Below are 60,948 nucleotides of genomic sequence, written 5' to 3'. Positions count from 1 at the left end.
CGTTAATGCTTTGGTTATATGTCACTTCTCATGGAGTAGCTTCTACAGACTGGAAGGCGACAACCACTAGAAAATGGGGATATTTCTTAGTTCTTTTGCAATGCACATGGCAAAACGACCATGCATGCACACGGGCAATATATATAACCTTTCTTTAATCGATTGATGCATCAAACTTGGTGCAATTATTAGCTTCTTCATTTGCTTAGCCACCTACTTTATCTGTTGAACCCCAAAATTGAGGGACAGAAAGCAGAAGAAAAGCAAAAGCCACACATGGCATTGTGAGTTAACCTACCAAACAAACTTGTGGTAAGTGCAAGACCGGGACCCCAGCTGACACCGCATTGCCAACTCCCTGCTCCACATCGGATTATAGCAACTATAGTATAAATAACCACCAAATAGGCTGTTTGCCTTAGTTCAAAAGGTCAAAATGAGGTAACTTAGGGTAAACTTTCTAGTTTCGAGTCGTACGTAGTAATTTTTTGATGTAAAAAGAAAAACAGAAAAACCATTCATGGAATGACAATAATTAAGTCAAACTTGAATTATTGATGATAAATCGAACATAATTCATAATTAATAAAAGCACTTTATTTTTTTTTAATTCTTTATATATTTAAACAAGGTTGAGGGGAAACTCTAAATTTTGAACCTCGAGTTTTGTTAGTAAGAGCGCTTAAAATTTTACATAACGCTATATCCCCCCCAATTGCTGTAAAGAAATAGAATGTATGGCTGGGAATGCACCCCCGTCAAGATTCGTGACTAACGTCCATCTCAAGTTGAAATAGGATATTCCTTGTACACAACCGTGAGTCGAGGATAAAAGCAAAATGCGAAGCAATCTTGTCGGGTTTGATTGAAATTAAAATTGGTGAAATGAAACCAGCACCAGTACTCTACCCCTCCACAATTCTGGAAACAGAAAAAGGGTAAACCAAAATATCAGAGGGTGAAAGAAAAAAAGAAAAAAAGACAGAGAAGAAAAGCAACATGGGAAGTGGGCAACTTAAGTAGGTCCCATTGCTAAAAATCTCATGGAAGTCATGTGGCCTTGTTGCTGGCCACTTAGCACATTGGAATTCAACAATACCATACATCTCCGCTCCTAAGCTCCTTATCGCTGCCACGTGGCCTTCGGTGAAAACAGCTCTATCCCTTACCTGTCCTTTTCACCTCCCGGCCGACCCTTCCCTCCACTAGGATTAGCTTGGTGCAGACAAAATTCCTATGCCTCCTGGATCAGAGTAACCCATGCCCAAATCAAATGTCCTCTAATCCTATGAAATTAAAATAGTTCCTTATACGATACTAGTAATTATTAATTCGACGACTAAGAGAGGATTTATTTACTATGAAACTTTGACATGTTGATTTTCAATTGATTCGAAACGTGGCAATTCTATTCATTGCTCTTATATCATGCTACTACACATAGGATAACCGGATTTTTTACATATAATTAGTGCAAATTTTATTATTATATGGTTGTAAATTTTTAAGAGTTATTTTTTTAACCAGTGTATTAAAGATATATTTTAATATTATTTTAAATAATATTTTTATCAATGTATTAAAAATTCATCGTATTCAATACTAATAGAGTATTTAATATTTTTTTATGAATAATATTTTAAAATTATAAAATATTTATTAATGAGCATCTTAGAAATACATTTTAAGATTCGTTCAAAGACAATTTTTGTACCAAATATAATACGTATAATGTCATTTAATATAGTAAACTTAAAAAGTATAATTAAAATAATAGTTAACAAAAGTTTTTTGTATAATTTACTTGTCATCTTTACTCATTGTTTGATTTTCTTTATAAAAAAATTAAAAGTTATTACAACATATAATTGATGAAGGTTGTCCATATTTTAACAAGATCTTACAAAATAGATGCGCATGTTAAAGTGTCTTCTTTAACTTAAAAATTATACTTAATACGCAGTTATTGCTCTAGTGTTCTATAGAGCATGAGCGTCATCCTTGGATTTATTGTAAATCTTTTAATTACTTCTTTAATTTGCGAGAAATTACCATTTGAGAATGGTAATAATAAATAATTACTCTCAAAATTTATATTTAAGAATATATAACATTTTGTCTATAGAAATTAGAAAATAAGGCGTCTGATCATGTTATAGGCAGGTAATAATTAGCATTTTTTAACATCCAAATGGGCAGCGGACAGTGGATAAACAAACGTTCCTTCTACGTGGCAGATTCTTATTTGTCATTTCTAAATCTCAGATGAAACCACGCAGCATCAGATCCAAATCCCGAGCCCTTTATATGCAAACTCAACCGCCACATCTCTCCGTTGTTTCAAAGCTTTAAAAGAAAAAAAACCTCCCAAAAATCTTACATGGTATCAAAAAACCCGAACCCGGCTGAGGGATTTTACCTGGATCCGACTGGAATGGCTTTGCCCGGCCTGGCACCCTTCACCACGACGGCTACGGCGGCCTCCACGGCGTCATCTGCTGAGGATCCGAATAAGAAAATCCGAAAGCCCTACACCATCACCAAGTCCAGAGAGAGCTGGACTGAACCCGAACACGACAAGTTCCTCGAAGCTCTCCAGCTGTAAAGTCTCAAGCATTTTCTCTCTAATTCCATGAAATTTCTTGGCTTCCATTTCAAATTAGGGTTTTTTAAAAATTGTTTATGAATTTTTTTGCAGTTCAATTTTGAGGTTTTGAATTGAATTTGAAATCGAAGTCTTTTTTGTTTTTTTTATTCAGAAGTAGCTAATTAAAATTTTTAAATTAGTTTTTGTTAAAAATAAGTTTTATAAGTATTATTGAAAGTAGGATGAGAGTAATAAGTAATGGACAAGTGGGGAAGAAAAGGAGAGGACATTCTTGTTCTGCGTGTGAAGCGTATGTTCCTTCTTAAATTCATTTAGCTTTAGGCTTCATACCTAACTGAAAAGACACTGAATTATAATAGCCTGTTTGTATATTTGAAGACATGATGATAAAACTGTAGTAGAATATTGATGGTAATGTATAGTAAAAGGAGTTTTTTCTTTTGTTGCTATTTTGAATAATCTTTAAATAGTTTGTCATAGTTGACCTTATATTGAGGAACAAAGGATCTATTGTTGAAGACCATTTCGAGATTATAACTTAGTGGAGTTGTTATACTAGTTTCTTGTTATATCAGTTGTTTGCTGAATCATGCTTTTTGCATGAGTATATTTCCAAAAGGTTTTCTTGCTCTCATTTGTTGTTGTTGTTTTCCTTCCCCTGATTCTGTTCAGCTTTGACCGTGACTGGAAAAAGATTGAAGCATTTGTCGGGTCAAAGACTGTTATCCAGGTAAATTAAAAAGTATCTAACATTTTTCCTTAAGCAAGGTTCATTTTATAAAGGAAAGAGGCAGGATGGTTGAGGAATGAAGAACTTTATGTTTGTAATCTCTCCTTTGCATCTTAGACTGCTTTCCAATGTTTCAGTAAGATGTGAAAACCGGAGTAGTTTCCATATTAGAGGTTTTCTGTTTTAACAATTATATGTAGATGCCAATGCCTGTGACAAACATTTGACATGAAGTGCTTTTTTTTTTTTGTTTTTGTTTTCTAGATCCGTAGCCATGCCCAGAAGTACTTTCTAAAGGTTCAGAAGAATGGAACAAGTGAACACCTACCTCCACCTCGACCTAAAAGGAAAGCAGCTCATCCATATCCTCAGAAAGCCTCAAAAAATGGTGAGGATAATTTATGTTAAGTATGAGTAGTAATCACAGCACAAAATTGACATTATAATCCTGTGTCTGTGTGTCACAGTGGCAGCTCAACCACACCAACAAGTATCAGGATCTTTTCAGTCATCAGCGGCTTTACTTGACACTGGATATGTTTTAAGATCTGATCCCTCATCGATGCTTATGAACCCTAATACCAGTGCTGCTGCATCTTCCTGGACAAACAATGCACAGACCGTCAGTTTCTCACAAGCTAAAAAAGGCATCTTATTCTTCCTAATTCTAGTATTCTAATATTGAACTCATTTATGATAGCAGTGACCCCTTTCAACAATTGAGATTTTGATTATGTGTTGCCTCCATGTTATATTCGCCTTTATAGGTTCTGGGTTGGGCAATAACTCTTGTAGTAGCACTGAGAGTACCCCAAAGACACGACAAATTGGGGAAATGACTGATCAGGGAAATCATGGTCATGCTCTGAGAGGTTTGTCTTAGTGCTAATGGAAATATTTAATCATTTATGCTATTTTATCCTTAAACCCTTTAAAATGGCTTTTTGCTTGATGCAGTGTTGCCCGACTTTGCACAAGTATACAGTTTCATTGGCAGCATCTTTGATCCAAATGTTACTGGTCACCTGCAGAAACTTAAAAAGATGGATCCTATAGATGTTGAAACGGTTTGGTTTATTTTACATATAACATTTTATACAATTTTGCCTGATATTGCCACAGACATGATTGCTTATCTTTCTTTCTCCTATTCAGGTACTGCTGTTGATGAGAAACCTCTCCATCAATCTGACAAGTCCTGATTTTGAGGATCATGTGAGTTTTCTGAGCCCTTGCTTATGGGTTACTTGTTCCATCATGGTATGGATGATGCGAGTAGACTAGTAAAAGTAGTAATGTTGGTAATTGGTATCACCCTTCGCTTTAGTAGGTCTATTAGTGGTTTTGGTCTTTAATTTTTTTATTATTTTCATGAGTCAAATGCTTGAATACAGAGAAAATTTCTCTTGGCATATATCATTTGAAATGAGCCTAACATAAATCAGGGCAATCATCCTTTGGTTTCAACAGTTTGCAGCACTGTGCTTTCTGCCATGTAAACTACAATGAGTTTTCTATAGTCAGCATTTAGAAATATGACAGTTTGGCAATTATGATGATGATTTCCTAGGATGTTATAGATCTAATCTTGGGTGCAATGGGCTCTGTTGCATGGTCTATTTTTCAAGTTGGAAGTTGTTCTGTGATATTTTGTCATTCTCCAAAACAAAGATGGTAATTCAGGACAAACATGCATTGGCTAATTAGGCTGGAAATACAAGGGATGAAAAGAATGGGGTTCCTTTTTTTTTTTTTCTCATGTGTCATGAGTTTGTTTGGTAGCATGGCTTGTCCCTGATTTTGCTTCTAGTGTTGTCAACTTATCATTTGGTAAAATGTTTAGTTCTTCTTAACTTTCTGTATGTGAGTCTTTTCTTTGGTTTGTTGTGTCAATTTTTTAATCTATTTGTTCCCTACATAATTTATAAAAGATTGTTAGTTTTACTATATGGTTTTTTTGATGCAGAGAAGGTTGCTTTCTTCCTATGAGATTGAGACAGAGGCAATTGATCACGGTGGTGTGTGTAAAGCTGTTCATAATGACCAATCAAAAAGTATAACTTAATACGTGAGGTGATGAGATGTGCTTTAATTTTCAGCTGTGCATAATCTCTTTTATGTCTTATATAAATGGACTCTTTCTTCTTCTTCTTCTTCTTTTTTTTCTGCTTTGAAGGCATGCCAGGAAAAGGAGCTAGAATCAAAGAGTACATGATGTTCTGTTAGTAGTGTATAATGTTGGTAGGATCATCGGTTGCCAATTTCAAAATAATTTTCCCCATTCTGCTGTCATGTATATATATTGTAAGAGAAGTTAAAAGGAGAAGCGGGGTGCAGAATGGAAGGAGAAGAGTCAGGAAACGAGTGTACAGCGCATATCTTTTTGTTTTTGAGGGGTATCTTGTACAGTACGATGCTGGGTCTTGTGTATTCAAGTTTTGACTGCATATTTTATTGTGATATAGGCACAGTATTTGTCAATGCTGCTTGCTGCTCCTGTTTTCGGGTATATAACAATATCAGTTTCTCATTGTTTGTTGCAATCACGTTCGCCTATGGACGTCGATGGCATGCTGGTAGCAGAATATAAAGCTGGTAATTACTTTTTATGGAGAGATTTGCTATGTTACGGGCACTTCGATTTAGTTGCGACTATTTCCATGTGATTTGGTAAGTGTTTGAAGGTCAAAAAGGATGAACGTCAGAGTGAAAAGAAAAGGGGGAGGGGAAAATCATTTGATCTTGCTTGTAAAATTTGACATTGGTACTAGTGAGGGAAATGAAAATGGAAAGAGAAACTAATTCAATTCTTGAACTGTTTCTCCCATAGAGTTTTTGCTCCAACTCTTTTGTTTTCTATTTTTGTAAGGTTTTCTATATTCTAACTTTCGCACGGGAAACACCTTTATTGTCTCGTCTTCCTTAGGAAACATAGAGCATTAATGTCCATTTTCAAAAGAAAATTTAAAAATAATACCAATGTCTTAATCTTAAAGACGAGTGATCACGAGTTGTGGGAATCTGATGATCGATGGACATGGGTGACTTGAACGCCCAACTTTCTTTCACGCTACAACTAACTACCGTACAAATAAATACTTGGTTGAACCGGCCAGAGTTACAATCGGTAGGCATTAAGCAAAGGGAGTTCTCTCACACCCACGTCACCATGTTAAAGAAGGATAAATATTACCCAATAATCATCAATGGCATAAAAGGTGCCTCGCGAAATATCATTCTTTAAGCATTTTAGTCGTAGAAAACATTCCATCTATCATTGCATTGCTTACTTTGTTGATAGTGCCCAATATCAGAACGGATACATATATGTATATCTGTCTGCATTTAAACTTATCTTCAGACATTAAAGTCAATATCTACGAACACCACAAGGAGTTTAGAATCGAGATTTTAAACGAAAGATGAATCTACCTAAGCCAATTACAAGTTGAGGTTAGACAAAAGCTGAAATTTCATTTTCTAGCCGCCAAAATGTCTATAGCCTGCTTCAACCTGTTTGGCAAACGCTCCCTGCTCATGGCCAAGCATAGTAGGAGGATGCATCAGCTTTGCTCTCAATTCCCATCTCAAAATGCCTGTAAAGCATACCTTCATTAATGTTTTCACCAACAAAGTGACTAAAAACAAGAAGTTATTTATCCCAAAAAAAAAAAGAAACAGCAAGAAATTAGCACTTTTTTCAGTTGCAAATATTGAATCGATCAGATTCAGATACTTGATCAAAACCTGGAATTATTTATTCAAAAGTTGTGAAGCTGATAAGATTTTAGAAGCATTTGTTATACCTGGAACTGGCACTTTCAAGGTCCCTGTAGCATTGTTGCTTAAAACTCAAAGAAGAATTAAGCATGGCATTTTGGTCCTGTGCATAACAAACCATTTCATTTGAAGTGTGTTGAGGAAATGCAACTCTTGGCAGTCCATACAATTGGTGGGGAGGGAAATAGCCTGGAATGGGTAACTCCTGTGGCAACTGATTGTTACCAGAATGATCAAACCCTGTTTCAGCAGCTCGGAGGTGCTGGTAGGAAGTGAGATGCACGTTTGTAGGAAAATGTTGAAGAGGTTGTAGATTACAGGGACATGCTTTTAAATTTTTAGGCTTGATTCTTAAACCCTTTATACTTTCTTGTGACTTGGAACAACTCCCTTGTTCCTTTCCTTGCTTCAGCTGAGAATGCTGGAGCTGTGGGTAAGATTGCTGCATGCGCAGACTCTTAAAAGGAGTATCCAAACTCACTAGATCATGAGAACTATGAAAGGAAGTAGGCCTTAGAAAACCTGCCAGATCAAATCTTTTTTCACCAACAGCAACACCACAATCTGCTAGCCTCCCAAAAATATTAACCGGTGTACTTGAGGTATCCCCAGCAGCCATAAACATGGAGTCTTGCTGCAATATGTAGTCATCAGCAGTTATCAGGCTGTCCTCATCAGGCAGACAAATGTCAAGTTCATCAAAACTACTGAGAGAACTGTTCTTCAACTCTGGCCCGCCCTGAAGATTAAGTCCTACTTTAGCCTGAATATTGGAGACCAAAAGATTACCATTTCTTTTGTTTACACCAGTTTGCTTGGCAAAGCCCGAGAGCGTGATGCCTTCAGCATCTCCAATGGGTCCAGTCCCATTGACTGTCAAAGGAATGATACAATTTTCCCCAACTGGAAGTCGGACCTGAGACTCTACTGCATCATCCCCTTTGTACATGCTTGTCAAGTCTTTTTGGGTGCCTGATAATGCAGTTGATTGTGAATCCTTTACAAATGTTCCAGAGATAGGTTCACGAAGATTCTTCTCAAAATTGTTTATAAATACTCTGCCTGATTTGTTTAGCTGGTTGTTGTCATTTCCAGTTTCAGAAACATAGGGTTTATACAAGGACCACATGTTTAGCTTTGAGGATTCTGCCAAATCAGTCAAGCCTGCTCCCTTTTGTAACAACAAAAGAAAGTGCTGATGTGCTTCACCATAATTGGAGCAACTTGATTGTGAGTCCTCTATATCATAACTGCTCCTTCCATTGATCTCTGACAGAATGGATTCTTCCAAGCAATGACTAGAATGAGCTCCTGGATTACAACAACCATATAATTGCATAGAGCTTTCCTTTGAAACAGGAGTGGAGGCAGATTTCATAAGATTGTGAGCAATTCCATTTGTTCCAAAAGAAAATTTTGTAGAGTCATGGTCATTGACCTTTTGATCAGCAGCAGTCTTCTTCTCTAGAGAATGTCAGGAAACAAAAATTTTAGGTTCTCTTTGCTAATATAACTAATTGGTTCAGAAAGTTTAAGCTTATGAAACATAATCCACAGTTCCACTTAAGAAAGGTTTTTGAAAAGTTAAAAGAAAATTAACAAATTTCTGTTTTTGAGCACACCTCCTTCACGAAACTGATGAACTAAGACAGAGGAACAGAATACAGGATTCTCAGGGTGACCTTCTTTAACATCATAAGGCTGGTCAGACAATAAAACAAAATGCTGTCAGATGTTGTACAAAATTTTCAGCCAGAAACTTGAAGTTTTTAAACGTAGAAATTTTACTCTGAATCACTGTTGAGAGGGAAATACACCTTAGCACCCCTGGATTTACTGTACTTGTTTGCAACCTTCTTATCAACTCCAGAATCCTCCACGATTATAGCAATATCTAGGTTCAAAGTTTCTTTATGCTCATCACAGATTATCTTTTGCTTTTCTTGAGTAGCCATTTCTTGTTCGTTCCTCATCAATTCAAATGAATCTGAGCAGAGGGGGTTGTTCATTAAACATAAGGAGAGTTACCTATATTTAAACCTGAACTGGCAGAAACCATGAATACTGAAGACAATAGAAACATAAAACCACCAGAAAAGAAACCAAAGGAGAAAGAGAAGATTTTACCCCTTCTCCTTTGCTCCTCCTCTGCTCTCTCTTGACTCAGATTATCACAAGAACCAAATGTTTCATCATTATAATGGTCCTCACTTTCTCTCACTGAATAATTTTTTGCCTGAAATAGAAGAAAAAAAGTGAGATTCAACCAAATGCTTTGACAGACTATTTTTAAATAGTTAAAAACATGATAAAATGCTTGTTGACAAAAAACAAGCATCATAGACTACGATCATAGCCACAAAATGAATCAGTTGAAATTTCTTATTATTAGCACTAGATAAATCATAAAGTATTTTCACATACCTTACATAGATGTGGAGGCCGATAAGGTTCACTACTCCGGTTGAGTATATGGAAGCCACTGCCTTTAAGTACAGGATCAGAAGTCTCAGCTACACCTCTATGAACTCTTGCAAAGACACCACTTCCCAGAAGTCCTTGCTCAGCATTTCGCCATGCGCAAAGAGACGGGCTGCTTTGAAATCTGCCAGCATCTGTACAATAACATATATGGTTCAACAAGCCAGAAATTGAATGCACTTTCAATGACCAATAGGTTGATACCCGCACAGCCAGGATCCACAGATACATGAAGATGAAAAACATTGATAAACTGCCTACTGTATAAGAAAATACAGTAATAATGGGATTGATTTCATCTACATTAGCTCATAGCCCATTGCATGAACAAATGATCAACTCCACCGCTGACATTAGTGACCAGATTTACAAGGATTCACAATCAATCAAATACCACTATCATTACTGAACTAGGAATTGCCAATAAATACAAATCATAATCCAGGTTACCTTTGAATTAAAGGATGTTAACTATACTCTCTTTTTTTTTTAGCAAAATATGAGTGGGGAAGAGGAAGTAGGGTAGAAACTTCTTACCTGAATCATGATAAGAATGCAGCACACTAGTTGATTGATTTCCAAGTTCTCTGGAAAATAATTAGCTTAAGAATATAAATATTACTACCAAGGATGCAACAAAAGGCAATAGTAAGTAACAAAGAAAAGAAAGTAGTGATATTACCTTAATATTGAACTGTCAAATCCAGTAGGTAACTTTTTGCATGTATCGAATTCAGCTAAGGAAAAGAGAAAATCTCTTGTATATGCAAATTTTAGTGTTCTGCGCAAAAAAAAAATGTTATTATCTCTGAAAAACAGAGTTGTGATGCTTTTTTTTTGCTAAGTAGTAATGGAGATATTTAGAAAAGTATGATCCTCCTCTGTTTGCACCATTGGCATATAAAAACGAAATCCTCTAAGAGTTTCCATTCAAGTAAAAAAGGGCGATAGTCGTGTAAGAAAATTTTCCGAACACTTTTCTCAGCAGCCAAACACGTGCTAAACCGTATTACTAATATTTTCTGCTTTCTAGTCGTATTTTACTTTTAAAAAAAAAGGAAATAAATTATTACTGTATAAACATTAACAAAAGAAAGACGGAGAAAAGGCAGAGTTAAAAATTACTTCTGATATTCAGGAGTTGTTTCCTCCGGTTTTGACTGTGGCACTAAACACCGATCCTCGTTCTCTGATCTCATCTTCTCGAGAGAAAAAAAAAACGAAACTATGGAAAATAATTCCTACTAGAAAATCCCTATATATAAAATGTTACACTTATATCAAGTTTATGTATGATTATATCAAAAGCCGAAAGATCTAGAACTTTACGACGACACTAATTTTTTTTTTTTTTGTAGTGTTTTCCCACAGAAATATACACTCTAAAGTTTTACTATATATGATGAAGAGAACAACAGAGATGAAATGTGAGTCTAGGACTGAAAAAACGACAAGGGGTATTTTTGCATGAGAAAACTTTCTAGAGAAAGTTGGCGAGAAAATTGTTAGGATTTTGCGTGGAATGTGTGTTTGGAAGCAAAGAAAACATGAATCAATAGGTAATAAAAATGGTGTTTTTATAGCTGGAAGAGAGTAGGGAGTAGGGAGCGAGCAAGGACCACTTTTGTGTTGTGTTGTCACATGATTCTGGAGCCAAAGAGGCAGAATTGGCAGCCTATAAATACGGAGGTGAGGTGCAATTAATAATTTATAATAATAATTAAAAACTATTGCTCCACAAAATTAGTACTGCTCCCACCTTTTGTTTTTTTATCAGTTGAGTATTTATTAATTTGCATTTCCGCATATAAACTCTGAGACGGCTACGGCCAAGGACGCTAAACACCTGCCCAATCAACGTTTGACCGTGGGCCACCTTAGTTGCCGAGTTAAAGCCCACATACTGGGGCACTCAAACCCACATAAATTGGATCGGGTAACACCCGCGTTGCCCGAATCCGGTACCAATATAAACTGCTACCAGTTATCTAGGGTTTCAAAGTGTTGCTTCTCTGCGTTTTAGTGCACCTGCAATAAAAACCGAAAAAAGGGCTAGCCTTGCCTTTGCTTTTCGCTTCGCAACCATGGTACGTATATGCTGTCTCTCTTAACCATTTCTACGTGTATGCGTAGAAGTATATACATGACTGAAGTTGTTCTTTTCTCCTATGGTTAGATTATTCCAGAGAAGAACCGTAGAGAAATCTGCAAATACCTCTTTCAAGGTGCATATTTCTCTTCATTTTTCTTGTAATTTATCCACTAAACTTTATTGGCTTCCTCGTCTTTTAATTGCTTGATTATTGGTTAGAAAATTGAGCTTAGTTTTGAATCTTTTAATTTGTTTTTATTGTGTCTAATCTCATGTCCATTTTTGCTGATGAGGAAATGAGTGAGTTTTTATTTATTTTGTTTAGAAGCCATTCTCAGATAAGCTGGGATTTTAAGCTTTTGTTATGTCCATGTTTCTATCGATACCTTAACAACCAAGCGGATCTCAGTAGATGGCTGTTTCGTGTTTCTCATTGACAATTTGTTGTGATTTTGTAGAGGGAGTTTGCTATGCAAAGAAGGATTTCAATCTTGCGAAGCACCCCGAGATCGATGTTCCCAATTTGCAGGTGATTAAGCTGATGCAGAGCTTCAAGTCCAAGGAATATGTCCGTGAGACATTTGCTTGGATGCACTACTATTGGTACCTTACTAATGATGGGATTGAGTTTCTCAGAACTTATCTCAATCTTCCATCAGAAATTGTACCTGCTACTTTGAAGAAATCTACAAAGCCCCCTGGTAGGTTAGGTGGCCCACCTGGTGATCGCCCCCGGTAATGCATCTCATGATTGTCACAGTGTTATATCTATTGTTCCTTGGATTTTGTTTCAAATTTGATCTATTTTTTCTCTTGGTTTGTTTGTGTGAATTGTAAGTGATATCTTTTACTTTGTCTGAATTTTAGGGGTCCACCTCGCTTTGAAGGAGACCGTCCAAGATTTGGTGACAGAGATGGATACCGTGGAGGTCCACGTGGTGGTGACTTTGGTGGTGACAAGGGAGGTGCCCCAGCAGATTTCCAGCCATCCTTCAGGGTAAGTTCAAAATTCAAAATTTGGCCTAAGTGTTTAAATGGATTCAATTTATTTCTATGTAATTATTGATTTCATTTTAAGTGTTTTTTAGTGTAGTTAGAGTTTATGCCTGATGTTAGTATGCATCAAGAATTTAGAGTCCTACATGATCAGATTGATGTTTTCTTGCTGCGTAAGTTATATTTTGCATCTGGGCAAGAGTATAAAGATAATCTGTTAATTTAAAGATATATTTTTCTTGATTAATGTTGTTTGTCTTTGTACTGACTGAAATTTCTTCAGTTGGTCAGAATTAATTATGTGAGGAATTTAGGCTGATGTTTTAGATACAAGGGTTTAGCCCTGGTTAAGAGCAACCTCAACGTGGAATTTGTTCAGATTTGTTAAAGATTAGCAAATCGACATGTGCTGAGTGCGTCTTACGCATTATTTACTTATTGGCAGTAAGCTGTTTGAAGTGGAGTTCAAGCTTTCCTTGTTTATAGGGAACTCTATTTGCCCTTGTTATTAGAACTTAAAGCGATGTGCTCTGTTTTTAACTAGAGATCAAATTTTCACTTATGCTTGGTACGGGTAACTAACGGCTGCTCACATTAATGATACATTTTTTCTTTAACTGTGAAGGGTTCTGGTGGAAGGCCTGCCTTTGGTCGTGGCGGTGGAGGCTATGGTGCTGCACCATCAGGTTCAGGTTTTGCTTGAAATGGCTTGTACTCAAAATCGTAGAACTAAAATTTTATGCCTTTGTTCCTCTAGTATGCTGTAGCCTCAATACAATATTGAGCTTGTTATGAGATCTACAATTTTGTATTTTCGTTTAGTTTGGCCTTTTATGGAAAATGGAACTCTGGTCATTTATTACTTATTTTTGTATTATGACATAACATTGTTGCAATGTCTTGGTCCATGGTTTATAACAAATTTGCTTTTCCAAATAAGTGCTGCTGGAAATTGATGCCTGCATTACTGATTAAAACGGAATTGTATTTTGAAGACGTCATATGAATTGAGAAATACTGAAAACTGTTACCCCTAACCATGTCGCTTACACTTGTTTACCATCGTCATCTCAAAAAATAGATAAGTAGCTGAGAGGCAATGGATGGCAAGGTTGATTTTAAATCAGGCCTCGAGTCAATGTTTGGGGTAGGTCGGTGAAGGACTTCCAATTTCAGTTGGGTTTATTTTGTCGTACCATTCAACTTTGTAGTAGTGGTAATTTTACTCAGGTTCAGGTTTGGTTTGGTCTCGTTTATGTTGGACCTTTTCTTTTGGCACAAGGCAATTGCGAACTTTCAATATGATCGAAGGATTACATGTCGAATTATTTGCCTTAATTCTGCAGGCAAGGTTCCCATCCTCATGCCACAGTATAAGAGAACATTTTGAAATTAAATATGCTCGGCAAACTTATCGGTTTTGAGAAAAAACAGATATGAAGAACCCTTCGATATAACCAAACAAGAAACGGGTAGACGTGTTTTATACTTGAAAGACAAATATAAGACGAGGATAATACTTCCTCGGACCAGACCAGACCCCTCGATATAAAGATTTATCATAAGTTCATAACGGGAAAAGACGTCTATATCCACCACCCAATCAACAAAATTACCCAAATTTTGAAGAAAACATAAAAATTAATCTACTTCCTCCATCTTGCTTGCTTCGGCATCACACTCCTCCAGAGCAGGCATGTCAGCATCGTCACCACCGGTCTCATCCTCATCGATGCTCAGACCCAGCTTGAGCATTCTGTGGATGCGTGCACCGAATGTGTTTGGATCATCAAGGCTGAACCCAGAGGTCAAGAGAGCAGTCTCAAAGAGCAACAGCACAAGATCCTTCACCGACTTATCATTCTTGTCGGCCTCAGCTCTCTTCCTTAGCTCTTCCATGATTCCATTGTCAGGGTTGATCTCCATAGTCTTCTTGCTAGACATGTAAGAGCTCATGCTGCTGTCCCTCAGGGCTTGGGCTTTCATGATCCTTTCCATGTTAGCACTCCAGCCATACTCTCCAGTAACCAGACAACAAGGAGAGTCCACAATCCTGTCAGAGACAACAACCTTCTCCACTTTGTCTCCCAAGATATCCTTCATAGTCTTGCAGAGATCCTCAAAAGACTTCTTTTTCTCCTCCTTTTTCCTTTTCTCTTCCTCGCTCTCATCTTCAAGCTTCAAACCTTCCTTTGTGGCTGATACAAGTTTCTTGCCATCATATTCCTTCATCTGTCCAACAGCATATTCATCAATGGCGTCAACCATGAAAAGAACTTCATATCCCTTCTTCTTGAGTTTCTCCAAGAATGGGGAGTTCTCCACTGCCTTCTTGCTCTCACCAGTGATGTAATAAATGTCTTTCTGGCCCTCCTTCATTTTGGTGACATAGTCCTTCAAGCTTGCCAACTCATCACCACTCTTGGTTGAGTGGTATCGGAGAAGGTCAGCCAGCTTAGCCCTGTTTTGGCTATCTTCATGAACACCCAACTTCAGGTTCTTTGAAAAAGCTTCATAGAACTTGTTGTAGTCCTCCTTGTTCTCAGCAATCTCATTGAACATCTCAATGCACTTCTTGACAAGGTTCTTCCTAATCACTTTCAAAATCTTGTTCTGTTGTAGCGTCTCACGAGAAATGTTGAGTGGCAAGTCATCAGAGTCAACAACACCTTTCACGAATCCCAGGCACTCGGGGATAAGCTCCTCGCAGTTGTCCATAATGAACACCCTCCTAACATAGAGCTTGATGTTGTTCATCTTCTTCCTAGTGTCAAAGAGATCAAATGGAGCCCTCTTCGGAACAAACAAAATAGCCTTGAACTCAAGCTGACCTTCCACAGAAAAGTGTTTGACAGCAAGGTGGTCCTCCCAATCATTAGTCAAGCTCTTGTAGAAAGAGGCATACTCCTCCTTAGTTATCTCCTCTGGCTTACGCAACCAGATTGGCTTCTGCTTGTTAATGAGTTGCCACTCGTGAGACACCTCCTTAATCTTCTTCTTTTTTGATTTAGTCTCCTTCTCCTCGTCAACATCCTCAATATCTCCTTCCTCCTCTTTCTTGGGTTCATCATCTTCGTCATCGCTAATCTCTTTCTCAGTTGTCTTCTCAGTCCAGAGGTAAATTGGATAGCTAATGAACTCAGAGTGCTTCTCCACAAGGTCCTTGATCCTCCTCTCCTCCAAGTACTCCAGCTGTATATAGAATCCACACTTAGTAAAACTTACAAAGTCTAAACATTGAACTTGTAAACTTCTAATGGGCAATAACATTTACCTGATCCTCCTTGAGGTAAAGGGTCATTTTAGTACCCCTACCAAGTGGCTCTCCATTCACATCCCTGGTGACAGTGAAGGAGCCACCAGCTTGGGACTCCCAAATGTACTGCTCGTCATCATTGTGTTTTGAGGTCACTATAACTTTCTCAGCGACAAGGTAAGCAGAGTAGAAACCAACACCGAATTGACCAATCATGCTCACATCAGCTCCAGCCTGCAGTGCCTCCATGAACTCCTTGGTTCCAGACCTTGCGATTGTACCCAAGTTGTTCACCAAATCTGCATACAAACAGCTAATTACGGGTCAAATGAAAAATCCCTGGCAGTATAATTACGAAACAAACAAAAAATTATTTCAGAATATAACCTCAATTGAATCTAAAATAAAAGGAGAATACGTATCGACGTTACCTGCTTTCGTCATGCCGATACCACTGTCAATGATGGAGAGGGTCTTGTTAACCTTGTCTGGTACAAGCCTAATGAAAAGCTCTGGTTGAGCATCGAGCTTGCTCTTATCAGTCAGGCTCTCAAATCGAATTTTGTCCAATGCCTGTACCAAGATCCATAATAACGACCATCAAGCCTCATCCAAGGATCATAATTCCTAATCCACACACATAGCCGTACATTGAACTTTTCACACTTCTAAATAAGAAACCGCATCTCACGTAAAATTGATTCTGAAAATTCTCAATAGGAAAATATTCGATAAATAAATTTGTCTTTTAGTATAAAAGACAATTATTCACCAGTAATAGGGAATCGTTAAAGAACAGAGCATTAGGCCTACCAGGAAATTTTCTTTCTAAACATTCAGAATGCAATCTATCGAGAAAAATTTAGCGTATAGAATTTCCTTCCAACCAAACAAACCATTACAACATATATAAGGACATGAGCATGAAAATTAATTAACAGGGTACGAAGAGAGACGAAGAATACGTACATCAGATGCATTGCTAATAAGCTCACGAAGGAAAATCTCCTTGTTACTGTAAAAAGTGTTGATGATCAAACTCAAAAGTTGGTTGATCTCGGCCTGGAAGGCAAAGGTCTCTGCATCAGCCATCTGCACGTCCGCCATTTCCTCGCACACCAACTAAGCCAAACAGAGAAAGCGAAGGGAAAGGGAGGAAAAAGAAAACTAGAGCTTTGATCAACTGATACTTTGCTTAAAAAGAGAGAACAATCTGAATATAAGATATTATACTTGAAGGTATTTATATTAAAGCGACCTTCTGGTCCCTCCTTCCCCATTAAGTTAGCGAGAAAAAATATAGATGAGCGGGGTTCTGGATTGTTCTATGAATTGGCTCGGTTATTTTGTTCATTTTGCGAGTCAACAATGTCAACGGTGTCGTTTAGTATGTAATTTCTTTGAATCTGGGGTTTGGCTGAAGGCGGGATTTAGGAACTGCGTCATTTTATTTGGATTCGAGAACATTCGACCAGCTATGACTATCTCGAATGTTCCAATCACGTAACCGTCTAGGCTGACCCAGTCCTCGCACGGTACACTGGTGCTAAGAATAATAATTGTAAGCAAAACAAGTATATGAGTTATGGAATGTGTTATAATTTACACTAATATGTAAAGTATTATCTATTTTGACTTCAAGTTAATTTTGTTAAATTTCACGATTTTATTTCACAAAAAACATGTAATAGATTAAAAATGATGTGAACACCTTCATAAAATAAAAATGATGTGAATGTTAAAATTTTTTGTTATGTGGACTACTATTAATTAGTAATTTTGATTTAATAAAACAGATTGATAATTTAATTATTATGAGATAAAGCATAATAACCTAATTAAAATTAAAATAATCAGTTAATGATAAGCTTTACATGTCTAATTAGATTAGTGTGGTTTGACGGTTGCATAGGTCTTGACCTAAGGCTTTTACTAGGGTTTATTTTATTATATATCTGGTTAAGTTCTTTTTTTTCTTTTAACGCACGGTATTTCACCATTGAGAGGCATCATAAATGGAAAATGTGAAGAGGAAAACTCAGCTTTAAACATAAATTCTTTGTTGTTTCGATGGGAGTAATGGCTATTTCAAAGGTTCAATTAGGTACACAACATTAATTAAATAATTTGGTGTTCGAATCTTTACACAAATTTGTAATATATTATTTGTTTTGACTTGGGTTTAATCTTGTTAAACTTCACGATTTTATCTTATACAAAGCATCTCACAGATTGAAAATAATGTGAACACTTAAATACCTAATTTCACAATTCTCCGTCACTCCAACAAGTCACTCTGACATAGTGACATCCTCTTCTAATACCTTGGAGTTTTTGATTTTTAACTACATTATTTTGCTAATACCCTAGAGTTGCCTCGCATATATATCAATTATCATATTTTATATAAACTTGAGATATTGTTTGTTTCAACTCATTAAGTCTTACTGTTTTATCTCATAAAAGGTATCTCACAAGTTGAAGATAATGTGAACACTTAAATACACAATTTCACTTTACTATACAATCAATGTAAAATTCAGGAGTTTGAGACTGTGATATAATAATGAGAGATAATTGAATTTTTTTTTTTTGGGAAGATAGAACATATTAAATCCCTTATTTCCTTGCTTGTGATTTGACATTCAAAGTCTTAATCTTTTATTTAATAAGAAAAAGAGAAGACTAAATACTCAAATAAGTTATTGAACTATGTCAAAAAAAGTTAATTCAATCCTTATATTTTAATTGCATTTAAATAAAACCCTTAACTTTAATTTTCTATCAAATAAACCCTTCTCCGTAATCGTTAATTAACTTTTGTTTATTAACAATACACATGGTACTTTTATACCACATAATTTGCCACATAACAAGTTAACGTGGCATTTTAATTATGTCATTATCATGTGACAGATGACGTGACATAAAATATTATTGATTAAGATTTATGTGCTTACTGTTTTACCTAGACACATGTCTACAAATATAATCAACAGTAGTGGATTCAGAATTTTGTATAAGGAATGATTAAAAAGTAACCATATAAAGTCATGAATCAGGTCAATATTCGATTTAGAGTAAAAAATTAATCATTTTTGAAATAAAATTAAATTATAACATAAAATTTCAATAACAATTTAAATATAATTTTTCAAATTGATCAATATAAATAAATATAAAATAAAAAAATTAATATAAATTTTTACATTATACATCGTAAGTTATACTCATGTGCTTTCATATTTTCAAATTCATCGAAAACTAAATTTGTATCAATAGTCTTATCCATCCCTGCCACCGCTTTCCCTCCCCCACTAGAACTAATCAGACTTTGTTCCCTCATCGGTTGCAACTTATTGGGTTATATACTTATACATTTCTTAAACAAGATAAATAATTCTGTATACATTAAATCAAATTTTCTTGGTTCAAAAAATATTTGGATGAACGACATGATTTATTCAAAATCACATTATAATTATTATTCTGATTATGATACACGATCCGAGAGAGGATATTGGTGGGAAATCTTTATTATTATTGCTAATATATATATAATAATCATAATCTTTGAAATGTACTTCGTAATGACATATCAAGGTGTGCTGTTAACTCATAATCACGTATATTTACATTCACATGCATGTTGAAAAATATTTACATGTACAATGTTTTAAATGTGAACAAGAGGTGAATTGTATATTTACGAAACTACATTGTTGAATTTTTTTAAAATATTAAATTTTACGAGTTGTTATATTATTTATATATATGTGCATGTATGAGAAGAAAATGCAAAATAATATATCTTAATAATATTACGCATTAGTTAAAAAATTTATTATATAAGTAAAATTTATTAATTGTAGTTGTGTTTTAAGAAAAGAGATTTGTGAGAAAAAGATTTAGATTTTAAAATTAATATAGTGATTGTAAAGTACTTAAAAAAATATTACTTTTCAATTATAAGTATACTTAATTTAATGGTTTTATTATATTTTGACTGAATAGTGAAATTCAGTCACTTAGATGAAAAGATAAATTTCAAATTAATTCTTATATCATTTGAAACGTAAAAATATATGAAACATTTGTTAACTTCTATATAAGGTTAGTGCTCATTTCAGTAAGTGGTAGTGTGAGAAACGAAGTCAAAATTTGTTAGCCAAAATCTTTGTTTCCAAAAATAAAAAAGGATCACGCCTTTCCTTACTCTATCTCGATTCCTGAGCTAACGCAACACCTTAAAACCTTTTCTACCCCGCAATGGCAAGTTTCCCAGGCTAAGTGTAGCATGAAATGAGAATCCTTCACATAGTTATCAGCAAGTCGTACTTTTATTGTTTTTGTTTATACTACTTACTAAATTTATTTATTGTTTCGTACAAACTTTTATTGTGTTTTCCCTTACAAAATATATACTTAATTTTTTTTATTTCATGGGTGTCAATAAAAGCTAGTATTAATCTTCCAATATATCTCATTAAAAAATGCCATCCTAGGTCTTAAAACAGGAAAGCAATAACTAATTAGTGTATTTTCTTTTTTCGGTATATAATTTTTTTTATAGTAGTACCGTACAGCCCTGTTCGGTAAGATATTTTTTAAGGAAAATACTTTGAAAATGAAAAAAAGAAAAGGCAAAATAGGAAGGAAATTATCTGATGCAACGCGGTGCAAAATTGTTGGTGACTCAATTACCTGGTTCTCGCACATGTGATCTCAAGTCAACCAGCGTTAGTTGACCAAATAGCAACTGCGCATTTTGGCATTATCTCCAAGAATCAACTGTGCGTGCAGCTGCAGCCGCCTCCGTCCGCTCTCTTCAACGAGTTCCTCCGCCACTCTCTTAACAAATTGGGAACCCACAAAACATTCCGATTTTCAAGGCTCGCTCCAATGAACGGCCATGGCCTCCAAATCGTTTAAGAAGAAGACTAACAGCAAGCGATCTGGCTCCAAGTCGGCCGCCTCGATGGCCTTTTCCAAGCACTGGTATCTCAGAAGAATCTTCACTGCAATATCGATTATTTTGCTTGTTTGTGTAATTGTTGTTTTGGGAGTTTCGTCAAACACTTGGAATAAGTTATCGTCCGTTAATCACTCCCTTCACTCTTACGGCTATGTAGTCAATGAATTCCCTCACGATCCCAATGCCTTCACTCAGGTAAATCCCTAACGGAGGAATTGTTTTCCTTATTTTAGTTTTTCCCACTATTTTTTGAATTGAAAATATTTTGGTTGTTTGCTTTTCAGGGCCTTGTTTATGCAGGAAATGATACCTTATTTGAGTCAACTGGTCTTTACCGGCACGTGAGTTTTTTGCTATACATATACATTGTTGCTCGCGGTGGAATTATGGATTTGCAGTTTTGTAGATCACCTTGCATTGTTCTGCCTGGTGCCTTTAGTTTTGTTTATGGTTGAATTTGAGTGATATGTGTAAATTATTACCTAACCTCCTATTTCTTCGCACTGTTTCAGTCATCGGTTCGGAAAATAGCTCTTCGGACTGGAAAGGTACAGAATAGATCCTTGTCTTTCGATTTGCATACAAGCTTGTCGACTCTTGTTTGATTTTCCATTTGCATCATGAAATCAACAAGTATTAGTACTTTGGAAGTGAAACTTGTATACAATAAGATTTATTGAGAAATGTAACAAAAAATGGAGTTATATTTATTTGAAAGCTAGTTAAGTGAAAAATATTTAATAAATCCTGGATCTTAAACTGAAACAAACCATATTTTCCAATTCAGAGTTTATTGTTTATTGGGTTTTTTATATGTACAGGTTCAAATTCTTCAGAAGATGGCTGATTCATATTTTGGAGAGGGTTTAACTCTTCTTGGTGAAAGGTTTGTTTTAAGGAATTCTGCTGTTACACTTGGGCACTTGTGTTTGTCCAAAACAATGAGCTCCTTTCTCCTTTTTCTTCGTCTTCTTCCAGCCATGTTTCTCCCTATTATTTAAGAACATGCTTCTGCCTCCAAATTGGTTTTTGAATATTTCTGAAGTTTAATGTACTTAAAGATCATTTTTTCAGTTGGTGGGTATTTTATTCTTACTTAGTAGATTGTTGTGCCTTATATGCATTCAATTGATGTTTATGCTCTTCATCTACTTTGATTTTCTGCTTGATAATTAGCATGGTATTTGTTCATATGGTCTCTGCATTTTTGGATTTTACATATGACTTTTTGCTTGTATGTAAGACTAATGTAATAGTTCTCTTGTCTTTTTGTAGGCTGTTCCAAGTAACTTGGTTGACGAAAATTGGTTTCATATATGACAGAAAAAATTTGAAGAAAGTTTGTGCTTCCAGTCTCTACACCATTATCCTCTTTGTTTTGGTTGTTTAATTTGTATATCATGATCTGAAATAAGCATATTGTGAGCAACTGAGCATGCATAGTTTAGTGTTATAATACATTTTTATTAAGTATTCTATTTCTGTACAAATATCACTGTTGGGAAGTCACTTATCTGCTTGGAGGATTTTTGGTTTTTTTTTTTTTCCTTTTTTTCATTTTACAACATAGGTATTGAACCTAAAGTGTTGCTGGACTATGTTTTGGGTAGCCCATTGCTGTACTGATATTACATTGAATTCTCAGCCTATTTAATATACGCTGTCATGAATTTTAATACAACTCCTATCAGGTATCTACTTTCACTGACTTAATCAGGGTCAGTAGCTTCCTAATTGACCTCTGTTCTTGCTCTTGCTTGTCCAAATGTCATCTTGAACAATGTTGCCTCTTGTTTTTTTTTTTTCTTTCCTTCCCACCTTTCTCTGCATGTTAACACTGATTTTTTGTGTACGATACAATAAAAATCATCATTATGTCTGTATCTCATTTCAAATGGCTTACATCATTCTTTGCCATCTCATTATCCAATCACATTTTACTTGCTTATTATTTTGAACTAAACTGCATTAAGTGCTTGCACTATGTTATTTCTGTGTCCATAATGGTTTTACTGTGTAATATAATACTCACTGCAGTCAGAGCAATTTACACATGAGATGGATGACGGTTGGGGACTGGCCACTGATGGCAAAATCTTATATGGAAGTGATGGGACTTCAACACTGTATCAGATGGATCCCCAGACACTAAAAGGTTTCTTTTGCACACACTTTCAGTATTGATTCTAAATTCCCCTCCATTTGCAGTTTTCAACTTTGGTATTTTTGGAGCATTTCACTAGTAGATATGAGTGTCATTTACTAGCAGTAAATAATGAATATTGGTACCCATTATTATTTACCCTCTTTTAATAACTGCATTCTCTCCTTTACAATATGTTGCAGTCACAAGAAAACATGTCATCAAATTTAATGGTCAGAGTGTACGCTACCTGAATGAATTGGAATATATAAATGGTGAAATATGGGCAAATGTTTGGCAGGTATGGTTTTGTAATTTTCGGACTTTATGTTTGGGGTTCATGTAGCGTGGAATTTGTACTTAATTTTGTTGGGATTTCATTATTGTCTGGAACTTGGTTTGCTTAGTGGTTTCCTTTGCATGATGATTTGTATATCTGGAGAAGAAAAGATTAGCTGTTGACTTGAGATTACTTCCTGAAGTCTACTTTCTCCTCGTGTAGACTGACTGCATTGTACGAATCTCACCTAATAATGGTACTATACTTGGATGGATTCTTCTTCAGACTTTAAGGTATAGTTTTCCTGTTTATTTGGCTAAGTTTTGTCTCTAATCAAATAATTACTTTTTTTTGTTAAGAATCAAATAATTACTAATTAGATCTTTGTGCTGTTTGTTTGTTCCTTTTTGCAGGCAAGGATTAATAGCAGCTGGATACAATGTAAGCATTTAATCAGAAATATTTTTTTAATGCTGCTTGTGGTACAAGGAAGTCTCTGCATAATTTCTTTCAAGATGATAGACAGGGAGGGGAAAAAATATGCTCTTTAGGCTAGGCTTTCTGCTTATTTTAATTTTATCACCAAATGTTTACATCAATTCATCAATGCTTACCCCTTCGCAGCCTAACTCATGTATTTCAAAATTTCACTGTGTTTTAGGGTATTGATGTTTTAAATGGCATTGCTTGGGATAGCAACAATAATCGGATTTTTGGTAAGTTTGAACTAGATTTGGCAGACAGAATATCATCAACTTCCCTGTTTCATACAGCTTACACGTGTGATCTATCCATTTTTCATGACCATTTACGTATATATTGAAGCTTTTTTTTTTTTTTTTAATGTTTTCTTCTAGTTACTGGAAAACTCTGGCCAAAGCTTTATGAGATCAAGCTGCATCCTGCACAGAAACAGTATAATGATGATGTCATTGAGCAGCTCTGCTTGCCTTGAAAAGCTACCTACACCCCCAAGGGCTGGGTTCAATACATGAAACAAGAATTAAAAATTTTCCATTTCAGTACAGGTTGATTGGAAATTTCAGATATATTCATACCTGATTGCTAGAGTCTTTTCTCGTAGAATTTGTTTGTCCTGTTTGGTCGAGAATAAATATTGAGTATTATATATGCACAGAACAGTGTAATAGGTCATCACATCACAAATAAAAAGATTTTCTGTTTGGATTCACCATTCTTCAGACTTTGTTTGCGTTTCCTCGCTGGCTTCATTATCATTATTATCAGTAGTATTAATTTTATGTTTACATTATGCACATGGTGCCCATTAATTAATCAAATCACAAATAACATCGTTTCTTTTACAAATGCAAGATGTACGTCTTTCCAATGCCAAACGAGAGAGTAAACAAATCGGGTCTCTTCTGACTTCTGAACAATCAAGTTCAGAGCATGGCGATTCGAGGGGTGACGCAACTTAGTTAAATAATGCCAGAGTGAATGAGTGATCTTCTTCCGAGTAATTCTCCATTTTGGTGCAGATGCTAGAGCAATCATCTGTAGCCTTGCTCTGCCATCTCTCATGTTACTTTCAGGTTGTTACGAAAAACTACGTTAGATAACTTCAACCTGTGGAAAAGGGTGGGGTTATTTAGGATGCATGTGATAACTTCAACATGTTGAAAATGGCGGGTTGTTTAGGGAATCAATGGCGTCCATAAGAAAATGGAGGTCAATGTGAGTTGGCATATAACTACTGGTTAAAGTTGCGCGGAAGCCTTAATGATTTTCACACCATATCCATAAATTGACTCCCGCTAGTTAGTTGGCACATCAAGATTTTTAAAATATTAAATTGAATCAACCTCTTCTCTTACAGCAGCTCCTCCAGCAGCTAAAATCCTGATTTTTAACTCGATTTTAATTTTGTTCCTCCTCCATGACGCCGACACTACACTAATTCGACATCTCTTTCTTTCTCGCTAAGCAGCATGTCATCAAAGGTTTCATATCTAAAAGAAAAGCTCTTGAAGCGTACCTCATTTTTCGGTCTGCGATTATGAATCTAGATAGTTGCATTCCTGACCTTATCATAACAAGGGATCTATTTGGTAATTAAAATATAATTTACTAGAAAAATTTTTTCAGAGTAAAATATTTTATAAAAAAAAATTAATATTTTTTATTATTTGGATAAATTATTGAAAACATTTTCTTTGAATCATCATGCACTAGTAGAGTTATTTAAGTGTTAAGATGATAAATAGGAGTTATTATAAAAGTTGGTGTTATTTGGTTTAAATAAAAAAGGACATGAAAATAGTAAAATCAATAATGACATATTCTAAAATATTTAGTCATCTTATTTTTGTGCCATGTGGAGCAATAGTTTTGTGTGAAGCTTCAATTAATTGATGAGTGGGTTGGTTGAGTTTGGAGGCTTCCAGTTGTGGGATTGATCTTTCTAAACGTGTGGACTTAAGACGTTCACGTTTGTATTTTTTATTTTTGAATTTTTCTATTTCTCAGTATGATCTTCATTATCATTTCTATTTCCTTTATCAATTCTTCTATCTCACCTAAGTTTATAAATTTTTCTATTAATTCCGTTACCTTATTCTCAATCATAAAGTTTCAAACAATGAGTACTTTTTTAAACTTGTGAAACCATATTTGTTGAGTTATAGGTTTTGAGGATGAGCCACATATTGTTGCTGAACCGTAAGATTTAAATAGTGGAACCTAGATAGATGCATGGCTTGTCAACTTGATAATAAATCCTGTTAATTGCCTCACACCTCTTTTGCATCCATGTGGGTGTGGATCATTTTTCTCCCCTACTGCCACAATACTTTCACCATCTTCTCTATATAAAACCCAATGGTTTTTTTGAATAAATTATTACTTTTGATGAAAAATAATTTACGGCAATTAAATTGTTTGGATCCAATTAACAGGTGTTTATAGATACCAATTAAGTATGCTCATATCTAAGTATTTTATTGAATGATTAGTACAATACAATTTTTCATACGATGCTCAACTATTATAGTTAAAAAGTAAGCATTAATTTTTTAAAAAATTTTTGTCATTACTTTTTTATCATAATTGTGTAAGATATTTAAATGTGTATTCACTATAAAAATATCAATATTTATCAATTGGATAAGACACCCAAAATCTATTCTTATATGTATTCAATAAATTGATGGATGATTGAAATATTTTTTATTATAATTATTAGTAAAATTTATTTAATTATAAATAAAAAATTTAATTGTATTGAATGATTTCATTTAAAAAATATTTCAATTTTAATAATAATGAATAATTTAAATTTTAATATTTTAAACTAAAAAATTTTAAGTTAAATATTAATATATTTTTTATTTTTTTAATATTTTAAATTAAATATTTTTAGAGCGCAAGCACTTTTGTAATCAATGATTATTTTTTTCATTGGCCTGTAAAATATTTTACACTTAAAATAAAATTTTCATCCTTTAAATAAATATAGGTACAGAATATATTTTTTCTCATAACAAACAGACTCAAGATAATCCCACAGCTCCCGCTAGTTAGTTGGCATATCAAGATTTTTAAAATACACCCTAGACTCTAGCTAAGATCAACCTCTTCTCTCTCCTCCGGCAGCTAAAATCCTGAGCCAACACTACAGTAGTTCCACATCTCTTTCTTTCTCATTAGACAGCATGTCATCAGAAGTTTCATATCTCAAGGAAAAGCTCCTGAAGCATACCTCCTTTTTTGGTCTGCGATTATGGATGCTGATAGTTGCATTCCTGATATTATTCATTCTTCTGGTTTTCTTTATCATCTCTCTTTGTGTTATCTATTGTCGTCGTCGAAGATCCTACAAGCAGGCCCCCTGCTGCCTACCAAACCCCATTGCTCCCAGGCACAATTATCACAGTCCTTACAGCACTTCCTCACTCAATAGGAGGCTCCTTCCGCTTAACGTTTCGAAGACCGAGACGAACATGACAAAGCCAGAGCTTGAGGTAATGTTATCTGACCAGTTGTCTACTCGTGCTAGCATGACAACTCAAGAGAGTCTGCCTGATTTGGAGCACTTTGCCAAGTGCTCGCCTGCGGTATCAGAAAACTGGACAGGTAACCACTTCAGTTTGAGGGAGGCTGAGATCGTCACAAATGGTTTCGCGTATGAGAATTTAATCGGGCATGGAGATTATGGTGTTGTCTACCGCGGCGTGTTGTTAGATCATACACGAGTGGCAGTGAAGAGGCTACTGAGTAACAGGTAGATAGTTCTTGATCGATTCTAATCATTGCTATTTTTTATGGTGTATATCAATTAAACCTACTGATCATGTGACCATCAGTTGCCAAACCGAGCACTTCTTAACAGAGGCAGAGGCAATAGGTAATGTTCGACACAAAAATCTTGTCAAGCTGCTAGGATACTGCGTGGAAGAAGGTTACAGGTATTTTTCTTTCATGTGATTCAACGAATTTGAAGTTGTTATCTCACCCAATTTGGTAATGGTGATGCTTCAGACCCCTTATTTTGGTTTTCTGTTTCATTAGGATGCTTGTATACGAATATGTTAATAATAGTAATCTGCACCAGTGGCTCCATGGGTCCCTAGGGCAAACCAGGCCTCTTACCTGGACAATACGTCTGAAAATTATCCATGGAATAGCAAAAGGGTGAGTTCTACTATCTGAAACTAGGTCAGCTACTCTGTTTTAATTCTAATGATTACGAGCCTGATGAGGCAGAGGATCAAATTATATTCATATACTTGATGAGATTATGTTTTGGCAGATTGGCATACCTCCATGAGGATATTGAACCACAGATTGTGCACCAGAACGTTAAGGCTAGCAACATATTATTGGATCATCAATGGAATCCTAAGATCTCCGACATCTCACTTTCTAGGCTGCTAGGTCCAGAGCACAGCCATGTAACCGCTCATTCAATGATCAAGCTAGGGTCAGCTTATTTGAATTCAAACTTGTCTTACTCATTTTCTTTGAGACTATACATTCTGAATTCAACTTGTGAAATGTGATATAATTGGGCAATTTTTACGTTGACGGCCATGTTTTAATTTGCCTGAATCTCTAGGTATGCCGCTCAAGACCATGATTCTATCAGATTGTGGGATAAGAAGAACGATATTTATAGCTTCGGAATACTTATCATGGAGATCGTAACCGGAAGGACCCCTGTGGATCATAACCAACCCCAAGTACCAATCTCTAATCTCAGCATATTTTGAGCATTGTATGAAGCTTGTGTCCTTAATTTTGAAAAATGGAATTTCCTAATTGCAGGTTTACTTGATTGACTGGTTAAAGTCCATGGTCGCAAACAAGAAAATTGCACATGTACTGGATCCTAAGATGCCAGAAATTCCTTCTATAAAGGAACTGAAACGGGTTACATTGGTCGCCCTACGATGTGTTGATCCAGATTTAGATCATAGGCCTCGAATGGGACAAGTGGTTCATATGCTTGAGCCGCGTGATCTGTTGCTCAATGATGTAAGAACAAACTTTTATCTTCCAGAAGTTGAGATGTCACATTCTGCACCTATTGCTGTCTTGTCCTTCTGGCTGCCTATCTATTCAGTTTTCCTCGTGTGTCATAATGCAGGAACGTCGCGCCAGGAGAGAGGCTTCCCTTCGAAATCACAGGCAAGATAGCCAGACGTCTGAACAGGACGGGGTTGCCTCTGACATGTGCGCAGGCAAAAGAAGCTACAATCATTACGAGAAAAGGATATCTATACAACACGCATAAAAACGATTCACCGTTGACAATCCGACGTAGGGAACTCCAAAGACTCTTTTCAGATTTTCCTTCTATCTGATAAAAGCTCATCCATACAACATTTGTTCTTCTGGAGTGATCTTCCTTCACTTTTGAAGTAGAATGCAAACTTTAGTGCAACGTTTGTATGGTTGTAATTGTTCCAAAGATTTTTCGAGATGTGATGATGTGAGAAAATTCAACTCAACTCTTTTGAGCTTAAAGAAATGTAATCAACTTTCTTGCCAATCACCCAATATGAACTTCCTCATACTTTTGTCTTATTGGTTAGAGCATTCTCACAATCTCCATATCAAGTTCGATACTATAGTAGAAAAGATGGTAAGGATATAAAGGGTATGAGATTATAAGCATTAAGAGTCAAGTAAATTATAACGATTCTCAGAACTTGCCGCTGATAGAACAAGTTTTCAACATGACATCTTCAATGGGCAGCCTATCCTCTGGGAAGGGACAATCTATTTCCTTCACAGGCAACAAATTACATGGTTCAGGGGTCACACGGTTGGTAACTCCCTGAACATTAGTGCAATTCCACTGCAACTCCTTTGGCTTATTAGTCAGTTTGATATTCACATTTGAAATGCAAATATCAGTGAAAGGATCCTTTTCGATTCCTTCCAGTCTTGCCGAATAGGTGACATTATCGGCCACAACGTCTCTGTAATTGATTCCTTTGATTACAGGAAAGGCATTTGGGTCAAAGCCGGGGTCTGGATGTGAGCCATAAGAGCCTGTCATCCAGAACACATACTTCATTGTATTCAATGTCATTCTTCTAGCATAAATGTCTTTAACATAGGCTCCTCTTCCCACGGCAGTTTTAATCCTCACTCCAGATTGGGTATTAATTGCTGTAATGTCTTCAGCTCTTACATCTTCGATTCCTCCAGACATCTCACTTCCAAGAGCAATGGTGGCACTGTCAGGAGAAATGCAGGTGAACCTTCTAATTACTAGGTGCTTGGTTGGCATGTTGAATTTGATTCCGTATTGGTCCCAGCCACTTTTAACAGCTATGCAGTCATCTCCTGAGACTACAAAACTATCTTCGATTCTGGTGTTTGTGCATGAATCTAGAAAGATAAGAAATAGCAGTGTGGCTCATATCAACTGTTACAAATTTGTAAAATTTCATTCCTTTATTAAGAACAAAGAACTTGTGAGTGCAAACAAACCTGGGTTTATTCCATCTGTATTAGGAGAATCAACTGGTGCAAGAATGGTTAAGTGTTGGATGATCACATCACTGCAATTTCACATTCGATCAAAACCAAAACAAATATCGGAAAAATCATTGTGATGATGTGGTTTCACTGGCAATTAAGTGTTTATATGGACAAAATATACCTGCTGTATATGGGATGGACGTTCCATGATGGGGAGTTAATCAATGTCAGATTCGATATCTGGATCTGATTGGAATACATGATTTCAATCAGGTAGGGTCTGGTTTCATTCAGTTTATCCTCCTTGAACTTCTTCCACCAATATGCACCTTGGCCATCGATGGTGCCATTGTTACCTTGTGTTACAAGCCGAAAAATTTCCCCATTAATTAGGTCAGGGTTGGTCGAGGCTTGATGCTAAGATTTAATTGCTGTAAGGTGATAGGTCATAATTTTTAGTTACCTGTAATGACAACATCTGTGAGGTTGGTGCCGAAAATAAGACTGCTGAACCTTCCATCAGGGGCATCTCTTCCCCTCCCATAAGAAGGCAGAACAGGAAGAAGAGGCCACTCTGATTCGTCCTGCTTGTTATATTGAAAGATTATTCGAAGTAAAATCAAACAAGATAAATGGTGATCACTTTACTTTTAAACAAGATAAAAACTAGATTATGCATCTCCTTTAATATTCTTGAAATTTGTCTTAAGGAAACACTATAAAGATCATGAAAGTCTTAGCAGAACGAGAGTGTTCTGGTCCTCAGCCATTTGAGTTAGTCTAATATCTGTTTTCCAACTCCACACTTTTGTAATGTTAGGTAGCAATGACCTAAAGATCTTTGACTAAAAGAGGAGGCTGGTAATTTTATGACCTAAATGAAAGCAAAGTTGACGGCATATCATATTTATAACATCATAGAATTTCCAAAAACAAAAAATCATAGAATTTTATTTTTCAAAAAAGAAAACCATCATAGAATTTCAAGAGCAGAAAAAAATTCAAAAATGTAGATGGTATCTTCAACCTGAAACAACCAATTTTGTCGAGGTAAGTTGAAAAATCCTTCATATTTCAAAACTCAAAGTAAAATTGAAGACAAATGGCAGAAATAAATAAAGAGCTAGATAACTTAGCGGGTGAGAATATCAGCTCTTAAAAGTCTAACGTATGCATCCTTGTAAGTTCTGGCCGGTAAACGAGAATTTGATGGCTAAAAATTGTACCTGAGCCCCAAGAATAACAGCATCCTTGTGAACAAAGAGGGTGAAATGGCTGGTGAGATTGAAGCTCCCTGTTAGCCATTTACCTGGCGGCACGATGAGCTGTGCACCACCATCCGCCGCAAGCTGGCTGAGATTCGCAATTGCAGCTTTAAACGCCTGCGTGTTGGATGTTTTACCGTCACCGACCCCACCAAAATCTGTCAAAACCGCAATGTGCTTACGACAATTTAGAGCCGGAAACTCGATGGTCTCAGCATATCGGACCGCACAGTATGCTGCCACACTCGAACTCAGTAATCCCAATAAAATTATGGCTGAGATTAATGTCTCAATCGCCTAAAGAAAAGGAGACAAGTTTGTGTCCTTGTAAGCTATTCCTCTATTTTCAATCGATCGATCAGAACAAAACGATTCGAAAAACAAGGAAAAATCAACATTTTCTCACCAAAAAAAAAAATCGAAACATGTTGCAAATAAGAAACATGAATCATATAAACTTAGAATTATGTGATTTGGCCCAGAAAATAACTGAAAGAGAAGAAGAGCAAACGGCATAGAGATACATTACTTGGGATTTCCTTGACAACTCCATTGCCGAAAATTGAAGGTAAACCTGTCTTCTTTGCAAAACAGAACTTATAAGGAAGAGGTTGTAATGTACAATTAAGGTAACCAATTATGACAAAATCATTGATTATTTGGCATGGCAGTGAGAATTAGCTAAATACAGCAAAAATTATAAGGATGCCAAATATGTAACGGTAACTGAAATATGTCATGGCTATAAAAGACGACGTGCAAGGAAACTACAATGCAAAACCTGCGTACGTGCATCTCCTTTTTGGCTATATCTGATCGTCGGTTGTATCATGCTTGCATGGATAAGAGGTCCCACTTTTGAACTGGGTTGGTACATTTCTTTAGCCGTTCGATCTAAAAACACTGAAGTGGCATGCATCAAGTGTCCTGCGGATTGACCAAGGAAATTCTGGTCCGGTTCTAATGGGACCCGCTATATCTTAGATTTGGACAAATAATAAAAGTATCTTCTAATCACATTGTTTTTTGAAATGCCTGGATAATTTCATTAACCGGAAGGATAGAAACTCCTTCATCCAAAAACAAAGGAAAACCGAGGGAATATCTTCTAATTAGATATGGAATATCTTAGCTTTATCCCATCTTGTAGAACATAAATGCAGCGGATTGCTTATCTCCTAACGATATAAGGCAGCCGTTTCCTTTTATGTTATTCATCGTTATTGACAAACCTTAACCAAGCATGCATGTCTCTGGAATTGCTTGCAAACTTTCTTAGCAAAGTCGTGCCGATCGAGCTTTCCACATGTATACTTTCCTTTTGTTTGTGAGATAAAATGATCTCTCGTTTTTATATGGAAATTGCTTGGGATTTCATGTTAAAGATCAAGTATACTAGTGTATGTATATGGGCTCAATGAACAAACTTCGGAAGCCTTGTTTTAATTAGCTACTACTTGGGAGGGAAATAAGTGGCACACAAGGCCCATGCTTGTGAATTGAATAGCAAGAGAGTGATGAACGACTAGCTACTTTATGTTCTAGAATAGCTAGAATTTCAGGGGATAAACAAGAAATTGATATAAGTCTGTGGCAGTATGGATGCGGTTGTTATTGTTGTTTTTTTTTTTTTTTGAAAGACAAGAATTTTTATTGTAGTTTCGGTGAGTCAAAGTTAAGAAGAAACAAAGATAGATAAAAAAACAGCAACTCCAAAGAAAAAATAGAATCTCATATAATGAAAATTACAGAATGAAAAAAATTATTCGCAATGGGTAGGATCCTTCTCTAACTAACTTGTCCGAAATAAAATTTGCCTTTCTAAGTATATACTAGAAAGATGAATTAATACTTCAAGACTCTTAATATGATTTGAAACATGTTTCATTCATCAAAATATGGGAGTGATTATTAGTCTAAAAAATAACATTACTAGAATTATTTTCAATAATGAAAGAATGAGAAGAGACGTGGAAGCGAAAAAAATATAACTTTCCATAATTGTCATAAGCTTAGAAAAGTTTGAGTCGTACACTACAATGGACTTACAAAAGATTCCTTTGATGACTCCTGTATGATGGTGCGGAACACCACCAAATGTTGCAAGATCCAGCTTCCCAATTGCAGACTTATTAACATTTAAATATCTTAGAACCCACAGACGGATAAGACCAATAAGAGAGGCAAACTTTGATAAGAAAAGCTGCAAATGATCGAGCCGCTTACTTTCAAAAAACATTTATTTTTGAACAGCCATAACAACTGAGAATTATGTAAACAAATATTTTCTAAATGTCATTTTCATGTGAATGTATGGGAGTTATTACGAAATCTTGACATCATTTAATCACAGTTACAAAATTTCAACTGAAATCAGATTTATTAAGGAAAACTTGATTTATTCAATTGAAATATTTAAAATAATTTTGATCAATTTATTATGAATTGAAATTTTGAAAGTCAACATTTTGTGATAACTCTCATGAAGTTAAGTCTAAGTGGGATCAACACTCTCCTCACAATTGAAAGTTATGGTATTCCCTTATCAAGATAAATTAACATCAATTCTTTTATGTTGGATCAACACAAAAACATAGCGCACTGACTGGCTTGAAGGTTTTAAAGAATGGATGCATCTCAGGACAGAAAAATGATGAGGTCAAAGGAATTGTTGGGATGAGGAATACTAGAACAGAGAAATCCCCTGTCAAAAGCAGACAGAAAAGAGACACAATCCATCATCAAAGCCGATTCTTACAGCTGACTGTACATTACTCAAACCAATCGCTATCACTAATATAATATAATTTATTCTGAACTTACAAAAGGAAACAGCATGTAATATATCTGATACCCAGTGATCGTCAAACCTACACACACACACACACCAAAGTTCACAATTTTACTGAACAAGAACACACTTTGAAGCACCTGCTGCTGTGCCCTTATTTGTAAGAAACGCAAATCACAGCCAAACTGAATCCTCATCAATATATAGAGTGGAATAATAATTTGGCTGCAAGCAGCGTTACTTGTCTCCAAACAAGTATCCAAGAGATGAGTCCCCTCCCGGCGCTGACTGAACCTTCGTCGTCGGGCGGTCCTGAAAAGAAAGTAGATTGAAGAAAGAGGAAAAATTTGTTGAAGAAATGAAAAAGTTTACATGTTGTTGAAATCGTCCAAGCTAGATCACTCACAGTAATGAAGTTGCCTGAGTTTTGCCCTTGAGCTCTGTGATAATTGTTGGTGACACTTGACTTCTTGGAGGAATTGTTTGGGGGTTTCTTAGTGGTGTTATCATCATCCCAAGGGGCTTTGATGGGAGTTGAGGGTGCTAGAGTTTTGCTTGGCTGCTCATCAGAACCAAACAAGTATCCAAGTGAACTCTGACCGCCACCATAGCTTTCACCTCTTCTCATGTTTGCTCTAGCTAGTTTTAGTTTCTCTCTTAATTAACCTATGTCATCAGTTCAAAGGATATAAGCTAGTATATATATTTGTGGCCAAGTTGTGTTTGTATTGACAGTGGCGACAGAGCCGACAGAAGCCACGTTAGAGCATTTTTAAAGAATATCAAACAGAAAGAAATTTTTAATAGTTAAAAAAAAATTATATATAATTTAATTTTTATTTATTTAAAAAATTAAATAAATTCACAAAATATTGAATATATAAAAAATATATATATTAACCAATGTCATATATATATGATCGAATAGAACTATCAAAAGGATTTTTCTCACTATCTCTACATAAAAGTGAAAAAAAAAATTAATTTTTCAAATTTAAATGAATTATCTTGTTACTTTGTATGTTCTACATGAAATGGGTAGTTTTATGAGGAAGCTCTCATTATTTTCTATTTGCTTTTTGAATTGCTAATTAATATATTGGGCTATTGGATTGAATTATTGATATATAATATGTTATAATAGACTATTGGACTGAATTTTTAGATATAATATGTTATGATAGATTTAGATTTATATTAACACTTAGATTATATGAAGACTTAGTGGGTTTAGGTAAGTAAACTCACTCTTATTTTTTTTAATTTGATCGGCTTAGCACATTGGGTTAAAATTTATATGATAACTAGTAATATGCTGACTATAATAACTCTAATTTCATCAAACGATTGAAAGAATAAAAATAATTATCAAATAAAATTTTTTTTTAAGAAGTCATTAAAATATATATATATATATATATATATATATATATAATAAATAATTTTAAAACACGACACCCATGATAACACTACCCTCCGCCCTTGCGTATTGATGTTTTAATAAGTATGGTTTACTTGACTTGATTCATATTTCCAATAGATTTCTTTGAGATTTTTTACTATAATAAATTTGATTCAAAATTTTTACTATAATAATAATAATAATAATAATATATTTTTATATTATTTTACAATATTTTTATGATTTTTACTGCACTATATAAAATTTTAACAACATTATACATAAAATGTAGTTATAAAGATTGTATACACTAATAAAGATTACACTTTTAATATTACTATTAATGTGAATAAAAAATAAAATTAAAAATTTAAATAATTACAATTTTTAATATTTAACTACATAAAAAGTATATTGACTGAAAAAGTATAATTAAAATCTAAATTTATTGTAATATTTTTTTAAAAAAAAAAAAAATTTATATGTGCAAAGAAGAAGAATTATCCGGATATGTATCTCAACCCTTGAACTGATCAAGCGATATACATTTAATTCGATATCTGTTTTTCAATCTAATTAGTTGCAGTCGAGAGCACCATATGGACGTTTTGTCGGTTTTTTATCATTCATGATCTGGTTAAGCGGTTAAGGTTGGTTAATAAATCAGATTTTGAGAGGATTAAAAATTTAAAATGTTGACACTTTTTTTTATCCTTTGTTATTTCAGAATAATTATCTTAAGTTATTTCCATTTTTGGCAAATGCATCTTCTTTGAATTGCACCAGTGATATTTGAAAGGATATATACCTATAATTAACAATGAAAACCTCCTTCAATTATGGGATAATAATTATTTTGAGAATTGATTTGAGTTTGAATAAATTAATGAGATAAAAATACACCCTACTTTATAGTTCCTATCATCCACTCATATCAAACGCTATCACCCAACTAACACCAACTTACAAACATTTCACTTCTAATTGACTTCAAATTTTACAAGAATATCAGTACAATAATTTATTTCTCTAAAGACATTTCAAAAGATAATACATTCAATGGCATCTAAAGATACATTGCTTTTTATTCATATAATTAAAAGAAAAAAGAAAAAGAACTCTATTTACCTAGGTTTGACTGGCAGTTGGCAAGGTTTTCAAATGTCTAAACAATTAAGACTTTAACCTAACAATGTTACTCTTTATGTACAATATAACTAAAGTTTAAGGTTAGAATTTGTCATCTTGATACTTCGGACCCCTTCAATGTAGTAATCTACCACAAAAAAAAAAAGATTTAAATGTATCCAAGCAAATCCCATAACTTAATTACAGTGTGTTAGAAGGTCTCACGTTCTTAACAACTGTTGTATGCATCAAAGCTTCCACCATCCAGTTCTTGATTAAATTTTTTTTGGGACTTGCTGAATGCATGGTTTTCCGTGTGGGGAAATATAGATGAGGTTGCGCACTAGGAAAAATCTCGTGCTACTTGGCAACTGGCTGCAGCTCGAGCATGGAAATACTAACAGAAGATGAGTCTAACCGGCGGTAAGAATGTGCTTAAACAGAAACAAGATCCAATCTATACATAATTATGAATTTTCTCAAAGTGACTAGGACCTCTCAATATTTTGGAAAAATATAGTTTGGTTTAAACATCGATATCATGTGGGCTCAGCTAGCCATTAATGTTATTATTAAAGCAGTTACAAATCATTATTGATAGCATGATTTGATGTTTTATGTCTAACTTTAGATGAATTGTATATGGACTTCTACAACCAACATTTATCAAGAAATGTATATAATAAGATGCATATGTATGGTTGTTGAAAATTTATCATTTACCGGCATAGAGGGCTTTTTCTGTCAATATATACATGTATACAACCTTATTTGATAACTACAATTAACATGGATCAAGCACCAATTAATCTTATGATAACACACTTCAATTTGCATATATATTTTCAATCAATTTCCCAATTCTAGAAGCTATGGAAGAGCATGGTTTGCTAGCCATAATATATATACATACAGTGCGGGCCCTTGGGTGTAGCCACCCAAGCAAAGGCTTTAAGACCCCAATTTGGGGAAGCCACACTCTTAAGAAAGATTTATAATTTTATAATAATTATAATATAATTAATTATATTAAAATATATAAAAATAAAAAAATATAAAAGTAAAATAATTAATAATTTATTTATTATTTTTTAATTATTTTTAATAAATTTTAATTTTTTTACTTTTTATTTTTAAAATTGTTATTAATTTTCAATTATATTCTCTTATTTTCAATAAACTAACAGTCATATAAATTTAATCATCTTCAACAGTTATTTTTTTCTCACTTATTTCTCTTATTTTCAATTAACACATTTAATGATTTTTAATAGCTATTTTTTTCCTATATATAAACCAATTATTTTTTTCAATATACAATATCCACTTTTGAATTCTTCTTTTCTCATTTGCTCTTTTTTTCTTTAATTTCAATTTTCTCCCAAGAATACACAAGAAGTCTATTCTTTTATTATCTTCATAAAATCGTGAGCCTCATTTGCGGTTTGCAAAAAACATTCAACAATTAGGTACTATTATTTTAAACTTGATTATAAAAGTTTAATTAAAAATTTTACATCTCAAAAAGCTAAAAAATAAAATTTTAATAATTTTTTTAATTTCAATAAAAAAAATCTCATTTGAATATTTCGTTTTAGACATTTAAATTTATTGGACCACCTCTATTAAGCACATGCTAGACATGAGACCCTAACATGTCCTTTCTTGCGTATAAAGATACAATACAACAATATCATATATCTGGTTGCTGTCGTAACGTGCGGGTCCGAGAACCCGTCCGTCAGACGCGGGCGAAAATTAAGATGGTTTAGGAGTCGCCACCAATCTTTTTTTATCTAGGTGTGATTGGTTACCTATTAACCCGATTCTAATCGACAAAGTTCTAAATTAATTTTAGGTTCCTCGAAAGAACGAGAACTGGTCCACATTTTAGAGATGGGTTCGGGAGTGCTGTNATGTACATAATATATATATATATATATATATATATACCCACACAATTCAGCCAATTATTATAAAAAGCATAAAAATGAAAGATTCTTGCAAGCCAGTGACATCCCCACCAAGACAAGACATTTCTGCTTTTGTTCTTTAAGCTTCTTTCTTAGACAAGACATGATCATTTAGCAACCTAAAATCCGTCTTAGGTTTCTTCCCTGGTAAGAAAAAAGTTGGCCTAGGTAGGCTGGTACCTTTTCCTAGTTCTAAACCCATGAACTTTGTACGCGAGGTTGAGAAATATGCTTTACAAATCAATGAGAAACGACGTTGATTCAGCTGCAATACAATATCATAGTGCCCGCTCAAGCTAAATGTTAATGAATCCAATCCTTTGCAATGTGGGAATTGATGTTATATGGTAATTTTTGAAAAGATGAATTGATGTTTTTCAAGAAAAGGGATGATTAATTCATTTTGTACAACAAGAACGAACAACGAGCAACACTATAGTTTTGACAATCAAGGTGGTACGTAGTTCAATTTTTGGTACATAATTAATTAAGGTGGTGGTTAAGCCATGATTTTGCAGACCAAAAATGATGATGAGCTTCGATGAAAACGATGAAACAAGTGCTGTCATGTTATGATAATTATATACGTAGACCTTTGAAACTTTCGGCAGTGCTCGTTGCGAATGATGCCAAAAGAATCCAACAGCTCCAAAAGCAAAAGAAGCGAAACCCCTAATAAGGCCATGATAAAACATAACGCTAAGAACTCGGCTTTTGTGAATCGTGACAACTCTTTCCCATCGATGGTTAAACAAGAAAGATATGAATGATCCATATTAATTTGGCAGCGTTAGATCTGCAAGTTGAAGTGATCACGTTGAATGTCCCTAAAGATTAATTGATTAAACCCCATCGTCATTCGATGAGTTATGTGTTCTTGCTATTGATAAATGCTCGACTTATTTAAATTATGTATTAGTACACAAATATGTCAATCATCAACTTCATTAGTAGATATCCAATTATAAGGAGGGACTGAATTCTTTGAATTTTCACGAGTTTTCTCACCTCTTAATTGATATTAAGCAATTAATTCTTAATGATAATTATATTCATGTCTGTATGCCAATACAACTTAGTTAGTAGAGTAACCTTGATCCCACACAAAAAATAAATAAACTTTTATATTTTTTTTTCTCAATCAAAGATAAAGATTTTATTAAGTATCAAGAATCTGATATAATATCTTGGTATATCCAAGTAACAGTGAAGACATAACCCCAGGAGAGGTCTGTCTTTGTTTAACACATCTAATTATGTTCTTTTTGGGAGATGTAAGTTTCTTTATATGTGACACTATTTAATATTTACCATGCTTATGTTTTCGTTGAAAGAACTTTATGACTTCGCCGATTGCCACCAACAATCATCAATAGAAAGTATTATTATATCAGTTGACAGTGAGCTCACATGTTATCTTAACATATATTTCCCTATTCTTTCTTCAATTTCTTCGTACTAAATTTCTTGAAAACAATATTAAACTCTGGCCCAACCTCTTTGCCCATTTTGGGCCAAGCTTTGTGAAACAATGGCTTAATAGGCAAATCCATCCTTCTTGCATCCATCATGTTTTTGCGACCGTGGAACTGGATGATTGAGACACTGTTGACAAAGATTGGTACAAGGCTATGCAGGCTTTGGGCCGATTTAGTGAATGCATGATATTTTAAGATATGCTACTAATATTTATTTCAGCTTGTGATCATGCGAGTATTCTGAGTTGGAATTTAATTATTTTGGGCTGTTCCACTGCTGCAGATCTTGCCTGCTTCAGTTCTAGGTTTATGTCTATTCATTCAGCCTGGGTGCATTTAAACATCGCCTGTCCATTGTTTCTCAAAAATATCAAAATGTCATTTTTCAGAATTTGTGGGTTCAAGGTAGCTGGGAAAATTTATGAAGTACACGCTCTGGATCGGACTTCCTTTTAATCAGTTCATTCCGTGACCAAATCAGGCAATAATACGTTGCTGGGCAAAATATTTGTTTTCTTCATTGGGCATTTATGAGAAAGTTCAAGGGGAAAAGAAGGCACTGAAATTTTATTCTTGGAAATAAGAATTTTTTTATTAAATCAATTCTGTCTTTCTAAGGGTGTAATTTAGATATGCGTTAGCCTACCTACCTCCAATTAAGTGTGAGGTATGAAGTTTAATCAAAGATATATAATTGACATTCAAAAAATAAGTTAAGACATTGGAAAATGTAAATATATCCACTTCTGACCAAAATAAACTATATAAGCATTTTGCACTGGGCTATATCACCAATTAAATATTAATCATATATTACATTTGGCCCACTTTCTTTTCCTTACAAGATTAATTTTTTTATATAAAAAGAACAAGAAAAAAATAAAAACAGTAACAACTTGAAATACCTCATTGTCAAAGATATTGCCAAAACCATATGCTTGTTGGCTCCTGCCTGGGTTGTTAAAGGCTTAAAGCACTTCACTCGAACAAAAACCTAGAACTGTATTCTGATCCAAAGGAAATCTCTGGTTGCACGAGCATTTCGCCAGCTGGCGAACTCAACGGCGAAGAGAATACGCGTATGTGAAGAATACCCAATGAGGCAATCCCATGTGGCAACAACAACATCCCCAAAAGGTGCTGATAGGTTGGTAGCGATTATGCTGGAGATTACGTGGCACGATAGAAAGGGCAAGGACTTGGTTGTTGGGAAGGAGGGAGATCTTAATATCCTTTCGTGCGGTCAATTATTTTTGAAACTACAATTTGATTGGCTGTCCAATGCCCTGCAAATTGGCAAACCCTAAGGCGGACATCAGCCTCATATTTTCCTCTGCCTGCCTGACATTTGTCCACCTTTACTCCTGACTCCTGTCCACTGGTCGACTTCCATTTTCCCATAGTTTGCACTTGCTCTTCACCCGAATTACCAAATTGCCAACTTCCTTTTCGGAAGGATCTTCCCCGTTCCCATGTTTTTATATGATAGCTTAGTTTGTTGGTTAAAACTAAAGTAGTATAACAAAATTAGACTCTAATTTAAACCAAGTAATTAGTATCATTATTCGTTTATAAGAGTTTAATTTGATTTCAAAGACTTTGTTTAGCTCGTTCAAAATTATATTTGGAAGAGTGTGTTTTTCAAGAATGGTTAGAAATCAATAAAAATTTTCGTTTTAAAAAAATTATATTTGGAATGTGCTTCAAAAATCAAGAATTCAATTTTAATTAAAGCTTATTAAAACAATTAAAAAAAGTCCAAATCTATCATGATAAAAAACTTGGCAAATTTAATCTGAATCTACTTTAATTTTTTTAATTGTCATCTTTCAATTTAAAAGTAATTGAGAGCAAATAAAATATATATAATATTAGGAGAAAGATGACATGAATTGTAATTTATTATAATTTGTTGTGATATTGACGTTAATTGCTTTTGTAAACCTGATTGAATGTGTCTCTAAAGTCTACGAAGGTCACAACTACTTCTAAGAAGTTGACGAGCTTTTGAAAAAAAAAAAAAAAACTATTATCATGCTCTTAATCATGATGACAGTAAATACGTATATTGTGCAAATGAGAATGGAAAAAAAATCAATCTGATCATCTCTCATTTAGTAGTATAGCATTCAATGGGTCTCCATACGTGATTTCTTTTCACATGATGCATGAGACCAAAGGAAGATCAAACCATTTTGGCATACACTGGTATACCACCACAAATAATCACCCCTTTTAAGATCCTAAGAACTGAGAAGAAAAGAAAAACGCTCAATAGAAAAAAAGAAAGTACAAGGGAAAAGCTAGAGATAATTTTCAACAACACATAATATGAATTTTCCACGTGTTATATTTGGATATGAACGGTGGTGGCAACTTGGTAAATTAAAGATGAAACAAGGATTTTTCTATTACCATGTGTACCATATGCATTAACTAATAGAAATTGTGTTTAAATTCCATAAACTTTGTCACGACAGCAAAGTTGTGGTCTCCGTGCATTTAACCTCTCCCACACTCTAAAATCCAGACATTTCTCCCCTACCTCGCACCGCCCTATTTCTTTTCGTCTGCTTCTGCCTCTTTCTCGGTCTTTGTATCCTCTGTGGGAGCTTGTGTTTAAGGTTTTAGAATTTTAGCCCGTAATCAAGTTTAGCTTCTCGCGGTTGTTTCCATGGCGGCAGGCCTATCCGCCGCCATAACCCCTAAACCTTTTCGTTCATTTCTATCCTCACACCTCGAGCCGAAGCCAACTCCACTTTTTCATCCTTTACTTCGCCTCCAGAAAACACTATATGGAGCTCGAAGGAAGAGAAGCTTTGCTGTTTGTTTTGTGCTGGAGGAACAGAAACAAAGTGCTCCCCAGATCGTAAATCTTGCAGAAGAAGGATCCGAGGATGCTAGAGATTCTCAGATCTTAATACAAGCACGTCTGGCGGAGAAGTTAGCTAGGAAGAGATCAGAAAGATTTACTTACCTAGTTGCTGCTGTCATGTCTAGTTTTGGGATCACGTCCATGGCTGTTATGGCTGTTTATTATAGGTTTTCTTGGCAAATGGAGGTTAGTTTCCTCTCTTTTTATTTCCCTTTCTCTTTGCTTTTTTTCTTTTTCCTTCTAACAGTACGGTCAAATTCTGAAATTGGGTTGTTTTCTATATCAAGGGTGGAGAGGTACCTCTTTCTGAAATGTTTGGTACATTTGCTTTATCGGTTGGTGCTGCGGTAAGTTCTATATATCTCCGTCAGCAAGATTTTTACTACTGACTAATACTCTAATATAATCGGCATTTGGAGTATGATTTGAGTGTTGAATCGGAAACTGGGTCGTTTTGATTTTCAGGTAGGCATGGAGTTTTGGGCTAGATGGGCTCACAGAGCGCTTTGGCACGCTTCTTTGTGGCATATGCACGAGGTATTTCCTCTTCTTTCATTTCCCTTCTTTCCATTTCCTTTTAAAATAAGCTAAGCAGCTGAGATTGAACTCTCTTGAATAAGATTGCTAAAACCGAATTAATGAATTCTGTATTTGCAGTCTCACCATCGACCTAGAGAAGGTCCGTTCGAGCTAAACGATGTGTTCGCCATTATCAACGCGGTCCCAGCTATTGCTCTCCTTTCTTATGGTTTCTTCAACAAAGGCCTCGTTCCTGGTCTATGTTTTGGTGCTGTAAGTCTTCTCCTGTCTGTTTTTGGTTAGTAATTCTTTAATTGTTCTTTTTCGCTCTCATTATCTTTATGAATCTTGATAGTCTTCCTTAATTAACAGTTTAATCCTACTTAATTAGTCGGGATTAGAAACTTTTTCTGCATGTTCTAAAATGACCCCGCCTTTATTCTAATATTTGTTTGGTTACAGGGGCTTGGAATTACGGTGTTCGGAATGGCCTACATGTTCGTCCACGATGGTCTTGTCCATAAGAGATTCCCCGTGGGGCCCATTGCCAACGTGCCCTACTTCAGGAAGATTGCTGCGGCCCACCAGGTCAATATGCACCACACGAAACATCTTACATAAGAAGACAAAACTTAAGCTTTTTTTTTTTTACCAATTTTTATTTGGGTTTTTCTTATCACCAAATCTAATGGCCATGATCTTCTTCGGATTTGATGTTTGGGTTTCAGCTCCATCATTCAGACAAATTCAATGGTGTCCCATATGGGCTGTTTCTAGGGCCTAAGGTGATTGTCTTAAACATCCTTTTCTACTCTTTCATATTGTCTTTATTTTCATTTGTTTGGTTTCCTTAGATTTTTCTTTGTGTTATGGAGCAGGAGGTTGAGGAAGTGGGAGGTCTAGAGGAGTTGGAGAAAGAGATCAATAGGAGAATCAAATCAAGCATGGGTTCGTGATAATTCAGCTGTTTAAAGGGACCCATTTGTGAACAATTGCCAGTATATAGATACAATACTGTCATTATCGTAAATGGAAAATGATTTTTAGTTAATCACTGTTGTTTTCCTATTAGGCGAAAGACATGGATTGGTTTTTCTCTTTGAAGAAAACATGGGTCAAAGGAGCAGAATTAGAGACAATGACTTGGGAACGGAAAGCCCTCAATCTCAATTTACCAATATTGTTTAAGAGTTCAGAATGAAAGAAATATACAGTGTATGGATTATGGTTTTTCCACTGAAAATGAACTCAAGCGTCGCTTGAGAATAGGTGTCTAGTGACTTGTAAAAATCTCATACTTACAAAAGAGAAATACAAGAAATTGTTTGTTAATGGTAATTGCTTTTAGTTTTGGTTTTTTGGGGTGAAAGATAAGTCTGTGATCTGTTAGGTTCATTTGCGATGATAATAATGAATTTAAGAATGAGCCAAATCTCACACCAACTTTGCTTTCATTGGGCCCTGTAACCGCCCAAACGGCCAAACCTTCTTAAATATACTTGAATTAGTTGAAACTTGCAAGAAAATCTTTTCAAAGGATACGTAGCAGGTTATTGGCCCAAAAGAAGAAAAAAAAAAACATAGCATAAGCATGTTCTTTCCAGAACTGTCATTGTTTATTCAGTACGACTTCCATGGTTTTAAAGTATCACTTTCTCATCTCATCTAACCTAAAAGGTTTTTCTAATAAGAGATGGAAAAGGAAAAGGATGCAATATTTTTTTTCTGATGATCAAGACAGTCATGAACTTTTTTATATCTTCTAACATAATATAAACTGATCCATGAATCTTAATTTCTACCAATTGGAATGTGTAAACTCAACTTAACTTTTTACTGTTTTCTGCCCATGTGCTGTCCCCTTGTCCTGTTCGGGTAGGCATCTCGTCTTTGCTTGAACACTCTAAAGTCGCTGGCAAATTACTTTTTGGTTAAGCCAAGCCCACAGCATTGGTTTATAGGTGTAAGCAAATAGGCCAAAACAACTTTTAATTTGAAATCTTATCATCAGGAGATTTTCCTTTTGCCAATATTGGTTTAGGCATATCCTGAACCTGCTGATCTCTAAATCATCAAGATGAACTTTATGTCCTTGACCAAACTGGCAAAGGGAGGCCCCAGTATCAACAATTTGTCAAAGTTATTCTCGCCAATTTCGAATTACCCAAGGTCCTATAATTTAAGCTTGCTCTTGCCCAAAATCATAAATGTGGCAACCTTATCTAGCTGATTATATCTAGATGCCATTCACCTTTTAGAAATGAGCTACATTTGATATATCGTTAATAATTCTAGTCACTATCCTTTCTGTACAAAATTACGTACTCTATTAACAAAACAAGATTTGTCTATTTCATTGAGAACATTAGTTACGGTTAAATGACACTAATTATGATCTACATATATTAATAATTGTGACGAACCGATATTCATCAAATATAATTATTTAAATATATTTAAAATTATACTTACACATGACTTCTTATCATAAATTTTTTTAATGGATCTCATCATATTCTTTTATTTTGCTAGATTAATTATGAAGAATATATAAATGAAAGTAATTTACATAGATGATTTTTTTTCCTATTTAAAAATTTACTTTTAGTTACTCTTAAATTTTCCTGCTTTAATAATAAAATGGGCATGATCATTTAATGATTGAAAATAACATTGCCAATATAATGAACAAGATACACTCTGAATTTTGCACAGGGGCCACTCTGCCGACCATTCTATGGACATTATTGTTCTGTAGGTTGGTAAGGCCATGAAAGTCACTTTTCAACCAGGTGCAAAAGATTAATTAGCTGATGCTTGAACCATTATTTAAGGAATACAATTCATGTGAAAGGCATTGAGACTAGCTAGCGTGTTATAGAGCAAGGACGGGCAAGAAACTGATTAAAATGAAAGAATCATTCCAAATGAAATTCTATAAATGATCAAATCCTACTTTAGGAGTTCAAATTCTCTTTATTTGGGTCAACCCCAAAAATAGTTTGGTTATGTTGGTTCGTTGAAGCATAGGGCTGTACATGTCCCCGACAATGAACGAAGGGACACCATGTTGCTTAAGAAATAAATCTGTAACCCTAAACAGAACATCAGAGGTGTAAGAAGGCAAACACATGCGAATCAATTAGTCTGTGGGGATTTAAGGTTGTGAGCATTGTTTTGCATACACGAAACATTGGCCAATTCTTTAAGGATGAAACTCTGACCAGTTCTTTCCCTTAAAAAACTTTTTGTCATTGAAATTAGAATCAGTTCATTTTGTTCCAACAATTCTACTGGGTGCCCTGGTAAGTAAGTATATTTACTTTGGAAAAAAAAAACGAAGAATTATTTTGTCATTTTGTGGAATTTACAAAATTCTGCGCTCCATAATTATAGAAGTGTACTCATTGATGGAATTGACTTTTTGTGTTTGCATTATGTTATTAGCTTCTATATGGATAGCCATTTTTAACGGAGCCAAAAGTTAGCTATTATTCCTGAGACAGCCGTCCACGTATTTGAATCCTCTTGGAGCTTGTCTGCTTGGTGCTTCAGACTGTTACTGGAAAATGGAATCAATAATGTATGGCTCCTACACTTTGTTCTTTTTATTCCACTTTTTTGACAGAAACAGACAATTATTGTATCAGAAGAACAAGCAATGAGGAAAGCAGATACTAATTCAGGATAAAAAAGGGGGGTGGGACTTACACGATACATACATACGTGACCAACACTTATTTCAGGCCACTGGAAATTCTTTAGATCAAAGCTAAAATGTCATGCAGATGGAGGGGGAAGTCGAAGTGGAACTTTGGGACAGCCAAACCAGACAGACTGGTCGATGAGCCTAGCTAGAGGCGTAGACCTAATAGTCCAAAATTAGAGTCCGCGACGTGCAGGATAGCTTATGCAAAGTTTTGGGTGGGGGTGACTGCCACTGCATCATGATTGTCCTTGTGAAAACCTCCTCCAATCATTTTCAGTTCATGGGCTACGTGTAAACTCTGCATCATTTCTCCGACTTCAGGACCCCCAAAAAGTATTCTAATGCAGAGAAACGTAAGCTTAGTGGCCATTGCACTCACTTTTAATAAACCACGCAAAAAGGATTAGGACTACCACAATGATTGATTACGGATAATAATTAATCTGTGTGTTGGGTTTTGCATCGAAGACCAATAACCATCCCCTCCAGTTCCATTACCTGTCAAAATTAAACAACCTAGCAAAACACCCCACGTCATTTTAAGTCATTAATTTACTGGGAGAGGTCAACAAAAAGCAATCTTCTGAGATTGGCCTTCACCTATAAAATACTGGGAACAACGTCAAACTACATGGGTATTTGCAATTATTCTGCATCTGACATCTGACCACAACCTAAAACTCCAAAATAATGGACTTTGTTGGTCTACGTACTGTCAACGATCGAGTTTATCCATTGAACGAGTAAAACCATCTTTTCCTTGTCGTGGCAAAAACGCGTTCATGCAAGCTCGCGTCAGACTTTCCATTTGCTTCCCTACTGTTATCAGACTCAGAAATAGTATTGGTTGCTACTGCATACATAACTACATTGATCTGACGCAATAGATGGACAATCCGGTGGGTTAAAAGAGATGGATAGACTCTCTGTTGGAGAATAATATCGATCACTGTGATATATATTTCTTTTCTTTTAGTTGATGCAGGTGGCTCTATGTGATTGGTCGGTTCGTTTTATTTGTTATTCAATTTGTTCGGCACTTTTAGTTCTGTCTGATTGATCAATTAGGTGAACGTGGACCATTGATAGTGGACTCTCCCACCGCCCCTACCCAACACCTCACCCCACCAAGGTGGGGCTCTGGACCCATTTCTATCAATTGGTCTCCCATTTTTCCGCTGCAATTTTTACCCATTGTTGCCTTCGCCCTATGGGAAGTCCACTGTCGCTTCTAAAGTTCGATAAACATCAATTTCTTTTTTTCCCCCTTTTGCAGGTTGGATTTTGAACTTGAAACGTCTAATCATTGTACTGTTCAAATCAGCTAGTAATATTTGGGTAAATGTCGCTTCTTGCTCGTATGTGAAAAAATTTTTCACTTAGGATGAATATTTGATTAATGATTAGGGTGTCACAACATCAAATGTTTTAGATTGCAAAAGCTCACCAAATATTTTGGCCTGGGCCATTTTGTCACTTCCTTGAATTTTTCCTCTCAATCATGGGCTTGTTTTGGGCCCATTGGGTTAGGTTACCCTGGGCCCATTAGAAGCCCAAAATTTAAGCTACTTCTGTCCGCTGCCAGAATCATGATTTTCAAAAAGAACGTGGGCTCACTTTCCCCATTAGGCCTCGATTTTGGGGCCCAAGGAAAAAATAATCAAATCACTTCCTTGAGTCGTTTCCCGGGGAAAACCAATACAGTACTACACAGGATTGAAACTCCGGCGATGTCGGTGGCCGATTCGTGTTGTTTTCGGGGGAATTTTCACGACGAAGTCAAAACCCACTTCCATTTACTTAAAAGCAAGAGCCCTTTATGGCGTCAAAACATTTTATTTCAGAAATGCATCTTTGCCTGGGAAGAGAAACGTCGTATCTCACTTCTAGCAACGCGTGCGACGAAAAGAGAACAAGAATGCAAGTTAAATCTTAAGTATCAAAAGCAGAAAGAGTGGATTCACTTCGTAGGTGTTGGAGGTAGTGGGTTGTCGGCTCTAGCTTTGCTCGCTGTCAAACACGTAAGCTTTTGCAGAGTTCTGGTTGTAACAGAAATAGTACTGCTATATGTGAGGAAAGGTTTGATTTGTTTGCATTGATCTTTAGGGTTTTGAGGTTAGTGGGTCAGATTTAACATGGACCAGCTTCATGGATGGGCTGCAACAAGCTGGAGTACGCTTGCATGTTGGTCATTCGGTCTCAAATATTCAAAGCAAAAATGGGTCAAGATTCCCCAATGCGGTTGTTGTTTCTAGTGCCATCCCACAAGATAATGTAGAGATCTTACATGCCAAGTCCATTGGAGTACCTGTGTGAGTATTAAGCTTAAATTAGCTTACTTTTATCCTCTAGAAATCCTGGGAAATACATCTAATTTACAGTTATTTGTCACTTTGATAACTTTGTAGTTGGGTCCTTATGTTCATTGTAATGACTTGTTTAGTGTAATTGGTGTTTATTGTGTTCTTTTTATCACAGTTACAAACGAGATTTTTGGTTGGCGAAGCTCACTGAGCATCACAAATTAATTGCAGTCAGTGGAAGCCATGGTATATGATCTTGTCTTGTTGGCTGTAATTTATAAAAGCCGGGAGCATTTCAAATTGGTGAACTGCATTAGCTCTGCTTTTGTAATGCTATGCTGCTTCTTTATACTGTCTAACATTAAGTTTTCTGTGTTGCTTAAGTTTCACCTTGGACATTTCATTAGATATGTAATCAAAACGTTGACTAATTTGTGTTCATATATGTACTTAAGTTATCTTTATGTCATTCATATTCTTCATTTTTCTAGAAATATATAGTTCCTGTAACATATTTCAGGGAAGAGCACAACAGCTGGTTTACTAGCTTATGTTTTGAAGTCAATGGGAGATGATCTCACAGCTGTAGTTGGAGCACATGTGCCACAGGTAACGTTTTAAAGTGCAACTTGGGACAAAAGTTGGATGGGATTAGCTAATTTTATTTTCCTTACACCATAAACCTCTCTTTCCTCTTTTCATCTCATTTAAATCATTTCTCCATTGGATGCAAACTGTTTTTTTGCAGTTTCCTGGAGGAAATATAATCTGGGGTGATGGTCAGCACTTTGTGCTTGAGGTATTCTTTCTTTTTGGTTCTAGTTTTTGTGATATATTAATCTCTGTAGGATGAGTAGGATGAACATTTCCTGTACATATAAGGACGATTTCTCTTCCAATAAAATAATCAAGGAGTGCTTCATGGACCTTGAACATAAATAGTAGTTGATTTCATTGTATATGCCTTGAAAATTTGAGGTAGCAATTTGGTACTTGAATATCTTTCTTGTGGAGTAATGTTTATTGAGATATTTCTTCAAATCAATCAGAATGATTGATATTTCATTTTTGTTGTCCTTGTCCTTTTCTACTGTATAATAAGGCATAAGGATGTTGGTTGGTTTTCCATTCTCTTAGATATGTGTCTGTGCATGTTAATACTCGCATTTTAACATTCCATCTTTGACATACGAGTAGGCTGATGAATATGACGGCTGCTTCTTGGGGTTATCACCTTACATAGCTGTCATAACAAATGTGGACTGGGAGCATGTGGATATCTTTCAAGATGAGGTTTGTTTCTCATTGTCTAATAATGCATGTGCAATAACAATTTTGCTGTGAACTATTGATAGCTGTGCCTAGTTTGAACTGAAGATCATCTTTTCTTGTCAATTAGGAAGCCGTTAAAACTTTGTACAGGAGGCTCCTTAAAAAAATCAGAATGGGTGGACATCTCATCATATGTGGGGATAGGTATGCTTTGCTCAACCATGTTGTCATATATACTGAATTATGACCACTTAGAATGGTCTTCCAAGTCTCTTGCAGCATATTGTTTTGTGTTTTCTGTTGTTCATCTGTAGTAATTTTTTCTTATCAATTAGAGATAGTGAACATCTGCTAAAAGAATTTCCATATGCACATATACCACAATCAGAAGTCAGAAGTTCTGGTTATACTAATTGAAGAAATTCCTTTGGAAGGGAAACAACAGTTTAGGAGCATATTCCTTGCTAGATTACACAAGAGAAGGAACTAAACCAGAGCATTCAATTGGTACGATGTCAATTCCAAGTTCAGATATTGATGGTTACGATGTAACAACGTACGGAATTTCAAGTACTAATGAATGGCATGCTTCATCAATTTGTCCCAACTCACAGGGTGGCAGTGATTATGTACTTGTAAGTGTCAGCATTTCTTTGTTTTCGATATTTGATTGCTTTGACAACCTAATCATAGAAAGCTAGATTTATATCAAATGTTATCTGTTTGCTTATGGAGATGATGTAAGTCATTTTCTTCGGAAGTCCTTTAAGAAAAGTTAATTGCATATTTAATAGTAGTTTATACTATTTGTTTATATTAAAATTTATTTTGAGAACTTGGTGCAAATGAAAAACAATTTTTTTTTTGAGAACTTGAACTGTTTGCTGTAACTTGTAAGAAGAACTTAAGGAAACTGAAGACAGTCGATTTAGCTGGTACAAGAAGCCAATTAATTTGGTATTTTGTAGTTTGCCACTGATCTTGATTGTTCAAGACTACACTGAAAGTTAGAGGAAGATTCTTATTGTTACATAAGTATTGTTTCTAGCTTGCTAATGCAAATTGGTGGTGAACCTTCATCCATGCGTGATTATGTATTTGTACTTCATAAAAGTTATATGAAACTCACCTGTATTCTACTTTTTAAATTGTTGCTCACGCTACAGAAAATTTTGATTACTTGCAGTGCCATAGAGGACAGCCATTAGCAGAGATTAGTCTACAAATTCCAGGAGTTCATAATGTCCTCAATTCAGTAGCTGTGAGTGAAAACACCTGCTGATTTAAAATTTCTTTTCTCCATGTAGTGACCACGTTCTTCTCATTCTCAATAGGATTATATAAGCTTATGTTAATTTCTGGACATTTTTCAGCCAGTATCTTGAGTTTTTCATCTCAAGCTGAAATTAGCTAAGTTAGATTCTGTGTAAATAAGATTCCATCACTGCCTGTTTAAGTATCCCATGCAGCATTGCTAGTCTCAGTATAGTTTACTATCACCCATTGTGCAGGTTATTGCCACAGTGATGGCACTCTTACATGACCAAAGGCCAACACGTGAACTAATCAGCTCTTTGAAGTTACATTTGTCCAATTTCATAGGTCTTTCTAGGCGATTTGAGTTGATTGGAGAAATACATGGATGCCATATATATGATGATTATGCCCACCATCCAACAGAAGTTTACGTGGTTCTTCAAGCAGCACGTCAGAGATTCCCATTCAAGAGACTGCTGGTGGTATTCCAGCCTCATACTTACAGGCATTCACTTGTACAATATGTGAATTGTGAATTTACTAATTTTTATACATTATGCCAGACTTACTTTTGGTGACTTTTGCAGTCGTCTAGCAGTGTTTAAGGATGATTTTGCCGTTGCATTAAGTTATGCAGATTACATTGTGGTTACAGCGGTACAAGTACCTCATCCACTGTAGTTGCAATTTTCTGTCACAAGGGACTACTAACATTATGATTTGTTATGTCAGGTTTATTCTGTCAGAGAATCAGGTGCTTGGAATGTTTCTGGAAAGGATTTAGCTGCTTCCATTATTGGTCCCCCATCTGAATACATCCCAGCTCTGGTAGTACAAAAACTTTAGCCTTTCAGTTTCTGATATTCATGAAATCTATCATCATACATATAATAGGATATGGTATATGTTTGTTCTATTCTTTTTTTTTTCTTTTCGCAGAACTGCTCCACAAATTTGTCAGTATGGATCTGTTCACCAAATTTATAAATATGAAAAGTTGTATATATGTATTGTAAAAGAATGAAATACGAAGATGTTAGCTATGCTATCTTAATGTTGACAAACTGGTTCTAACTATTAAAATCAAGAGCTACTCTGTCAGAAATGCAGCACTTCTAGGTTATTAACTGATCAGAAAACAATTTGTTTCCTTGTCTAAATTTGTTTCTATAAGGTCTAACTCTAATGTTCCATGGTGGCTTAAAGGAGGATGTGGTTGATAAACTAGCACTGGAGATATCCAAGGATCCTCTGCGTGAAATTGTCATTTTAACCCTTGGAGCAGGTAATCAATCCCTTAGACACTGAATCTCATTATGATATCCATTTGAACAGTTTTAAATGGAAGATTTTATTTTAATTGAGAAGTTTTTCCATGAACAGGTGATATCAACACAGTGGGCCCTAAATTACTGCATGAATTGCGAAAGAGATTATGTAAAGCAAAATCTAAGCACTAGCAGCCATCCTTTCATTGCATCATTTGATTCTTGAGATCTGGATGGAAAGCACAGTCACCAAACTGACAGATTTAACTGCATAATGTAAAATCTGGAGGATTGCTGGATTTGCTAGTAAGGAAGAAGTCAGTGACGAAGTCACTGCCTATTGCATATATGATATCTGATGCTCTTGATGATGATAGGCAAAAAGTTTTGTTGTAAAGTTTTCTAGTAGCCCAAATCAAAAACAATCGATTCCGCTTCTTAGGGTGAAGCTTTGGAGACCATGAAAATGTCATGAGGTAGGCTAAAGCTCCTAGATTGTAACTGCTTATCATGTAACACACTTTAAAAAGTCTGCAATGCCAGAAGTTTAGAGAAGATATGAGTTTTGAGGGCAAATGCGAGGGCTGTGTCAGCATTCTGAAAGAAAATTCATTTATTTTCTTTTAGTTATCCTCCGGGGCATTACTCTGTAATCATATTGTACACTGCATGTCATTGGTCGGCTTGAATTCGAATCATCCATATCTCACAGCAACAGATAAGCGCAAGTTATGATACTGAATACGATAAACCAACAGCCATGAATTCACCAAATTCGACAAACATTGTAATCTTACAAGCTTAATGATTTTGATTCATCAGATTCAATAGATTGATTGAGCAATTAAATGTTTCAATTCAATAAATACAGAAGATTAAAATCTTGAAACAACAATATATTCACAACAACAAAATTTTCAACCACGCCCCAAGAATACAATTGAGTGAAGATCATCCGAATGCAACAAACAGACACCTTCCCTAGAAATCAGAACCCTACAACAACAAGCCTCGCTATCTAACAAAAGAAACTTCAAAATCACTAGCAAGAATCAAAAGGCCACCAACCTTTACTCACTGTACATAGCTCCTCAAGACCTCACCAAGATCAACCCCACCCCAAACAAACTGCCCCTTGCGGCTACCCTCCAAAAAATGAGAAAAATCCACGCCTTTTGGGCTCCTCCTCAACCATAACAGCCTTCATGCTATCCTGCTCAACAAGCCTCCAAGCGGCCTGCTCGAACGCCAATCCAGCAAGCGTAGGTGGCTTATTCAGGACAAGCGGGTACCCTCTATTGGTGCTTCTGATAACCTCGGAGTCCTCGGGAATCACTCCTAACAATGCCAACCCCAACATCTCTTGCACATCCAAAACCGACATCATATCTTCGCCCTTTATCATATCCGTCCTCACTCTGTTCACTATCATTTTTATGTCCCTTATACCATCACATTCTAAAAGCCCCGTCACTCTGTCCGCGTCTCTTAAGCTAGTTATATCCGGCGTCGTCACCAAAACCGCCTCGTTTGCTGGCGTTATGGCCGTTATAAACCCTGCATCAATCCCCGCCGGGCAATCGATTAATATAAAATCCGGAGAACCTTCTTCACGCGCTTTCAGCGCGTCGACCAGCCAAACCAACGCTTTCCCACCGAATCCGATGGGGAGTTTCGATCTGGGTTTAGAAATGCAAAGCAATTCGAAGTTTGACCAGCGCTTGTCTCGAACCAATGCCTGGTCCAGTCGGCAATCCCCGTTGAGGACCTCGACGACCGTGTAGTTCACGCGGTTCTCGAGACCTAAGAGGAGGTCTAGGTTCCGGAGGCCAACGTCGGCGTCGATGGCTACTACGGAGAATCCGAGGCGGGCCAAGGAAAGTCCAACGTTGGCGGTGGTTGTGGTCTTGCCGACCCCGCCTTTCCCGGATGTTATAACCACCACGCGCGGGGTCTCGCCTGCCAGCTCAGGCTTTCTATTCCATTGAAGGACTGAAGAAATGGCGATGAGCTTTCGTTTTTCGTAGGGTTTTGGGGGTTTTAGGGTTCTTGGATTTAAAAAGGGTTTAAATGACGGATTTAGTAACGCCGGTTTAGGGTTCGCGGAACAGAGTTGCAGAGAGAGCATTGCTAGGGTTTTAGGAGGAGGAAGAAGAAAATCATTTGATAGGAGCAGACTTGCAGGGAAAGTGAGAAATCAGCAGAGTTACAGCTGGTATTTGGGCCTTTTGGGTTCAGTCTTGACTTTATGGGCTTTAAACCCAAACAAACTGACTCCGGGTTCAGGCTTCAGTGATATTATTTTTAATCTTCTTGCCTCTCTTACGATTTTACCCTTAGAGTTGTTCATTACGAAACTTCCACCTTTTCGAGTCACAATGCCGTTCAGATCTACAATCCCAACCGTGGAAATGTGAGAAATGTCATCGGACGATTGCTATCATCTGGGCCAAGTGGGCCCACAACGATCGAGGCCTATCCATCACGAACTACTTTCCAAGTGGCATGACATTAGCCGTGACAGCGCAGACTCCACAGTTTTCCCATCCTAATAACTAAACAACCGAAGGGAAAAGTCAGATATTCTAGATTTACCCTCAAAATTTATCTGTCACGTGTCACAATTCAATTGGCGAAAGACAGCCATTACCCATTCCCTTCTTCGCCACTCCCTCATGTCCGATCAGTTATTTTATCCCTCTTTTTCGCTCTTTTTCACACTCTCTCTGATTTTCTGTAGATCCAAACACCTACCTTAAGTTATTACTCTCTCTTTTCCCTTCCATTTTTGTCGATACCAAAAGGAGTGGTGGAGACTTATTTTTCCCTCTTAACATTCTTGATAAGGTTAGATTCATCTAAATCTTGCCCCTTGGTTTTGGATGGTGGATTTTTTTTTAATTATTGTTTGAATTTTCTGTCTTTTGGGGTCAAGATTTGCGTGGTTTTGATTAATGGATATTTGGATCTGATGCGAATTATGGTTTTGCAGTGATTTATTTTGATAAAGTATGGTTGTTGTGCATCTCGGTCGAGTGGATCATGTAATTTCAATAATGGTACTGTGCTAATTTCAGTTAAATTTAGGGTTTTATTACAACTAATAGGACAGATCCAGTTGGCGCGTCTGTTTGGCTCGCGAGAAGGTTGAGGAAAAAGAGAGGAAAATGAAATTGAGATTGGATATAACATGGTAAACGTATTAAACTTTATTAACCAAATAAAGCTGTCTTATCCTCTTCAGCCCTTTTTTGGCGTTGGGTTAGATCGAGTCGGGGTTCAAATATCTGATGTTTTAGCAAGTGGGTTTTTGTTTTTACACATTTCACTACTTGTAGAAATAAGCAATCTTATATGCTGGGGATTATTTGTCTTATTGCTCTTAATCAATGTCGTCAATCTGGCAAAGAACTTTTAAACTATTTTATCGATTAGGTTTCTGGAATTGACTTCATATCACTCGGTTGTACTATGTATCTATTGATGGTGCTCTTGCTTCTCTGTTTTAATTTCATCACGGATAATTGTCTGCTCTAATTTACTTTATATTTACACATTGAGGCTTCACATGTTAACTGCATGGGGAATTTAACTGTTCCGTAATAGTTATATGCTTATAGTAATTTGTCTCACCATTACCTGGACATTTATGTGTTGCTTATCCTGTAGTTCCAGAGATTTTACATTTAAGTCAGCATGAGTCCATGACCCACGTGTAGCAGTTCATTTCAATGGCTCTCTCTGTTTAATTAATGGTGCTGGATAATTTTATTGAGTGTGTTATTTAAGTTCAATGTATTAGTTCTTTCCATGAAGTTTTGTTGTGGAGCACTTGAACTCCTAATTATTGTTGAACTGTCAAAGAGTGCAGTTTATGATTGTCTTAGTATTTTTGTCCATATTATCTGCTGCTTTGTGTGTGCATGTGTGTCGGTGTAATTTTGCAATGAAGTTTGCTTTCATGTTTTGATGACTTAAATGTTGTTCCACTTTCACTGCAGTGGGGAAGGCCATGTGAGTTGTTTGAACTGGACTAGAGTTATTGATTTGTCAACAGGGATAAGCTTATTGGTTCTCACAGTGTGCAGAAGATGGGTAAATGCAAGGGTTGTGGGAAATTAGGAAGGATGCTGCCAAGGGATGGGCCTGTGAATACATACCATTCTGCTCTGCTGTGTTCTCCTGTTGTTTCTGTTTGGGATTGCATTGTACGTAAAATGAGATATTCCTACAGACCTGAGTGGGTGTAGTCTTGGTGTTATAGGATTATATTAGTTCTCAATAAGGGAATTATTTAGAAATAGGTAGTATCGAAAGTTTTTTTGAAAGAAAAAGGTAAAAGAGGAAAAAAGACAGCTTTATAGGGAAATGTATACAATTTAGAGGAACCTTATTAAAGAAAAAAAATCCTGAGTAAACAGAAGTCTGTGTTTAAAGCTTTTTAATTTTCATGGATAACAAGGCATGCAATAAAGTGCAACCGGTAGTGAGAAAAGCGAAAAAGAAGCAGGTGAAAGATGAGTTGGATCGTATTAAACAGGCTGAGAAGAAAAAGAGGCGCTTGGAGAAAGCCCTTGCTACTTCTGCAGCCATCCGCTCTGAACTAGAAAAAAAGAAACAGAAAAAGAAGGAAGAACAGCAGAGGCTTGATGAGGAAGGTGCTGCAATTGCTGAAGCTGTTGCTTTACATGTCCTACTTGGTGAAGACTCTGATGATTCATGTAAGATTATGCTAAACAAGGAAGAGGGGTTCAACCGTTGGGATTATGCCGGCAATTTTGATCTATTTATGGGTAGAGGGAGAGCTTGCCTACCGCATCAGGCTCACACAAACTGTGAAGGGTGGGTCTCTAATGCATATACAGCTGGATGTGAGTGGCCTGAGTTGGGAAACAATGATTGGTCCTTCTCATATGGAGCTTATGGAAGGGATCTACATGCTCCGTATCTTGAGGATGAAGGCTGGGGTAGTGCAGGACTTTCAGCTGGTCTTATTGCAGCACAGGCTGTTTCAGCGCTCCAGATCACAGAGGATGCAGAGGTAGACACGATTGTCCTCAATGGGATGTTGAGAGGCTAGACAAGTGTTTTGTTGTTATGTTGCCATGTTGCTTGGAGTCTTTGCTCATAGCTATGAATAATGGCTCTGTATATATATGTCTTGACTCTGTCAGTCATCTGTTCTTATTGCTTCTTCTGTATTGAACATTGTTGCACTATCCTGCTCTCATGTTTACCATTTTATCAAATGGTCTGTTTCTTCATAGTGATCTTCTGTTGACCTTTTTCTTTATCCCCAACATGAATGATTTTGACTAAACTTTTAAGCCATGAATGGACTTGCTCTCACCATTTCAATGCATTAGTACAGATGTTAAGAGTCTTATGTATTGGACAATTGATTTAGTGTGTTGTTGATTTATTAAGAATATAATGAATTGTTGTTGTTTATTCAAATTAATCTTGCCTGTCATTCTTTTATTAAATTTGTAATTTTTTTAATGTTCTCAATACCATTTCCATTACTTTCAAGTATCACCATTCATGTGTCTTTTATTGTTTTTTGCCCATGTAGTAGGGGTGGGTGGGAAGGTAGTATCAATGAGAGGGAGTGCGACGTTGCGACAAGACTGGCCTTGAAGAAACTAGACTAGAAGTATAAGACAATGATGCTTGAATATGGGCGTCTGCTAGAACAATTTCTTTCCGTGCTGTTATATATCAGAAATTCAGAGCCTTTCCTACCATCCCTTGAATCCATTGTGTCACTAGAACACCACTGTCTACTCCTGAACCCATAGTGCAATGGACAGAGCATTGATCCTTTCTTTAAATGTTACTGGAGAGTATTTCATCCAACTTTTCTTCTTTTTTGTACAAGGGGATTATTCGTTATCTGAACTCTCCAAAATTTAAGGTTAACAAGGATAGGATTTCAATAAATAAGGTTTGCCTTTGGTTGATGCTTTTGGGTTTTTTTTTTCTTTTTGAAAAAAAAAAACCAAAAAGCCAAAAGCAAATAATCAAAATATCAATCAGACGAGCCTAAATAAAATTATTTAATTACATAAATTGCTAGCTGTTACTAGAGCTCTGTAGATAAACCCGGTATCCCATGTTTATATAGTAGAAATACTAATAGTTCAATTTTCAGTCTCTCCTAAAAATTTCTACTCCCCACCTCTGGTTATGCTGTGGTGGTAGTTGAGTTGCTGCTCCCTGCTTATCCCACATTAGATGCTTGCATTACTGCACAGTTATTACAACTTGCAGGATGTGCATAAACCCACAATCACGTTTAACAAGTTGAAAACCCTTCAACGCCTCTTAAACAAATTGACTGTTGGTTATTGCTAACTGTCGAGGTGCTTGCGCTGCCAGGATTGCCCTTTTGATAGTAGTTGGGTTCCATCCAACCATTTGTTGCACACAAGTAATTTGGAATCAGAATCACTTTATAAAAAGCTTGTAGAGAAAAGTTTCAAAGTTACCTACTACACATTGGCTATCTCTAGTGGGAACAAATGAACACTGGCCCAGCCCCACGCACGAGATGAGAGTTTTCAGAAAGAGTACTCGATTGAGTCTTTTCCATGTACTTCAGTCCACGTGGTATAATTTTGAAAATTTCAACTGGGGCAACAAATGAACATTTTACATTCATACACAATGAATAGCTACTTGATTGGCTTTGCAGAGTTTCAACTAGTACACATAAGAAGACTTACACAAAACATTTTCGTCATATTTCATGCCGTGAATTCTGTTGCAGTGGTTGTTCTGAATCTTGTGAATTCTGTTGCAATGGTCGTTCCAAATCTTGAAAACTCTGTCGTAGCGGTCTTTCCGAATCTTGAGAATTTTGTCGCACTGTCCGGGCAGAATTCTGTTGCTGGTGCTGTTGGAGGATATTGCCATCCTGAGTCTCAATTTCAGAACTGCTCGATGGTTTGGCACCAGTAGTGATGAGGTTTTTGAACCAAGCTGCTTGAAATCTGGGAGTTCCTCTGTTTGAATTGCCAGGGGAATCGCTACTACCACTAGAACCAGAAGTAACACCAACAAGGAATCGATATGCCACTTTGCTGGCTGATACTATCTCAGTCTTGGCTTGTCTCAACTGCAATAATTAACATTACAACAAATTTAAGCACTAAACATAGCCGCAGTCTAAACTTCTAACCATTAACCTTTAGGACATTTCATATCTCTGCCTAATAATTAGTTTAAGTTTCAGGGCAATATTTACTGCAAACTTGAACACAACATGCACCAAAAACTAGAATGTACAGAGGAGGGAAGAAGTGAGAAAGAACTTTACTGCAATTTATCTATGCTTGAGAATTCACAACCACAATAACAACGTAGTTAGCATTTCAGGATAAAATTGTAGACAGCAATTTAAATTCACAA

General features: G+C 35.8%; 14 protein-coding genes across 23 annotated transcripts in view; 8 read left to right on the top strand and 6 right to left on the bottom strand.

Annotated features, from left to right (window-relative positions):
- LOC18605637 (protein REVEILLE 6) lies at nucleotides 2,322-6,182 on the top strand. 6 transcript variants are annotated; one of them, XR_001927117.1, is made up of 9 exons: nucleotides 2,322-2,601; nucleotides 3,281-3,338; nucleotides 3,603-3,726; nucleotides 3,806-3,985; nucleotides 4,106-4,210; nucleotides 4,296-4,405; nucleotides 4,494-4,553; nucleotides 5,310-5,411; nucleotides 5,515-6,179. XR_001927117.1 is itself a non-coding variant. In XM_018117526.1 (9 exons), exons 1-8 carry the CDS (start codon nucleotides 2,381-2,383, stop codon nucleotides 5,401-5,403), a joined length of 957 nt encoding a protein of 318 aa, XP_017973015.1. In that variant the 5' UTR covers nucleotides 2,322-2,380; the 3' UTR covers nucleotides 5,404-5,411; nucleotides 5,804-6,182. The 6 variants fall into 6 exon arrangements, 5 of the variants coding, with proteins under 5 accessions (XP_017973015.1, XP_017973014.1, XP_017973016.1 ...); XM_018117526.1 differs by having other exon boundaries at nucleotides 5,305-5,411; nucleotides 5,804-6,182; XM_018117525.1 differs by having other exon boundaries at nucleotides 5,305-5,411.
- Nucleotides 6,595-11,198, bottom strand: LOC18605636. The gene is made up of 9 exons (XM_007038755.2): nucleotides 10,725-11,198; nucleotides 10,282-10,380; nucleotides 10,137-10,186; nucleotides 9,543-9,733; nucleotides 9,246-9,354; nucleotides 8,936-9,105; nucleotides 8,741-8,819; nucleotides 7,145-8,582; nucleotides 6,595-6,934 (listed from the first exon to the last, which is right to left on the bottom strand). The coding sequence occupies exons 1-9, from the start codon at nucleotides 10,796-10,798 to the stop codon at nucleotides 6,874-6,876; spliced, it is 2,271 nt and encodes a 756-aa protein (XP_007038817.2). The 5' UTR covers nucleotides 10,799-11,198; the 3' UTR covers nucleotides 6,595-6,873.
- On the top strand, nucleotides 11,404-13,605 carry LOC18605635 (40S ribosomal protein S10-1). Its single transcript, XM_007038754.2, has 5 exons — nucleotides 11,404-11,686; nucleotides 11,776-11,824; nucleotides 12,150-12,426; nucleotides 12,559-12,688; nucleotides 13,313-13,605. The coding sequence occupies exons 1-5, from the start codon at nucleotides 11,684-11,686 to the stop codon at nucleotides 13,388-13,390; spliced, it is 537 nt and encodes a 178-aa protein (XP_007038816.1). The 5' UTR covers nucleotides 11,404-11,683; the 3' UTR covers nucleotides 13,391-13,605.
- LOC18605634 (heat shock protein 83) lies at nucleotides 14,110-17,232 on the bottom strand. Its single transcript, XM_007038751.2, has 4 exons — nucleotides 16,913-17,232; nucleotides 16,375-16,516; nucleotides 15,962-16,242; nucleotides 14,110-15,879 (listed from the first exon to the last, which is right to left on the bottom strand). The coding sequence occupies exons 1-4, from the start codon at nucleotides 17,048-17,050 to the stop codon at nucleotides 14,329-14,331; spliced, it is 2,112 nt and encodes a 703-aa protein (XP_007038813.2). The 5' UTR covers nucleotides 17,051-17,232; the 3' UTR covers nucleotides 14,110-14,328.
- Nucleotides 20,645-24,543, top strand: LOC18605633 (glutaminyl-peptide cyclotransferase). The gene is made up of 11 exons (XM_007038749.2): nucleotides 20,645-21,113; nucleotides 21,203-21,259; nucleotides 21,431-21,466; nucleotides 21,740-21,804; nucleotides 22,194-22,257; nucleotides 22,956-23,073; nucleotides 23,265-23,362; nucleotides 23,564-23,634; nucleotides 23,755-23,782; nucleotides 24,003-24,057; nucleotides 24,199-24,543. Exons 1-11 carry the CDS (start codon nucleotides 20,856-20,858, stop codon nucleotides 24,294-24,296), a joined length of 948 nt encoding a protein of 315 aa, XP_007038811.1. The 5' UTR covers nucleotides 20,645-20,855; the 3' UTR covers nucleotides 24,297-24,543.
- On the top strand, nucleotides 26,870-29,376 carry LOC18605632 (probable serine/threonine-protein kinase At1g01540). The gene is made up of 7 exons (XM_007038748.2): nucleotides 26,870-27,584; nucleotides 27,667-27,768; nucleotides 27,872-27,994; nucleotides 28,113-28,283; nucleotides 28,419-28,542; nucleotides 28,628-28,837; nucleotides 28,950-29,376. Exons 1-7 carry the CDS (start codon nucleotides 27,016-27,018, stop codon nucleotides 29,094-29,096), a joined length of 1,446 nt encoding a protein of 481 aa, XP_007038810.2. The 5' UTR covers nucleotides 26,870-27,015; the 3' UTR covers nucleotides 29,097-29,376.
- LOC18605631 (probable polygalacturonase) lies at nucleotides 29,453-32,162 on the bottom strand. Its single transcript, XM_007038747.2, has 6 exons — nucleotides 32,090-32,162; nucleotides 31,522-31,857; nucleotides 30,759-30,879; nucleotides 30,477-30,651; nucleotides 30,305-30,375; nucleotides 29,453-30,202 (listed from the first exon to the last, which is right to left on the bottom strand). The coding sequence occupies exons 1-6, from the start codon at nucleotides 32,111-32,113 to the stop codon at nucleotides 29,508-29,510; spliced, it is 1,422 nt and encodes a 473-aa protein (XP_007038809.2). The 5' UTR covers nucleotides 32,114-32,162; the 3' UTR covers nucleotides 29,453-29,507.
- LOC18605630 (protein SPIRAL1-like 5) lies at nucleotides 34,255-35,088 on the bottom strand. Its single transcript, XM_007038745.2, has 2 exons — nucleotides 34,758-35,088; nucleotides 34,255-34,663 (listed from the first exon to the last, which is right to left on the bottom strand). The coding sequence occupies exons 1-2, from the start codon at nucleotides 34,977-34,979 to the stop codon at nucleotides 34,589-34,591; spliced, it is 297 nt and encodes a 98-aa protein (XP_007038807.2). The 5' UTR covers nucleotides 34,980-35,088; the 3' UTR covers nucleotides 34,255-34,588.
- Nucleotides 42,801-45,064, top strand: LOC18605629 (beta-carotene 3-hydroxylase 2, chloroplastic). Of its 3 annotated transcripts, none has more exons than XR_001927116.1 (8): nucleotides 42,801-43,393; nucleotides 43,495-43,554; nucleotides 43,673-43,744; nucleotides 43,865-44,024; nucleotides 44,189-44,314; nucleotides 44,455-44,511; nucleotides 44,605-44,674; nucleotides 44,799-45,064. XR_001927116.1 is itself a non-coding variant. In XM_007038743.2 (8 exons), the coding sequence occupies exons 1-8, from the start codon at nucleotides 43,007-43,009 to the stop codon at nucleotides 44,912-44,914; spliced, it is 1,023 nt and encodes a 340-aa protein (XP_007038805.2). In that variant the 5' UTR covers nucleotides 42,803-43,006; the 3' UTR covers nucleotides 44,915-45,064. The 3 variants fall into 3 exon arrangements, 1 of the variants encoding a protein (XP_007038805.2); XM_007038743.2 differs by having other exon boundaries at nucleotides 42,803-43,393; nucleotides 43,865-43,999; XR_001927115.1 differs by having other exon boundaries at nucleotides 44,605-45,064.
- LOC18605628 (UDP-N-acetylmuramate--L-alanine ligase) lies at nucleotides 49,025-54,210 on the top strand. The gene is made up of 14 exons (XM_018117119.1): nucleotides 49,025-49,456; nucleotides 49,542-49,747; nucleotides 49,914-49,984; nucleotides 50,259-50,347; nucleotides 50,487-50,537; nucleotides 50,936-51,031; nucleotides 51,138-51,214; nucleotides 51,456-51,645; nucleotides 52,197-52,271; nucleotides 52,522-52,772; nucleotides 52,855-52,924; nucleotides 53,000-53,095; nucleotides 53,474-53,552; nucleotides 53,651-54,210. The coding sequence occupies exons 1-14, from the start codon at nucleotides 49,025-49,027 to the stop codon at nucleotides 53,725-53,727; spliced, it is 1,860 nt and encodes a 619-aa protein (XP_017972608.1). The 3' UTR covers nucleotides 53,728-54,210.
- LOC18605627 (putative septum site-determining protein minD homolog, chloroplastic) lies at nucleotides 54,341-55,801 on the bottom strand. The gene has a single exon (XM_007038740.2). The coding sequence runs from the start codon at nucleotides 55,661-55,663 to the stop codon at nucleotides 54,677-54,679; it is 987 nt and encodes a 328-aa protein (XP_007038802.1). The 5' UTR covers nucleotides 55,664-55,801; the 3' UTR covers nucleotides 54,341-54,676.
- On the top strand, nucleotides 57,552-58,032 carry LOC108661370. The gene has a single exon (XM_018117598.1). The coding sequence runs from the start codon at nucleotides 57,627-57,629 to the stop codon at nucleotides 57,783-57,785; it is 159 nt and encodes a 52-aa protein (XP_017973087.1). The 5' UTR covers nucleotides 57,552-57,626; the 3' UTR covers nucleotides 57,786-58,032.
- LOC18605626 lies at nucleotides 57,862-58,803 on the top strand. The gene has a single exon (XM_018117569.1). It carries the CDS (start codon nucleotides 57,986-57,988, stop codon nucleotides 58,613-58,615), a length of 630 nt encoding a protein of 209 aa, XP_017973058.1. The 5' UTR covers nucleotides 57,862-57,985; the 3' UTR covers nucleotides 58,616-58,803.
- Nucleotides 59,612-60,948, bottom strand: part of LOC18605624 — a 4,457-nt gene continuing 3,120 nt past the window's right edge. The window contains exons 4-5 of one of the 3 annotated variants that reach the window (XR_001927124.1): nucleotides 60,031-60,655; nucleotides 59,612-59,923 (exon numbers count right to left, since the gene is read on the bottom strand). Coding sequence is in view for 2 of the 3 variants with exons in the window: in XM_007038736.2 (XP_007038798.2) it covers nucleotides 60,278-60,655 (378 nt within the window). In the remaining variant the exon portion in view is untranslated. Of the gene's footprint in view, nucleotides 59,924-59,969; nucleotides 60,656-60,948 lie in introns of those variants that run through there. The other 2 variants (XM_007038736.2, XM_007038737.2) reach the window with 2 other exon arrangements.

The sequence above is a fragment of the Theobroma cacao genome, chromosome 3 (assembly GCF_000208745.1).
Source record: "Theobroma cacao cultivar B97-61/B2 chromosome 3, Criollo_cocoa_genome_V2, whole genome shotgun sequence".
Taxonomy (NCBI): Eukaryota; Viridiplantae; Streptophyta; class Magnoliopsida; order Malvales; family Malvaceae; genus Theobroma; species Theobroma cacao.
The sequence above is the reverse complement of the archived record's forward strand: the minus strand, read 5'-3'. Positions and strand labels throughout refer to the sequence as shown.

Coding starts and splice junctions, on each gene's coding strand:
- LOC18605629 (XM_007038743.2), top strand. CDS start 43,007: ATGGCGGCAGGCCTATCCGCCGCCATAACCCCTAAACCTTTTCGTTCA. Junction 43,394..43,494: donor GGTTTTCTTGGCAAATGGAG/GTTAGTTTCCTC, acceptor TTCTATATCAAG/GGTGGAGAGGTACCTCTTTC. Junction 43,555..43,672: donor CTTTATCGGTTGGTGCTGCG/GTAAGTTCTATA, acceptor TTTGATTTTCAG/GTAGGCATGGAGTTTTGGGC.
- LOC18605635 (XM_007038754.2), top strand. Junction 12,427..12,558: donor CCACCTGGTGATCGCCCCCG/GTAATGCATCTC, acceptor TCTGAATTTTAG/GGGTCCACCTCGCTTTGAAG. Junction 12,689..13,312: donor ATTTCCAGCCATCCTTCAGG/GTAAGTTCAAAA, acceptor TTAACTGTGAAG/GGTTCTGGTGGAAGGCCTGC.
- LOC18605634 (XM_007038751.2), bottom strand. CDS start 17,050: ATGGCGGACGTGCAGATGGCTGATGCAGAGACCTTTGCCTTCCAGGCC. Junction 16,243..16,374: donor TATCGGCATGACGAAAGCAG/GTAACGTCGATA, acceptor GTTTGTATGCAG/ATTTGGTGAACAACTTGGGT. Junction 15,880..15,961: donor TTTACCTCAAGGAGGATCAG/GTAAATGTTATT, acceptor TTCTATATACAG/CTGGAGTACTTGGAGGAGAG.
- LOC18605630 (XM_007038745.2), bottom strand. CDS start 34,979: ATGAGAAGAGGTGAAAGCTATGGTGGCGGTCAGAGTTCACTTGGATAC. Junction 34,664..34,757: donor ACTCAGGCAACTTCATTACT/GTGAGTGATCTA, acceptor CTTTCTTTTCAG/GACCGCCCGACGACGAAGGT.
- LOC18605631 (XM_007038747.2), bottom strand. CDS start 32,113: ATGGAGTTGTCAAGGAAATCCCAA. Junction 30,880..31,521: donor CTGTTATTCTTGGGGCTCAG/GTACAATTTTTA, acceptor TATAACAAGCAG/GACGAATCAGAGTGGCCTCT. Junction 30,652..30,758: donor CACAGATGTTGTCATTACAG/GTAACTAAAAAT, acceptor TTGTAACACAAG/GTAACAATGGCACCATCGAT.
- LOC18605633 (XM_007038749.2), top strand. CDS start 20,856: ATGGCCTCCAAATCGTTTAAGAAGAAGACTAACAGCAAGCGATCTGGC. Junction 22,258..22,955: donor ACAGAAAAAATTTGAAGAAA/GTTTGTGCTTCC, acceptor TACTCACTGCAG/TCAGAGCAATTTACACATGA. Junction 23,074..23,264: donor GGATCCCCAGACACTAAAAG/GTTTCTTTTGCA, acceptor AATATGTTGCAG/TCACAAGAAAACATGTCATC.
- LOC18605628 (XM_018117119.1), top strand. CDS start 49,025: ATGATTTTCAAAAAGAACGTGGGCTCACTTTCCCCATTAGGCCTCGAT. Junction 50,348..50,486: donor TTGGAGCACATGTGCCACAG/GTAACGTTTTAA, acceptor GTTTTTTTGCAG/TTTCCTGGAGGAAATATAAT. Junction 53,096..53,473: donor CTGAATACATCCCAGCTCTG/GTAGTACAAAAA, acceptor GGTGGCTTAAAG/GAGGATGTGGTTGATAAACT.
- LOC18605637 (XM_018117526.1), top strand. CDS start 2,381: ATGGTATCAAAAAACCCGAACCCGGCTGAGGGATTTTACCTGGATCCG. Junction 3,339..3,602: donor GGTCAAAGACTGTTATCCAG/GTAAATTAAAAA, acceptor TTTGTTTTCTAG/ATCCGTAGCCATGCCCAGAA. Junction 4,211..4,295: donor TCATGGTCATGCTCTGAGAG/GTTTGTCTTAGT, acceptor TGCTTGATGCAG/TGTTGCCCGACTTTGCACAA.
- LOC108661370 (XM_018117598.1), top strand. CDS start 57,627: ATGGGTAAATGCAAGGGTTGTGGGAAATTAGGAAGGATGCTGCCAAGG.
- LOC18605636 (XM_007038755.2), bottom strand. CDS start 10,798: ATGAGATCAGAGAACGAGGATCGGTGTTTAGTGCCACAGTCAAAACCG. Junction 10,381..10,724: donor ACAACTCCTGAATATCAGAA/GTAATTTTTAAC, acceptor TTTTTTGCGCAG/AACACTAAAATTTGCATATA. Junction 8,820..8,935: donor GTAAATCCAGGGGTGCTAAG/GTGTATTTCCCT, acceptor TTGTCTGACCAG/CCTTATGATGTTAAAGAAGG.
- LOC18605632 (XM_007038748.2), top strand. CDS start 27,016: ATGTCATCAGAAGTTTCATATCTCAAGGAAAAGCTCCTGAAGCATACC. Junction 28,284..28,418: donor CATTCAATGATCAAGCTAGG/GTCAGCTTATTT, acceptor CTGAATCTCTAG/GTATGCCGCTCAAGACCATG. Junction 28,543..28,627: donor TGGATCATAACCAACCCCAA/GTACCAATCTCT, acceptor TCCTAATTGCAG/GTTTACTTGATTGACTGGTT.
- LOC18605626 (XM_018117569.1), top strand. CDS start 57,986: ATGGATAACAAGGCATGCAATAAAGTGCAACCGGTAGTGAGAAAAGCG.
- LOC18605627 (XM_007038740.2), bottom strand. CDS start 55,663: ATGCTCTCTCTGCAACTCTGTTCCGCGAACCCTAAACCGGCGTTACTA.